General features: G+C 36.8%; 3 protein-coding genes across 4 annotated transcripts; 1 reads left to right on the top strand and 2 right to left on the bottom strand.

Moving 5' to 3' along the window:
• Window positions 1-14,459: 14,459 nt before the first annotated feature.
• LOC122040979 lies at window positions 14,460-51,742 on the top strand. The gene is made up of 14 exons (XM_042600477.1): window positions 14,460-14,660; window positions 21,870-21,925; window positions 22,035-22,209; window positions 22,411-22,512; window positions 29,544-29,615; window positions 30,187-30,303; window positions 30,374-30,451; window positions 39,786-39,848; window positions 39,931-40,027; window positions 45,517-45,595; window positions 45,673-45,884; window positions 46,134-46,279; window positions 46,387-46,509; window positions 50,576-51,742. The coding sequence occupies exons 1-14, from the start codon at window positions 14,574-14,576 to the stop codon at window positions 50,717-50,719; spliced, it is 1,551 nt and encodes a 516-aa protein (XP_042456411.1). The 5' UTR covers window positions 14,460-14,573; the 3' UTR covers window positions 50,720-51,742.
• Window positions 51,664-54,258, bottom strand: LOC122040980 (fructose-bisphosphate aldolase 1, cytoplasmic-like). The gene is made up of 2 exons (XM_042600478.1): window positions 54,071-54,258; window positions 51,664-52,880 (listed from the first exon to the last, which is right to left on the bottom strand). The coding sequence occupies exons 1-2, from the start codon at window positions 54,096-54,098 to the stop codon at window positions 51,832-51,834; spliced, it is 1,077 nt and encodes a 358-aa protein (XP_042456412.1). The 5' UTR covers window positions 54,099-54,258; the 3' UTR covers window positions 51,664-51,831.
• A 15,190-nt stretch (window positions 54,259-69,448) lies between these two features.
• LOC122039558 (E3 ubiquitin-protein ligase AIRP2-like) lies at window positions 69,449-70,983 on the bottom strand. 2 transcript variants are annotated; one of them, XM_042599129.1, is made up of 5 exons: window positions 70,700-70,983; window positions 70,413-70,570; window positions 70,253-70,319; window positions 69,936-70,170; window positions 69,449-69,854 (listed from the first exon to the last, which is right to left on the bottom strand). In XM_042599129.1, exons 1-5 carry the CDS (start codon window positions 70,710-70,712, stop codon window positions 69,644-69,646), a joined length of 684 nt encoding a protein of 227 aa, XP_042455063.1. In that variant the 5' UTR covers window positions 70,713-70,983; the 3' UTR covers window positions 69,449-69,643. The 2 variants fall into 2 exon arrangements, with proteins under 2 accessions (XP_042455063.1, XP_042455062.1); XM_042599128.1 differs by having other exon boundaries at window positions 70,413-70,575; window positions 70,700-70,982.
• Between the last annotated feature and the right edge of the window lie 1,106 nt (window positions 70,984-72,089).

Genomic DNA, 72,089 nt, shown 5'->3' with positions numbered 1-72,089 from the left:
TTGAGCTTACATACTAGATGCTCTTTGCCCTTTGCAATAAACCCCTCTGGTTGTTACATATGGATATTTTCTTCAAGACTTCCGTTAAGGAAAGCTGTCTTGACATCCATTTGCCAAACCTCATAATTCATATGAGTAGAAATAGATAAGAGTATTCGGATAGACTTAAGCATAGCTACTGGCAAAAAGGTTTCCTCATAATCAATTCCCTCTTTCTGAGTATACCCCTTCGCAACAAGCCTTGCTTTGAAGGTTTCCACCTTCCTGTCTGTCCCTCTTTTTCTTTTGTAGATCCATTTACATCCAATAGCTTTTACATTATTTGAAGGTTCTACTAGCTCCCAGACTTTGTTAGAATGCATAGATTCTTTTTTTTTAATTCATTGCTCTTTGCCAAGATGTTGCATCTTTATCTTGAGTGCTTCGTCATATGTACGGGGATCAGGTTCATGTTTACTTGGGATTAAGTCCGACGACTCTCCCAAAAATATGAATCTTTCAGGTTGCATAACAACCCTCCCACTACGATGAGGCACTGTCTGTAGTTGTGTATCATTTGTGACACGTGTTGTAGTTTCTTGTAGTATCTCATCTTGTACTATTGGTACTAGATTAGACGTGTCCTTTATTATTTCCTTAAGAACAAATTTAATTATGGGCTTGTGGTTCATTACATGTCCTCTTCTAAAAATCGAGCATTGGTGCTGACAATGACCTTCTGATTTTTAGGACTATAAACCTCCTTTCGTTTCTCTAGGATAACCCACAAATAAGTGAACTCCTATTCAGTGTCTCCCTTCAGCATATATGCTGGACTACCCCAAATCCGAATATGCTTCAGACTAGGCTTACGCTCATTCTACGATTCTATGGGAGTAGAGGATTCTGACTTAGAAGGTACTATGTTCACTTCTGTTTCTAGAGTATATCCTCAAAATGAATTTGGTAATTATGAATAACTCATCATTGATCTAATTATTTTCATAAGAGTCCTATTCCTTCGTTCTACCACACAATTCTGTTGGGTTGTACCAGGTGCAGTCAGTTTGGATTGAATCTCGACTTCTGATAAGTGACTCCCAAACTCTCTTAAGAGGTACTCGCCACTATGATCTTACCGTAGTATCTTGATATTTTTACCTTGACGTTTCTCCACATCAGCCTTGTACTCTTTGAACTTATCAAAGCACTTAAACTTGCGGTGCATCAATTAAATGTACTCGTATCTCGAATAGTCATCTATAAAAGATATGAAATATTCGAAACCACATCTTGCCTGGATAGTCATAGGTCCACACAAATCAGAATGAACCAATTCCAACACATCTTTGGCTCTATACCCCTTAGGCTTAAAAGGCCTCTTGGTCATTTTTCCTTCCAAGTAAGACTCGCAGGTTGGAAAGTTTTCCACCACCAATGAACCCAAAAATTCATCGGCTATTATCCTTTGAATCCTACTCAAGTTAATATGACCTAGCCTTAGATGTCAAAGATATGATTGGTTCATTTCCGAAGGTTGCTTTATCTTATTAGAGTTAGAAGATGTGTTATTAATTTCCATTTGTTGCATCGTGGGAGTTTTTGGATTTAGAATATATAAATTGCCAACCAACATACCAGAATAGATAACTTCCCTATTTTTTTATAACAACTTTGTTATCAAAAGAGACAGAATATCAAGTTCTTTGAATAGTTTAGAAACTGAAATCAAGTTCTTTCTAAACTTGGTACGTAAAGATAATTTCTCAAAATACATATTTTATTCCTATCAGAGGATAAACATCTTCCACTACAACAGCTGCTTCTTTTGCAGCAGTGCCCATGTAGACGGTGATTTCCTCTTCATATAGTTGTTAGATTTCCTGAAACCCCTACAATGAATTACAGACATGATTAGTGGCTCCCGTATCTACATACCAAGTACCAGTAGATAACACCACTAGACATGTTTCAACAACTAATGAATAAAATACACCTTTATTGTTCTCAGTTCTGAGAGGACAGTCCACCTTAGTGTCCAAGTTTTGTTTCCAATCATTAGAATTGGGACTACTAAGTCTATTCTATAGTATAACAGCTAGGGGATTGAAAAATATTTGAATTCCTAAGAATCACAAAAATACTTGGTCAAGACCAACACCTCAAAATCCTCGTGAATTTTGTATGTCACGTTAGTATGGACGTATACAAATTCAAATATTAAGAGGGGATTTTATCCATTAATTTTATTATCTCGTCAACCTATCTTTATAACAAATAAAATTAATAGTTGGTCTGTCTTCGATCAAATATTTGGTTAAAACTTTAGAATTTAAAATAATATTGATTCCTCAAAACAATATCATTTAAATTCACTAACACCTCAAACATCGTGAATTTTGTATGCCACGTTAGTGTGAATGTATACAAATTCAGCCATTTGTAAGAGGAGGATCTTACCCATTAATTATCTTGTCAACCTTAAATTACTTCAAACCCATGAATTCTATATGCCACATTAGTGTGGACGTATACAAATTCAATTGTTTGGAAGAGGAGGTTTTACCCATTTTATTTTGTCAACCTAACTTTATGACAAATAAAATTACCTCAAACACCGTGAATTTTGTATGTCATGTTAGTGTGGACGTATATAAATTCAGACATTTGTAAGAGGGGGTTTTACCTAGCTTTATGACAAATTAATAGTTTGTATTCCTTTGGTCACACAAATAATAGCAGTGACTCCGTTGGGGAGGATACTATTAAATGTGCCTAAGTGTATAATATTACTTGATACTTAGTCCATTAAATAGGATTGTGCCCCTTCAGTTAGAGAAGATCACATGCTCCTAAATAATTTCCTATAACCATCCATAAAGGAAGTTTGATCTAGTGATCCGCAAACAAACTCATCCGTTGTGGAGGGAGACACTCAAAGCCAACACGCAAGTTTGTTGCATCACTTACAAACTAGTAATGGAGACTGTGGAATTTATTTACTAATCCCTCTCCCACTTAGTTTTTTTTTAAGATGAGGATTTTATCATGCACACACACATCACAGCAAATAAAAGCAATAAATATGGAAAAATAATTTTCCAACTATTATGACCTCTTCCATCACTGTCCTCCGTGTGTTGCCAACCCTAGCTGCTGTCATCTTTAGCCACCGCAATTAGGTCTAGTCGCTGCATCTATCTTGCTTCTTTTTCACTGCGCCTCTGGTCCTCAAATATCGCCACACCTCGCAAGGATACGATCCGCGATAAAAATAGAATTTTACATATATCGATCCTATATTCCACAAAGGAATGTACATAGAGTCTAGATCGAACAATAATGTAAAATCCTAAAACTAATACAGCTCCTGTTGTATTTAATACATACAATCATGCACACATATAAAATGCCCTCGACATGTCCGAGGGTCCAATCACACACAATCACAATAGGCTATAATAGTTGGAGCCTGCAACCATAGAGTTAATCTATTTGCACATCCTACTATTATCCTACCTAAAATTTGTATGACATGTGCATAATTAAACTAAAACCAAACACATAGAGGTTAAAATCTCGCTCTGATATCAATTGTTGGTTGATATACCTGGAAACCGCTCTAGTTTCCCTGTACAAAAATTTTGTACAAGCATAGAATTTTCCTAGCTACCCTTGTGCTCTACTGAAGTTCAACTTGGATTACAAATAGAACTTAACATTATTAATCCAATTTGTCCTTCAGAAGTTAAATTTAGATTGGAAACGATACTTAACATTCTTACTCTAAATTTAACCGATGTGCTCTTCTTAAGTTAAATCATATTACAGAAGTTGATCAAATATCCATTTCAAGGATCGGCTTCCAGGTCAAACATGGCGAGGTACATGACCTTCTTGGGTATGGGAGTATCCACCACTACCTAGACAAAGCCTTTCAAAGAAATCAGATATTTAAACTTCTTAAGTAACCTAGGTTTAACTACGAATACCTCAATAGAAGCACAATATCAAAACATAAAATCGAAAAAAAATCGATAACAAAAATGATAATTAAAATCGATAACCTCTTGTGTTTGGTTTTACAAGATCTATACAAAAGGATGCACTAGTTATGATGTGAAAACTAATAACTAGTTATACCTTATGTAGCTTATAGACCTCTTGATCTTCTATTGTATTCCTCTTCTTATCTCGGACGTCGTGTAGGCGATGAACTACCAAGACGAGAATCCACCCAAGCCTTCTTCTTCCTTTCAAGTTTCGGCCACCAACTTTCTCCAAGAGATGATAAAACTCGGCCACCAACTTTCCTCCAAGGGATGCTAGACAAGAGAACCTCCTTCGCTTCTTCTTCTCCTTCAAGCAACCGGCCATCAATGGATCTCCACACCAATATACCGTCGGCCACCAAGAGGGAAAACAAAGGAGAAGAGAGAAAGAATAAGGGTCGGCCACCACCTTTCTCCAAGAGATGATGAAGTTCGGCCACCAACTTTCCTCCAAGGGATTCTAGACAAGAGAACCTCCTTCTCTTCTTCTTCTCTATTATTCCTTTATAGAAAGCTATAAAAGGAAATATTTTAAAATTTAAAATTTTCTTTTAAAACCAACATAAAAGGAAAGTTTTCAACAAAATAAAAACTTCCTTTTATTTCCTTTTATGACCGATCTAAAAAAGGAAAGTTTTATATTAAAATCATCCTTTTAATGGATATTTATAAAAGGAAAGATTTTTACAAAATAAAACTTCCTTTTGAATTCAATGTGGTCGGCCACCCTTGCCTGGGCTCCAAGTTAGGGCTGGCCACAACTTGAACCCATTTAACCTTGGTTTGGTCGGCCTTAGCTTGGGTTCCAAGCTTGGCTTGGCCGGCCACCTTAAGGTGGGTAAGAAATTGGGTTTGGGTGGACCTAAGACTTTATAAATAAGAGGCTACAATAGGGACCGAGAGGAGGAATTGGTTTTGGTCTCCCGATGAGCTTGAGCTTCCCATGTTCGCCCCGAACACCCAACTCAAGTTTATCAATAATATCTCATTCCACTAAAGAGTTATTATTGTACTACCGAACCAATCCCATATTACTATATGGGCTCCTTCTTATCATGAGTGCATTAATCTCCTTGTGTTTAAGATATAGAATGTGCCACTAATTAAATGAGTTACTGACAACTCACTTAATTAATATCTAGCTCCAAGAGTAGTACCACTCAATTTTATTGTCATGCCGGACTAGGTCCGCCTGCAGAGTTTACATAACAATCCTTATGAGATTCTCAAGGAGACATCATCAACTTAGATTACTAGGACACAATTTCATTTTATAATCAACAACACACCATATAAATAATATCATTTCCCAACTTATCCGGCCTATTGATTTAATGAGCTAAATCACACCCTTTGATAAATCAAAGAAATAAATATTAAATATATGTGCTTATTATTATATCATGATTAAGAGCATGCACTTCCATAATAACAAAGGTATTGTTCTTTTATATATTCTGTATAAAAAGAAACTACCTCAAATGGTCTTACTCAATACACTCATAGTGTACTAGTGTAATTTATTAGTCAAGATAAACTAATACCTAATTAACTACAACCATTCCAATGGTTTGTCCCATTTCATCTTGGTTGTGAGCAACTGTTTATAATTTATAAGAATCTGATAACATGATCTTCTATGTGTCTCCTCACATCATGTTATATATAATATAAATTAAATGGACAACTACACTTAGCATAAATGTAGGCATTTGACCAATGTGATTTTTATATGTTTATACAGAAAGCTAGATGTTTAGTATACACTCTAACAATAACTTCTTTGAACTGTTATTCAGAGGAAAATGGAGCGTAGGTAATGTGTTTTTTCCACCTCAACTTTTCCAATCTTTGTTTGATTCGTGACTAAATCTATCTTGTATGTTTGTTTTCTTTCTTATTTGGCTCAAAATGGGCACATCATTTTGCATTTGCATGGTTTAGGGTTAGGCAAAAACGTAGAGTCGGAGAGGGTACCGCTTGGCAGCACTCTCAAGCACCTTCGGGAGATCAGTTTCCTTCCGAGGCCATCCGACATCGTTTTGAGAATACCGACTTTCAAATGATGAGTTGTCGATATCTAAATCGCTCCTATTTTACCAAGATTGCCCCCGACATCATCGAGATAGGTGTGCATTATGGTTTAGATCAGTTATTTCATTGCATGACTACGGTTAATATAGATCTATGTAAGGAATTCTATAATAACCTACGTCCTTGTCATACTGGTGGTCAAGCATATGTCACTACTGTTAGTGGGATACCCTTTGAATTCGCACTTGATATTTTGAGATCATTCTTAGGATGTAAGAGGTCTGCTAGCACATTCACATGCTTTCCTCAGGTTGATGAGCTCCTCACTGAGTCGGTTTCCCAGGTCTCTATAGACATGATTCATTAGCATTACTTTCATGCTCCCAGGGCTCCACTTAAGTGCATTTTTGATGTCACACGCATGTCAACCCCTAGTTATATTTTTATAAAGTTGTCATTATATGCATCTTGCCCATAGTCACTAAAGGGCAAGCCAAGATTAGACTGCCTCATTTAGTCATGATATATGCATTGGAGCAACGTTTAGATATTGATGTTGCTCTTTAGGTCTGTAAGTCCATCATACACTTTTCTAGACCGGTGCAAGGGAAGTTATACATGCCATTTTGTCATGTCTTGACATCTTTCTTCATATCTAAAGGGATTGATCTCACCAGGGGTGCATTGCATCAGTTGTCCAAGGATTTTGATTAGTTAGAGCCTCGACAGATATCTCTGACACAAATTGAGTAGCGTAAGGGCGTCATGGTTTGGCATCACAAACATGGACAAGATGATTCAGACTCGAACGATGATGCGATGGAGGTCCCTGCCCCTGCTCCAGGAGCGGCACATATGTCCTTATGAGAGCGGGCCATTCACTTAGAGGAGTTTGTCCATGAGGAGTTTTGGGGTGTCCGCCAGCAGCAGACAGAGATGTTCGAGATGATGTGGCGCTGGGATCTTGCATACCAAGGCCCTCCTCCTCCTTCCCGTGATGATGCTTAGGCATGGTGGTGTCGGGTGCCTTTTGGCTTTGACTTATTTATCCTTTCTTCATCTTGAACACCTTTAATGTTGTTGCAATATGTTATCTTTTTTGACTATCTATCTTTCTGACTTTGCATGCATACCTATGTATGATTGTTATGCCTATTAGTATGACTTTTAGGTCTATCTCTTTTATGCCTATGTATTGACTGTTGGTTTATTTTTGTGTGTGCAAGTGTGCTTAGTATACACCTATGTTTACCTAGTATTATGCCTATTCATGTGTGTAAGTCGTTTACATGTTGGATTACTTGGGTAGTAACACTGTGTCTTCAAGCACTGATTTTAGGATCTTCATCTCAATTCCTTTTCACTTAGATAGTATTTTTGAATTAAAGGGAAGGTTGGGATTGTTGCTCCCTTTATCATTTTGATGTATGTCAAAGGGAGAGAAAAAATAAAGTTGAAGTTAGCAAATTTTTTTTTGAAAATTATGTGATAGAGTTTATGTTAAGGGGGAGTTTAGATTTTATGTGATAGAGCATATGTTAAGAGGGAGCTTAGATTTTATGTTTCATATTTACACTATGTTTATAATTCTCAAAGTTATTTTTATGTCTAACTTAAACATATTGTCACATGTCAAAATGGGGAGATTGTTGATGCAATCGACCTAGGATTAATGGGGTATGATCATTATTTTGATGTGTGTGTCAAAGAGTTTAAGTTAGGTTTCATATTGATTTTAATATGTACTTAAGTCATGCAGGACTTAGTGAAATACACAAGTTTGGAAAGTCTCATCTTATGGCTCAGGTCCTTGAAGATTGGTGAAGGATGGTGCATCAGAGGGATCGCAGATAAGGAGCAAGGGAGTGAAGCCGAGGGAAGCAGACTTTAAGGCAACGTGAAGAATGGCACGAAGAAGAGCCGCGGGCTTGAGTACATCTGAGGGACGAAGGTTGAGGAAGAAGGCTTCAAGGACAACTCCGGAGAGGATGAGTGAGAGTATGTAATTAGGACCAGTCAACTAATGGTTATGACAGTCAACTGGTCAAGTCAACTGATTAGTCGATTGGGAGCGAATAGAGACATTCTGTTCCCCCATCCTGCAGCTACCAATCAACTGGTACTTTCACCAGTCGACTTGTATAATGTCGTTAGGCTGATGACACACAGAATCCCCGTAGATTTGGTGGAAATAGTAGTCGTTAGGTGCTACCAGTTGACTGATGGATTCATCAGTCGACTGGTGTCGGGGTTTTTAGCAACATGTATATAAGGTTTGAGAGCTTGGAGAGAAAATATCTTCTGATGGAAAAATACTGTTAAGCTCTCCAAGTGATCCCCAAGCCTCCAGACTCTCAATCTCTTCTTCCTAAGCTCATCTTTAATCTTGTGAGAGGAAGAGATCATCTTGTAAAGGTTTCTCCACCTTCGTTCTTGGATCAAAAAGGAGAAGATCATGGTGAAGCTTGATTGGGTGTGTATGTACCTTGGATTAGTCACCTCAAGGAGATGGAGACCAAGTAAATCGAGGAGTTAGCTTTGCCTTCTTATTGCTTTTCTATTTCATTACTTCTTTTATGCTTCCACTAACAAATTGTAGGTCAAAATTAAAGAAAGGATATTCACTCCCCTCTAGCTGTACACAAAGGTCCTATCAATGACCATGCACCATGACATACAACATTTGTAATAAATCTATGACATAAATTTTATTATGATACTGAACATGATTTATGAGCCACAACCCTACAACAGTCCTAAGACCCTTGTAGCCACTATTCGAAGTCTTAATCCTTGCTATTCTGAACGTAAGTTACTTTCAACGTTTAGAGCAACCCCCAAGTTGTTGTGATGAATTGTTATCCACGGATTAACAACCATTTGATGTCCACAATTAGAGCAAATGTCCAGCAACAAGTTATCCACGGATCAATAGTTGTTTGTTGTCGATAATTAGAGCAAACATCCAATAACAAGCTAGGTTGTTGTTCAAGTTTTTGTGGGATTCATTCCCGATAAAAATACCCATGCAATTATGCAATCATAATAAACACATGTGTATCACATATAAAATAGATCTACAATGAAGTATACATATACATAGGTGGCTCTAATACCATTGTAGGGATCTTATGCATAAAATAATACATAACACAACGGAAAAAGATCCCTCCAGAGATCCTTGCGAATACCATATACTATGTTTTCCTATTCTGTCAGATAGAATCATTACCTTTATTGCGTGAACCGGTACTCCCGACAACAACTTTAATTCGGATGTAGATCTCAACATGATCCACATGTCTGCACCTCTATGGTATTCACACGAACATGTTCTCCGTTCATCTCACGAACTCATGACTTGGAGAAGAACCAACTTTGTGGTGCTAACCACTTAGAAGGTTCGGCCAAGAGAAGAGATTAAGAGGAAGAAGAAGATGCAATCTCATCTAAAATACAAATGCAAAAAACCTTTTATATTCATCCAATGAATACCAAGGGATTTTACTCTTTGGTCTTCCTCTCATTAATGCTCCATTAGACTCTTTAATGGATATTAATCCAATGAATACTAAGGGTTTTTGCCCTTTGATCTTTCTTCTTCATTGCATAATTAATCTTCATTAGTCATCTTTAATGAGTTGGATTTTAGCATATTAGATTAACCATTAACCCAATAAGCTAATCTATATCCATTAATCCAATAAATCTAATCATCTTATAATTGACTCTTATGGCTAATACTAACAGGGCTCTCTGTCAAAGTCTAGGAAGAGATCACTAGAAAGAGAGGGTTAGGATGATGGTCAGGAGTTCCTCAATGCAACCACTCTAACGCTCAAGTAAGTCTTTGGTGGAGGGAGAAAGAAGGATAAGATGAACAGTATAGTATAAGGTTTGTGGATGCGTGTGTGCGCGTATCTGTGCCTTAGGAGTGGGATACCTTTTATAGGGTTGTGGCTATGCTCCTAGTGTCCTGGGATCCATGCTAGTGTTATCCATGTTCCTTGAAATAAATTGCCACATTGCCCATCTTTCTTGGATTAAATAATCAATGTTTCCCATATTCTTCTAGCAGCAATGTCTATGTTGTTCGTATCTTCAGCGAATAATGACTTATCACCTTAATTGCCACCAGTCTAGTGTGCTGCTCTAGTTAGTTGGTGGGATTCAGAATCGAGATCAACGTGGAGTCAAGGTTGCATAGAGTTGGAGTTGCTTGGAGTCAGGGATGCTTGGAGCTAGGGTTGCTTGGAGTCAGGGATGCTTAGAGCCAGGGTTGCATAGAGTTTGGGTTGCTTGGAGTTAGGGATGCTTAGAGTCAGGGTTGCATGTGTTGGTTGCTACTCGGAATACCGTTCTAGTTCCCTTGTACAAAAATTTGTACAAGCATAGAACTATCCTAGCTACCCATGTGTTATACTAAAGTTAAATTTGGATTGCAAACAATGTTTAACATTATTAATCCAAATTTCCCTTCAGAAGTTAAACTTGGATTAGAAACGAAACTTAACATTCTTACTCCAAGTTTAACCGATGTGTTCTTCATAAGTTAAACCATATTACAGAAATTAATTAAATATCTATTTCAAAGATCGGCTTCCAGGTTAAACATGGCGAGGCACTAGACCTTCTTGGGTATGGGATCATCCACCACTTCCTAGACAAAGTCTTTCAAAGAAAATGAATATTTAACTTCTTACAGTAAACTTGGTTTAACTACAGAGACCTCAATAGAAGCACAATATCGAACACATGAAATCGAAAAATAAAATCGATAACAAAATGATAACCTAAAACTGATAACCTCTTGTGTTTGATTTTTCGAGATCTATGCAAAAAGATGAACTAGTTATGATGCGGAAACAAATAACTAGTTATACCTTTTGTAGCTTATAGACCTCTTGATCTTCTGCTGTATTCCTCTCCTTCTCTTGGACGTCGTGTGGGTGATGATCTTCCAAGATGAAATCCACCCAAGCTTCTTCCTTTGCTTCCAAGTTTCAGCCACCAACTAACCTCCAAGAGATGCTAGACAAGAGAGCTTCCTTCTCTTCTTCTTCTCCTTCAAGTAACCGGCCACCAAGAGATCACCAAACTTGATGTCATCGGCCTCCAAGGAAGAAAACAAAAGGAGAAGAGAAAAGGAATAGGGCCGGCCACCAATAAATTGGAAGAGAAGAATAGAAGATGTGTTATCTCATGAGGCACCCCCTCCATCTCTTTTATAATCCTTGGTCTTGGCAAAAAAAGAAAGTTTTAAACATAATTAAAACTTCCTTATTTTCCTTGTCAATAACTAAAAAGGAAAGGTTTAAAACAAAAATTAAAACTTCCTTTTAATGCTTGTCATGGTTGGCCCTACACATATGCTCTAAATAAGGAAAGTTTTAAACATAAAATTAAAACTTCCTTATTTGTTTCCGGTATGAAATTTTTGTAAAAAAAATCTCTTTTAAATCCCTTGTTGGTTATAAAAGGAAAATTTTATAAATTAAAATCTCTCTTTTAAAAACATGTGGATGGTTACAAAAAAGAAAAGTTTTATCAAAAATTAAAATCTTTCTTTTAACTACAAATAAGGAAAGATATCAAACCTCTCTCTTAATCCTTTGTAGAAAACTATAAAAGGTAAGATTTTAAAATTTAAAAACTTTCTTTTAAAACCATGACTTACAAAAAAGAAAATATTTTAAAATTTAAAATACCCTTTTAATTTTTATGTGGTCGGCCACCTAGCTTGGGCTCCAAGCTTGGTCGGCCACAACTTGGCTCCAATCTTTGGCTTGGCCAGCCCTACCTTAGGCTCCAAACTTGGCTTGGCCGTCCACATCAAGATGGGTAAGAAGATGGGCTTTAAGTGGATATAAGACTTTATAAATAAGAGGCTACAACAGGAACCGAGAGGAGGAATTGGTTTTGGTCTCCCGATGAGCTTGAGCTTCCCGTGTTCGCCCTGAACACCCAAGTCAAGTTCATCAATAATAACTCATACCACTAAAGAGTTATTATTGCACTACCGCACCGATCCCATATTACAATATGGGCTCCTTCTTATCATGAGTGCGTTAGTCTCCCTGTGTTTAAGATATCGAATGTCCACTAATTAAATAAGTTACTGACAACTCACTTAATTAATATTTATCTCCAAGAGTAGTACCACTCAACCTTATTGTCATGTCCGACTAAGTCCACCTACAGGGTTTACATAACAATCCTTATGAGCTCCTTAAGGGGGTATCATCAACCTAGATTACTAAGACACAGTTTCATTCTATAATCAACAACACACCATATAAATAATATCACTTCCCAACTTATCGGGCCTATTGATTTAACGAACTAAATCTCACCCTTTGATAAATTAAAGAAATAAATATTAAGTATACGCGCTTGTTATTATATCATGATTAAGAGTACACACTTCCATAATAACAGAGGTTTTGTTCTTTTATGTAGTTAGTATAAAAAGAAACTATCTCAAATGGTCTTGCTCAATACACTCATAGTGTACTAGTATAATTTTATAGTCAAGATAAACTAATACCAAATTACACTACAACCACTCCAATGGTTTGTCCCATTCCATCTTGGTTGTGAGCTACTATTTATAATTTATAAGGAACTGATAACATGATCTTCTGTGTGACACCACACACCATGTTATCTATAATATAAATTAAATGGACAACTACACTTAATATAAATGTAGACATTTGACCAATGTGATTCTTATAAATATTTTATATAAAAAACTAGACTTTTAGTATACATTCTAACAGCATGGAGCTGGGATGATCCTGATCCGGGAGCGATGCAGGTCGGGGCAATATAAAGTCACCAGAGTATACAGAATTAGGGAGCGGGTCTCTGTTAAATTTGATCGCCACCTCAATAAGATATCTCCTTAACCATGTGGCACCCCTTGATTATCTCCACATCAATCACATAATGACTTAACGATCGAGTGGTTGAAACGCGCATGGAAAATTTTTTGTGCTCTTTAAATTTTGAACATGGGTGTATGAAGAACCTTAAGATGTGCATACCCTACATCCTAAGGATGAGTATTCGATTCAAATCGAACCTAATCGAATTAACCAAAATTAAATAAACTAAATTTTTTAGAGATAACTAAAATGATTAAATTTTTTTGAGATAACTAAATCGACTAAACCGATAAAATACCGATTAATTCAGTTTTCAACTGAATTAACCGAACTAGTATTTATCGATTTATCTGACCTCCTCTAATGTTGTTTCTTCTTTTATCTTGATAGTTGTTTCTTCTTCTTTCTTCGAACCAATTTGGAAGCGTCGACATCAACAACTTCTTAGTGGAACGCTCACCGATAGCAAACCATGGCTTTGGAGGTGGAATTCTTTAGGTTTGCGACTCCTCTTAGTGGAACGCTTGCCTCTTCCTCCTCCTCTTGATCTGCTTCCGCCGATGCTGTGAACGAAGCCATGGATGGAGTGGACCATGGCTTCAGAGCTCTAGATCAGCGTCCATCACTCTTTTCCCCTTTCCAAACGGGCAGATTCCGTCCTTCCGATCTAGTGCTACTACAACCTCATCCCGATCTTGATTTTTTTTTTCACTGTCTCTAAGTTTTAGATTCGAGGGAGCTTTGAGATTTGAGTCTTCTATCTAAGTGAGCACATAGTTGTGTTGGTACTGAGCGGTGGATAGGATTCCATGGCCCGCCCATATCGAGCACTACACACAAAGGGCCACCGATGGCGATTTCCTCATCACGAAAGGTGCACCACCGCCACCCTCGATCTTTTGGAGTTAGCGATTTCTACTTCCAAACTCGAACTGAATAATTTGAAATAATCAATTTATTTTTAAAAAAATAAAATTTTAAAATAACCTAACCAAAATTTTTAATTCAATCCATTTATTTAATTCAATTAAACTTTTGATTCACCTCCTCTACATCCCTTAAAACTTGATATGCAACGGTAGAACATTTAGAATATCATCATCTCTATCTATAATAAATTTATAAAAAATTTTCCTCTAAATGTGACACACAATCAAAAGATGCTGACTTCTTAGCCGTCATCGCGAGCGCTTATTGATTGATGTGCAACTAAAAGATGTTAGACATCTTGATCACCCACCATGAGTATTTCGATCAATAGGAAAATTTTATAATACAAGATTGATCATTCATTGGTTGAGTTTACCATAATCTTTTTTTCTTGGAACTTGATATGCGAATCTTACACTATTATTCTGTCGTAGATACCCGATTGAATAATTTTCAATAACTTTTTATATTATTATTATTATTATTATTATATTTATTTATATTATTATTATTATTATTATTATTATTATTATTTTGGAATTTTCCTTGTTATTTCTTCCCACCGTCAATTTCTAGCAGAAAATGAGGAGAGGAATGGAGGAGATGCATCGGCTTCTCTTCCTCTTGGGCATATGAATGCATTTGCACGGGCAATCGGGGCTAGTTTTTGCAGGGGCGGGAGAAGGCAATGGCGGTGTTGGAAACTTTGGACGCGTTCTTGGCCTCGGCGAGCAGGGCATGCTGTAGCCCCCTTGCCATTTTCATCCAGATCCAGGTAAGCGCATTCCAACTGTTCTCGATGCCAGTTCCTCCATTTTTTTTTTTGTTGCACTGCGCTTCTCAGCGTGCGATTCTGGAGACCGCTAACGCCTTAACTTCGGTCGGAATTACGATGCTTTGTTCTTCTTCGATGTCCTTCCGATGTAGGCTGGTAGGGTGGAACGAAGCATAGCCTAAAAGGAAGTGTTTTCTTTTCTTGAAAGAGTTCTGATTTCAATGTCTATTCACTGCCCGGATCGGGTGATTGAACAAGATGTTTTTTTCCCCTTACAAGCTATCCTCTCATATCTCGCTTTTGGTCTCTTTGAGATGAAGAGGTTTCTATTTGATCAAAGGGTTGTGAGTTTACGATGTAAAGATTTCACTTTCCATCAAAAACAAATGGGATAAGCACCAGTTCAAACTTCAAAGTCTATATAAGTGGCAGGAATATTATGACTTAAGCAGATTAGCAAAAGAATCAAGAACTTTTGGGTTAAGTCATCCGACATTGAGGCATAACGCTCTTGTTGATGCAACAATAGGAGAATTAACTAGATGACCTTTAGCTTTTCCTTTTAAATGATATATCCTCTTTATTTTGGCATTTGGGATGAATGATGGCAAAATATGTAGGATAATACTAAGAGACAACAAGTTTAGTTATGCGATCCATTTCTATTCTCTGCAACTAAAAGCTAGCTCAAGTATTTTGCAGCTTAAAATTTTAATTTTGTTCCTAACTTCAAGCCTGGAAAATGTAGATCATAGCTATGTGGAATTGTAGATTTATCTAAGATGTGAAAGTGAATATCAAAACTAACTATTCCTTCGTAAGAACTAAATTGAAAGAAGAACCAATATTAACTGGTTCTGCTAATTTGTTTCTTTGTTTTTTCCACTTCTTAAACTGTCATTTAATCAGATGTTATCTACAATGTGGCTTAAATTTAATCACTGAAAATTATTGCCTTTGATTGTAATCTTACACCTTATAAAATTATTTTTTAAAATATATAATTATTTTTATGTTTTCTCATATAGTTTTTTCAAATGATATGACCCATTTATGACACAATTAATACGACATACATGCCATGTATTTCCACCCCTATGTCAATGGAGTTATACAATCTGAAGTTTCAACCTTACTCTTTTTACAGGTTCCACAAAACTAATTATCACCCTTATATGTCTCAGAAAAATTAGCAACAATATCAACCTGTTATTTTTTTCAAGGGAGATATCCAATGACAAGTTATGGTTATTGCCTTTCCTTTTCAACTCGCTAAAGGATTAAATTATGATATAAAAGTTTTTTTAAAAAAAATGAATTATCTTCATAAAGGGCTCAATTCATGTCAAACTCATATATTTTAAGGTTATTTCTTGTTTGTGTTTCTGGTTCGGTTGAGGACTGATCTAACCTTTATCCAAGTCTTCAGTCTGTGATCAACAAATTGGCAATGAGGGCGAGTGAAGATTCTATAAACGTAATGATTGTTTCTAGTTATCCTTTATAATATAACATGTACTTTCTAAGCTCCAACTTTGTTTCTGCATTCTCAATGACCAAATAAAGACAGCTTGTCACTTCATTAAAAGCACACTAAATTATTTTATGTATTTCTATATGAGTCATGCCTATTGATGTTAGTGTTTCCATAGTGAGAACCCTTCAACCAATTCTTCAAATCCTTGAGCAATATCTATGACATTTTGAGATTATCTTTGAAAATGAGTGATACTGGTTGGTAAGATTGGAGCACTGATTCAAGTAGAGGATACTTAGTGTGGTTTGTCTCCATGAAGCAATTATATGAGTGCCAATACTTTATGCACAACCTATTCTTCTCTGATATCATTTCCACCTTTAGTTTCAAGACCAACTATACACGCTACTTGACCCTTGCTCCCTAATAGAGGAATGAGTTACTCAACTCCTCCACATTGCGAGATGAGGGGCCCCACCACACACTATAACATCCTCATGACAATCAATCCACTTTCTTTTGTCCAGATTCCCTTACTAACTCCATCCTACAATGTAGTAAGCAAACCTCCTCTTTATCATAGGACCTCTGAGTCATTTTCCTTGCATATACCTGTACGTACTTGCTCTGTTGGTCTCAACAGGGTGATTAACAATGTCAATCTTCCAGTTCAAAGTCACTTGCTGATTACTCATAAATCTCTTCACTGAGTCACTGCAAAGGTTGAGCTTCTTGCTTACCTTGAGTTGAGAGGCAATCAGCTATGGGTTATTATCATGGAGATTGTGGGTCTAGTACCCATCTTGATTGCACATGTAAGCAAGTAACCTCCAACATGATGATCTTCATTTCACTTCCACATTCCCTCCCTAGTACTCAAAACCAGTCTTGTTCTTTCTACTGGGCTTGATGGGCATTCATACATTTCTGGACTAATTTAATTTGGAACATATAATGATTTTATAGTGGCAATACTATAAAATACAAAACAAATAATTGATGTTCTCTTGCTAGTGCTTGAAAGGCAAGGGGAGTGATGTTATGTACCCTTGTTCAAGCTTAACCACCATCTTGATTGCACATGTAAGCAAGCAACCTCCAACATGATGATCTTCATTTCCACATTCCTTCGCTAGTACTCAAAACCAGTCTTGTTCTTTCTATGGGCTCGATGGACATTCATACATTTCTGGACTAATTTAATTTGGAACATATAATGATTTTATAGTGGCAATACTATAAAATGCAAAACAAATAATTGATGTTCTCTTGCTAGTGCTTGAAAGGCAAGGGGAGTGATGTTATGTACACTTGTTCAAGCTTAACCACCTTCAAGTTATGAAATCCTTGCTTTGGTTTCAAGTAATTGCTTGGGGTTTATATTCAAATGAGTGTGCTTGTTTCAATCAAGGTTGTTATGGATGTCATAAATAAACAAATCTCATATATTTTTGATAACAAGGATTCATATTATGTTTCATAAAAATTTCATATTATTAAGCAATAATAAATAATGAACTATAGAATTTATGTAACTTGATTAATAGTAGGTAATATAATATCATAATATCACAGTATTGTGTTGATGTTGATATTTTATTGTTATTATTGTTGTTACTATTTTTATTACCATCATAATCATCATTATCAGAGTTATAAAATCACATCATTATTACTATTTGTTAAAATTATATTTTTGAAATATTAAATTAAATTAGATTATTAAAATACATGTTACATGTATTAGACTACTAATAAATAGTAAATATATTTAAGTAAAGATTAATAAATAATAAAAAATGATTATGCTAAAAATAGAATCAGATTTTTTAATACAAATAAGCTAAATTATAAAAGACTACTAATATTATTTAATAAAATTAGATCAAATTCTTTAATGTTTAATATATAATTTAGTTGTGACCCAATCAAATGTAAATCATATTTATATGAATGGGGGGTTTTCGCTTATGTTGTTTAAGAGAGGTCATGCATTCCATGCATTGAAATACCGAGTCGTACCCTAAACAGACTGTATTTACTGTTTCGACTCGAGATTGGGATTGGTACACACCGGCACCACAATCGCAAGGTCGCGGAGGGTGACGCGACCTTGCGGTGGCCCTCCGCGCCCCCGCGGATGGTTCTTTGCCCCCAAAGCTGCCCTCTGCTAGGGCGCGGAGGGTGCTATGCCCTGCGGTGACCCTTCGTAGGGGCGTGGAAGGTGTTGCACCTTTGTAGTGGCCCTCCGAAGGGGCAGGGAGGGTGTTGTGCCCTCGCGGCGGTCCTGCATGGGGGGTGCAGAGGGTGCCCACCCCTACAATAACCCTCTGTGGGGTTGTGTAGGTCACTCCGATCTCTGCAGTTCATGGTGGGGATGCTTGCCCTATGCCTAGAAAAAAAAATTAAATTAGAACTTACATTAATAATTCAATCAATTCTAGCTAAATAGGATAATTTAAATAGACTTCATCAAAACCTAATAAAATTGTCTCATTAATTTGATATATATATTTTATTATTTATTTTAATTTAAATAATACATAATAAATTATTTATTTATTTATTATTATAATGAGGAAGAGGAAAACAGAAAAAGACTTCGTTAGCAATAATAAAATAAGATAAAATTTATAAGTTTAGATGATGATATAGTAGGGGATAGAGCTCAATGACGTGGGATAATGCTTGGTTGTTGTAGAGACACAATGATTTCATATTTTTTCTTTTTAAAAAAATTATTTTATTTTTTGTATTTTGTATTTTTAATATTTAAATTTAAAATTTTATTTTTAACTAAAGTATAAGTATTTAAAAAAATATCGAAACTATATCAACACGACACGATAGAGTACCGAAATCGTATCGTTCCGATCCTAAACCGAAACTTTGATACGCCTTGAGATTTTAAATCATCATACATTCTCTAGCACTCTTGCTCAATACCAAGATAGAGTAGTTTATTGAGACATTTAGTCATACTACGAATATAGGAATGTTAAATGGTTAATCCTCAAACTCGGGATAAAGTCCAAAGTAGTGGCAAATTGGAGCAATTTATGATAGAATTTTGCAAGTAAAGGAGATTTATCCCCTCCCATGTATGTTTACTAAAATTCAAGCTGGAATGACTAGAAATTAGCTAAATCATATAATTTCCCAAGATCTACCTAATTTGGCTAAATTTCAATCTACTCCACCCATTTTACTCTTATTTTTACCCAATTTGTGTTTCATCTATTTACTAGGGGATTCTAATTCTTTCTATTTAATTTCTTCCAATATCTAGACTTTAGACTTCTTCATTAGTCCTATGTATTAACTAATTTCTCAAGAAAGATCCAATCCACCTTTGTTGATATTGATCTAACTTGGGCAATCTATATTTGTATCAAATGCTTTTGACAATCATGTTATCAGTTAAGAGCAATTAGGCATAATTCAAATAAATAATTAAAATAGAGAAAATATGTTAAGATTAGGTCTTAAATCTTGTTTTGTGTAGGCCATCATGAACGAAACCTATTGTTCCACCAATCGATTAACATGTGGAATATTGATATGCTCGATACAAGCAAGGGCGAATGAAATTGTGAGGTTAGCTTATTTAAGTGAGGGTAGGCGAGAACAAGTGGAATTTTAAGGGCAGACGAGATTGAGTTGGTGCTATATATAACGACATTTTTGGGAGCCATTAGCATATTCAAGACTTATCTTGCAACATGAAATTGGGGATGCTAGGGCAGAAAGATTTTGTATTTTGATGAAGCCTCCCTCCTTTTCTCCTCCTCACTCCGTTCGTCTCTTCAACATCTTCTTTGCTTGTCCCTCCTCTTCCTTAGTTCAACCTATTAGGATCGTGTGTGGATCAAAGTAATAAACAATACAATGAAAACAAGTAGATAAATGGACAATGCTAGCATAAGATATAACAAGCTTTGAGTATTTGTTCCTACGTCCATGGCCCTGGATGTATCTACTGCATCATCCCCAACAATCCACCAATCCACTCCTTAATATGAGACAATGGAGCAATGCGTATGATACATCATTGGATACTCGCAATAATGGGCTATGGAGCCACTTGGTGAACACCCTAGACTACTCTCTAGTTGAACAAGTCCTTGATCTAGACTCTTCCCTAGATCAAGCAAACCCATCTAAATTTTCCCTGGTCCTCATACCGGGCAAACCCCTCATTGATAAAGACCTTCTCACAAATAATTCAAGATATACCAATTTCTTCTAGATCCCATCTAGAAGCAATTACCCTCTTAATATGATAGCACAAGAGAGAAAACACTTCTACTTCACCCTTATAGATGAAGATTTAACGTTAGGTGAGACAAGAGATACCAAGCAAGCTTCTAAATCAAGGACGAAACTTGGATTTACTTCCCAAGCTCCTTGCTGATCTTTTGTCATTTTAGTGATATGGAGAACTAATAGAAATCATTTGCAAACATTAGTGCTAAAAGAATCACCAAAACCTTTAATATTGAAGTTCTAATGGACATATCTAGGCACTTGTGTTGATCTACCAAAAATTGTGGATAAACCTTACCTTGGTTTCTAAATCAATGCAACCTCAACAACTACTTAGGGTCAACTTAGAAAAACCTAGATTGCTTCAACTAACTTAAGTTAACATACCAAAACTTGTAGGTCAACAGGTTGAATTCAGAAAAATCTTAACTCAACCTAGGTGCCTTGGTCAACTTAGTAGAAATCTTTAGTGGACCTAACTCCATCTAGAAAGCTAGGTGGTAGAGACATTTCATTAGGTTGCCCCTATAATCTCATAGATCATCCTAGAACCCTGAGACACGTAAATTGAGGCTACCTAAACCCTAGGCTTCTAAACAATAAGCTTAAAGATGAAACTCTCTAAATAACAATCCCTACTTCTAAATCTACAATTACATTTACTTAGATTGCACGTGAGTCTTCGGGTCCATCTCCAGCCCGATGACAATCCGTGAGTTCGAAACTCCACATGACTTCATGCTTGATACATTAAGTTCATCATCTAAGCTTGATAATCTCAATCTTCAAAATCACATGAGAAATCATGCACCCTTAGGTAGATATATAAATTCCCAACTTAAAATGCATTGCCAAACCATAAAAAAGTGGGAAGACCTAACTATAATAGAGGAACCAATGTTTCAATACTACCCTCCTCAACATTCATGCCTTTAGCACTTGTCTTGGCATTCCAATACAACAGTGCGACAATATTTCTTTGGTAAGGTATTGATTCAAAATGAGATTTTTATACCTTGGTTAAGATAGTGTCTGAAGATAACAAGTATGTTTTATGACAAAGTGAATTGGTTGAAGCTTGAAGATACAAACAGAGACTAAAGAAAGGTTAGTTAAAGTGATTAAAACTAATTTAAGATATATTAGTAATACTAGTAATATAGCCTTACATCAAGTTCAATCAAAGAATAAAATTTGTGCCGTCGACTCAAATACTTGGGACTAACAATGGCTTGATGATGATGATCATGACATCTGGTGAGCTATCTAGCTGCTTGATTTTTCCAAATTTGAGATGCATATTGTAGGGGCTTTTTTGTTGTCCATGTGGACTATTCCATTTCACTTTTGAATAGTTCTATGCCCTTATTATAGAAAAAATTATATATATATATATATATATATATATATATAATCTGATCCTCTGAAGGAAACAGCTAAAAACTTTTTTTTCTATTTGATTGTAGGGTTGTGTAATATGTTTAACTCTTGCTATTGGATGGGCCCTTGCTGCTTATGTCAGGTATTATGATTATTTCTTAGCAATAAATGCAGCTAGAGATACTTCTTATTTATTGTTGATTGTAATTGAAGCATATGAACATAGTAAATATACCGTTTTCTTCTATCAGGAGTAGGACTATACATCATATAAAGTGTAATATCAGAAAAGGCAACAGTTTTGCATTTATCTGTGGAGATATTAATGATCTTGAGCACTCTGCTCAGATGAATTTGCCTGGAGTGTCAGTTATAATGCCTTTGAAAGGATTTGGGGAACACAACTTGCAAAATTGGAGAACCCAAGTGAGTTATCTGCATTTAAATTGTATTGGTAGAACTGTTGATATAATTAGAGGAAATAAGTCTACCAACTTGTTCTTCTTAAAAGGAAAAAGACCTGTCAACTTTGGTGCTATTTGCAACTTATATAAACCTTTGAATGGATTCCTTGATAGAAGTTGAATCCAACACAATAGATTATTTTTTGACATCTTGCTAGTGCAGATCACTTCTCTTTATGGAGGACCTCTTGAGTTTCTTTTTGTAGTTGAGAGTTCTGATGATCCAGCATACACCGCAGTCTCCTCACTCATTTCAGAGTTTCAGGTAAAATTTTACATTAAAATTTTTATTTCTTTCACCTGAGTGCTATCTCATTGTTTGAAGTAGCTGAGAGCAGTTATTTAATTAATTTAATTTTAATCATGTTTTGACCATATATTTAGCTTTTGAAAATACTGAGGATCTTAGTATCTACTGGCAAGCATGATCATTTATTGGAAGTAAGGATGAGTAGCCACTCAAAGTTGATGTGTTCAAGGTTCTCCCACAAAGAGCACACAAAGATAGAAATAACATTATGTTGTTGCACCTATGCAATCGTAAGTGTTTAATTGTCACAAAAAAGTGTGTAAGCATAAAACTTCACATGCATAACTGTGGAACTTTATAGGTGTCTAGCCTGGCCTAATTTTCTCTCACATTTCCTTATTTCATCTTCAAAGGATCAAAGTTAGAGGACATAAATTGTAATACTCTAATTTAGTTCAACATGTTTAGGTATGAGCTAATAGAGGGGTTTTGTATGAGTTAAGAACTATTAATTTGAGTTTAACCATTCTGGGTTAGTGGTCAAGTTTAATAAGTTATTGGCTATCTCTTATCTAAGTGAATCGTAATAATTAATATGGTACTTAATCCAAGGCATGGTGAATTGGTGGAAAGGGTTGTTTGCGTAATGGTGGAGCCATTGGTTCTCGCATACTGATCAGGATAATTCTAGATTATGAGTTGAGAGTTTAAGTCTTGGTGTGGCGTTAAGCCTTAAGTGGGTAAGAGATTGTAATACCCTGATTAGTCTCACATGGTGAATTGTGGGCTTATAAAGGGAACTTTATAACCTTAGATGAGTTAGATATTATTAATATGTGTTTAAGTATTTTGTGTTAGTGGTTGGGTCTCATAAATTAATAAATCACTTTTCTCATCTAAGTGGGGTTGTGGCATAAATTGTAACTAGTTGTCTTCTTTTCTCTCCTCTATCAGCATTACTTCTTTCTTCCAACCTCCATTAATAAATAAGGATACCATCATAATGTTTAATTGGCATGCTATCATGAACAATAGCACTAGAGCAATAAGCCCTATAAGAATAACTTTGATTCAACATAATTCTAATTCAAATCTAAACATAATCATGTTAAACTTATGCCTAAATTTAGTTCAACATGTTTAGGTATGAGCTAATAGAGGGGTTTTGTATGAGTTAAGAACTATTAATTTGAGTTTAAGCATGTTGGGTTAGTGGTCGAGTTTAATAAGTTATTGGCTATCTCTTTCTAAGTGAATCATAATAATTAATATGGTACTTAATCCAAGGCATGGTGAATTGGTCGAAAGGGTTGTTTGCCTAATGGTGGAGCCATTGGGTCTCACATACTGATCAGGATGATTCTAGATTATGAGTTGAGAGTTTAAGTCTTGATGTGACGTTAAGCCTTAGGTGGGTAAGAGATTGTAATACCCTGATTTAGTCTCACATGGTGAATTGTGGGCTTATATAGGGAACTTTATAACCTTAGATGAGTTAGATACTATTAATATGTGTTTAAGCATTTTGCATTAGTAGTTGGGTCTCATAAATTAATATAAATCACTTTTCTCATCTAAGTGGGGTTGTGGCATAAATTGTAACTAGTTGTCTTCTTTTCTCTCCTCTATCAGCATTACTTCTTTCTACCAACCTCCATCAATAAATAAGGATACCATCATAATGTTTAATTGGCGTGCTATCATAAACAATAGTACTAGAGCAATAAGCCCTATAAGAATAACTTTGATTCAACATAGTTCTAATTCAAATCTAAACATAATCATGTTAAACTTATGCATAAATTCAAGCGAATAAAAAATTGAATTGGCAAACTATTACTCTTTAAATATTTGGATTTTTTTTCATCTTAAATGTTAGTCCTCCTTTTTACCTAACTTCTAGCTTCTTAGTGTATATGCCATTTTTTTAGTTGCTTCCCCTACACTTTTTAACATTTGCTTTTAATATCTTTTATTGTGATGATGTTCCATGTTCTTAGCCCTAGCTCCTAGAAGTATGTAAAGTGCATCAACTTGATTTAAGTATGAGCAGTTGCCTCTTGTATGGATTTCAATGTCAATCCATGCCACCTTAAACAGGCAGTTTTTATTATCCCATCTTGGGACTGGTATGGATACTCTACCGGCATGGATGTGCCAATAGCCATGCAAAAATCCTATATCGACCATCCTTGCATGCTTGCTGTTGACACGAACACGTCATGAGATATGAGAGAGCACAAGTAAGGTCTAACATCAATAGAAAGACTAAGGTTGTAAAATGCTTGAGAACTTACCAAGTAGTAACAAGCATCGATCGACGAGAGAGAATAGTAGTTGTGAGGGCAGCAACTCTTCAGTTTGGAGTGATGCACATAGATAAGGTTTATGCGATATAGTTGAAGGAGAGGAGAGATTAGATATGGTTGATTGACCTCAGACTAACCAATTGCCGATAGTCATTGGCCAAATCGTGAGGCCCAACTAAATCTGGACCACGGTGACCTGTAGAGGAGATCAAGGAAGTCAAGAGGGATTTGGTCAGAAAAAGATTTTAATATATATATGGCTTAGGTTTTAGAGATAAGATTTTGCCCAAATATAGTTTTCAATTCTCACATAAAGGAAGTGAGCTTTTTTTTTAAAAAAAAATTTCAGTAGCAGCACATAGATGGGTAAGTAAGGTAACAAGACTCTCTCTCTCTATATATATATAGAGAGAGAGAGGAATGTTATGTTGCCCGACTTCTCGTGTGTGCCTTCGTGCATGACATAGAATTCTGGGCGTCTTGCACTCATTGGACACATGAGTCAGACACGTCGATCGGGCATCATATCATTTCCTTATATATATATATATATATATATATATATATATATATATATATATATATATATTACATATTATGTAAAAAATATATATATAAATATAAACTATAACCAAATAAGTAAATATATTATAAATTAATAATTAATTAAACTGATAATTGATTAATATAATTATAATTTAAAAATTTATATTTTTTGTTATTATTTTTTTGACACCAATTGATTAATGATAAGAAAAGTCAAATAAGTTAAAATAAAAATATTTGAAATCAATCTTAGGTAGTTGATTTAGGATAATTTTCAAGCAATTCAATTTTATCTAAATTTTAATCATAATTGATCAAACTTAAAATTAATTTTAATTTTTTTAATAAGTTGAGAATTTTTAAAAGTATATAATTTTAATTGTCTTAAATAAATTCCAAAATATAATTTTAAATGTCTTAGATAAATTATGAAATTATAAACTTTTAAATATATTTTAAAAACTTCAAATAATTTTAAAATATGATGAATAATTTTTAAAATTATCCTTGGTTTTTGGAAATTTTTTAGAATTATATTTTAACTCTTAGTTTTATTCATCTCTATATTTATAAGCTTATCAAATTTGAGATGAATAGTTATTATGTGTGTCAATTTAATAGTTCAAAAATTTTAAATAATATTTCTCTATAAAGATATTTATTTAGTATTTTTGTTAAAATTAGATATTTTTGTGATTTTTTTTTATCAATTGGATAATTTTTCTTATGTTAATTTTGTCAATTTTATAATTATGAATGTGTTGTGAATTATTTTATCTTTTTAATAATATATGCATAGACAAATAACACCAATAAGTAGTTTTATGATCCAATTTAGAGACACACACATCAATTAGAGAATCAATTTCATAGACAATCTTTGCATTACAATATAATTGGACATAGTGGTGGGGTTACATGCCTAAAATAGCACTTCGCTAGTGGATACTCAATTGTTTCTAAGTGTCCAAAAGTTCCTCAAAAATTCATCGGATAAACTTGATGACAATAAATAATTGAAGTGTAAAGTACAAACGACAACAATGTGAAATTTTTGATATATGTGCCTATGGAGAACTTGTCTATCATGAACTTGAAGGTCTTCCAAATGATGAAGATTTTTTAACAGCCTTTAGGGCCTCTCAAGCTAAATATGAGTATGAGAAACATATGTGATATAGTGGTGATACAGTTGGTGCCAATGGAAGTGGCTCAACTACTGCATCAAAATTGGGAAGGAGTGCAAGTGTTCGTGTTACCTTAACATGAGGTGGTATTGGTCATTTCTTTCCTTCCATAGGACGAAGGTGTGCAGTTGATATTATTGATATTGATTCATTGGCATTCCCTGACCAAGCTAGTAAATAGACTAGGATTGATGATACCTATACAAGGGAAAAACATAATTGATCAACCAAAGTATTGCTAAATGTTTTTCATTTCAATTGAATTCCTCTCTAATGCAGCAACCAATACATACTACCCTAACATAGTATCCAACATCAAAAAATATTGTCCTGTTATCCAACCTCTAACCATATATGAAATTGATAGTCCTTATTTAGACAACCAAGTAGGGGAGTATGGGTTATGTTGACGTGCGATAGTTGTACATGACCTATATAGACGAGCATTATTAACTTTCTACTATACTATAGAAGAAAGGTGATATTTCATAAATCTATTGATGCAACTGCAAAATGTCATAATGCATCTTACATATATCACTTGATGGATAATGTGTTCAAGAGATAGATGTAGTGCAGGCGATCAATGACAATAGTGCCAACTTCAAAAGGGTTGGAGAGCTATCGGAGCAAGAGCATCCAACATTGTTTTGGACACCATGCATAACACATTGTATTGATTTGATGATGGTGAATATTGGTAAACTCGATATAGTGAAGAACGTGGTGAAAAGAGTTCAATCGTTAATAAAATTACTCTATAATTATCATTGGGTTAATGAGAAAATTTGTTGATGGGGAAATTTATGGCTAGGAGCAACTAGGTTTGCGACTTTCTTTCTTCTATTAAAGTTGTTTCAGAAAAAAGACGGATTAAAGACCATGTTCACTTTTGAGGATTGAGAAGTCTTTCAATGCTCTAACACCATTGAAGGTAGGGGCGCGCAAAATAATGCTAATATGGATGTAGGTAAATATAGCATAATTTATTACTAATCATTGTCTAACATGTATGAAATATTTTAATTTTTTTCTTATTTGTCTTCCAACTAAGTGGTGGTTACTTTGTAGAGTATCGACTTTGAATTTGAAAAAGGTTATAGTAGTGATTCTCTCACAAATGACGTGTTCAAGTGGTTCCTAAAAAAATTAGTCAACTTTCTTCCTCATTCATACAAAAGTGTGAAATTGTTGTTTAGAGAAGATGGATGGTCTATTGTTCATTATCACATACATCTTCAACTAAGAGTCATAACAGAAGAGAAGGAAGATCAAGTGTCTAGCGAGGATGATCTAATAATGCATTGGTGGAGCATTCTCGAGGATCACTCTTGAGGCTGAGAATATGTTACTTATTGAAGCAGGAGATCCGCCACGACCATCTCAATTTCTTACCTAGCAGATTGAAAAATGCAAGTTAGAGGAGATGTTGGTGAGGAAGATGATGATGACGAAGCTTTTGACCAAGAATTTTGATTTTTTGGATCTTAGTCCAAACATTCTTAGATATACTAACCCCAAACTCAAAAATAGTTTCTAGATAAAAGTAAAGGTAGAGCTCCTACAATTTCTACAAAAGTGAAATGAAAAACAAAAACAGAACTCCTGCTTTAAAGGGAAGGGGTTAATTGACGATTGGTGAAAATCCACACGGTCCGATTTATGAGCAAGGATATCATGAGAGTGACTAAACATACACCTTCTAACACTACAGTTCGACCAGAAATTCAAAATGGTAATAGTGATGTCAACAATAGTGCAAATACTCATGGAGATCTGGTCCATATAGCACATTGATGTTCTCAACGTAGTAAACATGCTGAGGTCAACATTAGGATTAGATTTAGTTGTGATATGATGTTACAAATAGACCAGGCAAATTTGTAGGAAAATTAGACAATCTTATTGCAAAAGCTGCAACAAACAATGAGTCTGAGAATTGCCAATACTGGTGGTCTAATAGGAGATCAGTGAGGAGCATACACAGCTTTGTTTGCACATAAATTAAGCTAAATCTTTAGTCTGTTGGTTGAAATAAAACTATAAAGCATATTGAATGGTTAGTTACTCTAGCTTTCTCAAACTTTGAAATGTAACAACCTTCTAGTCAAATCCGAGAGAATAACATAGACGACTTGCCAAAAAGGCCATCAAATCTAACTCATCATACTCATCCAAACCATTCATCTCCAGAATAAAAGTTCTTGAGTGGGATTGGCGTTTCCGCATAAAACACCTCACATGATGCAAATTATTCTATTGATTGCAATGCCACACTTCCTAATTGTATTATTGCGATCCCTTAGTTTTTCCTGCACCATCCCAGCTCCTTAAAGTCCTTGTCCAAGATGTTAATGCGAGTTTCGTTTTCTGTACTTGTATTTCAGAGGCTTGGTTGAAATAATTGGGCCTTTAGAACCTCTATAAGGGCCAAAAGAAATAATTGATATTTCCATTACAGTAAATGTTGAAACTTGTGCATCAATTTTAGGACTCTCCTCAAAATGGTCTAGGGTGATACTGTTGTGCAATATTGGCAATGCATTAAAAGTTCACCAATACATCACTCACTGAACCAAGAACAGGTGTCTCAATTTGTTGGTTATTGTTTGAGTTCAGCCTCACTTGTTATGTAGAGCTAGACTGACTTCACCTTGGCAACTGTTTTTGTACTTCCAGTCCCATGTTTTTTTTCAACAATCCAAGATACATTTATTGTTCTTATGTCATTGAGTCCCTGATACAGAGCATATAAGAAAGTTTTCCTACTCTTGCGAATTTAGTATGCAACAACCATTGTTTACAGTTTATAGATCAAATCTATACATGTCGCAGTTTGTTGGCAATTTACAGAAATCAATCAATGCCCTATCAGTTTAGAAAAGGATTGAAGTTAAACCTTATTAGGTGGCTTTATACTTGAACTTATTTGCAATATCTATTTATATAATTATAAAATGTTTATTGAAAGTTTCTGATCAAATGAATGTGTAAATAATTTCAGGACAACATTGATGCAAAGATAGTTGTAGCTGGATTGACTACAACATGCAGTCAAAAGATTCATAATCAATTAGTATGTGATTTAGAGTTTGTCATTCCATACTATGTTTTAAGCATCACTTCACTTTGTTGTCTTTGATTTCAATTTTTTTGTAATTCTCCATTCATATCAAGGCCTGAAATTTTTCACAAGGGACATGGTTCAGTATTTCCTTAACAAGTTTTGTTCTATACTCATTCATGTGAAAGGAAAATTTTGTATCACAGTAGATTTCCCTCAACTTAGCTGCAACTGCGGAGAAAGAACAATCAAAATTATGTCAGTGGACATCTGTTTGTTTAAAATGTTCTAAAATTTGACTGCACATCTTTTAACTTTTCTAAACCAGAGTCTTTCTGATATCAAATCTCTGGAATAACAGGTAATAGTTCCGAAACTAAGCAGCAAAATTACCAAGTCCTGGAATGATTAGTTATTTAATTTACAGAGTGCAAAACAATCTTGATACCTTTTACATTTTAGTTGTTATGAGTTATCCATCACCCTCCATCTTTGGTTCAGTTTAAAACACTATGCTGGGTATCATCCTCAGCAATCTTTTCACCTCAAATGACAATATTATAGAAAAATGGCTCTATTTCAGATTGGTGTGCAAAGAATGCATAAAGATAGCAAGTATGTTTTGTTCCTGGATGATGATATAAGGCTCCATCCTGGATCAATCGGTGCACTTACAGCAGAAATGGAGAAAAATCCTGAGGTGTTAAATTTATTACTATATTTGCTAGTTTTTCATTCATACAAAGTGAAATGGTGTTGCTTTTGTGCAGATTTTTATTCAAACAGGTTATCCTCTAGATTTGCCATCAGGAAGCTTGGGAAGCTACTGCATATATGAATATCACATGGTACTGAATATCCAAAAATTTTGTTGTATCTATAAAATTTCAGCATATCTTTATATAGTGATGAGTTGCTAATGGAGTCATAAACTACCATGTTCTGTATGGCCTACAATGGTTTCAATGTAAAAGGTGTATTAATAATTCACCTATGTTTGGTAAAAAGAATAATCTTCCCCTTTTTTCTTTCCCGTGTTACATACCTTGGAACAGCTGTAGGAATATTTAAACTGTGTGACAAGGAAAAACAATTTTCCTAAATTTCCTGGATCACTCCTAGAATGAATATTGTGGCCATTAGCCACAAGGAGAACATAGATTTGGAGGAGAACATAGATTTGGATATTTCTTCTCTTATTCCTCAACCTATGTTTTTTTTTTTCAGAAAAGACCACTTGCTAACACCCCTAAGAATGGTTCAACAACAGCTTGTTCAGTTGTCTTCCTTAAAACTGAACAAGTGGAGCCTTGTATAAGACTTAGTTTTTAGATCCATTTTGCCTAGCTTAAAATATTGGCAGCTTGTTATATTAAAATAAATGATTAATTTATTATGTGGTTCTAAAGAGTCTTATTTATTGTGTAAATAAATAATTAATTTACATAACTATTAGTAGTCTCATCTATGGTTTGAAATCTCGATCCAAGTTGGGGTTTCAATCCTACGGTTATGTGCCCTCCATACATAGTGTATCATTGATGACAAGGCCAAGTAATGTCCTTTTGTCAACGTCCTGTTCCCACGGTAGTGTTGGCCAAAACTCTTAAGTGTCCAACAATATGAAGGCATCTCTGGGCACATATGGAACCAACCTCGAATCCTTCACTATAGCTTCTACAATTGGGGGGCACAGGAAGAACAAATGCTCCTGTGTCTCAAGCGCCTGTCCTGCCTATCTCTGGTGGGAAGTTTTTGCAGTGCCAACATCCAGAAAGTGATTACATGACTTGGTTGCAGATAAGTCTTCCACACCATCCGGGCCCACGACATCCTAGGACTATGTCGTTTGAAGAAGTTATACGCCCAGGCTACCCCTCAATCCTGTGCAAACCAATCTGTCTGTCTGCGTGGTAGTCTCACCTGCAACCTCTAGAATAAGATCTTGTATCTGCAACAAACGCTTGATTAGAGGAGAATCTAAATGGGTTGCTTGCTAGGTCCAAAGATCTCCATGACTCAAGTAGGTGTGATGAACCTACTTGATCCAGAGTACGTCCTCCTTCTCCTGAATCTACCATGGAACCTTGACCAAAGTTCCATGCCCGCAAATCCCTGAATCCCAAGCCTCCCTCGTCCTTCAACCGATACATATTTGCCCAATACACTAGTGGTGCTTGGGTGTCCACATGAAAGATTGACAAATACTGTAAATGTGATCTGTTGATAGTTGTAGTGGTCGTCAACCTAAGGTGGAGGAGGAGAGGAGGAAGAGGAGTAACGTGCAAATCAGAAGTCTCATGGCACATCATGAACAAGTTTAATTCATAGAAGTCATTGTCTCGCGTCGTCAAAGTCATCATCTCGTGTTGTGGAAGTCTATGTCTCATAGGAATCACATCACAAAAGTTCTCTTAGGCATTTTTGTTCATCTAGTCTTGTCACTCGACTTGAGCGCCAACCCTTGGCAGAGGATGGCAAAACAAGATGTTTGCCACAAGGTGACAAGTTTGCTTCATTGTTTCTGTTGAATACTTTCGAAGATTCCCTTGATTGTAGGGGTTATGATTGATTTGGATTCCCTTGATTATTGGGATTGAGATTGATCTTGATTGTATTCCCTTGACTGTAAGGATTGAGATTGATTTTTCTTTTCTCTCCTTATGTATATAAATACCTACATGTAAACATATTAATGATAACATAGAGAGATTTTTCTCTTTTCTATATGGTATCAGAGCGAGGTTGAAAGGCAAACCCTATTTTTTTTTCTGCGTCATCGTTCCTTGCTCCGCAGCATCGCACACGCCTCTTCGCACGCATATTGTAGCCCCTCTTCGACAACCTCCAGACGCTGCCGCCCTCCTCTCCTCTTCGCGAACTTACGTCGGCGTTTTCCTGCGTCATGAGCACACCGTCCTTCGTCCTCTCCTGCAGTCCGGCGACGGAGAGGCTCGGGAGATTAGCATTTTGGCGACGGCAGGGATTATTCTTCTTGCAGTTCTATCGTCCTCACCTATCTTCTTGCATCACTTGAGCCTTTCTTCGCCGTGTGCCCACTTTCATCGAGCTGATCAATGGCTTTCTCCGGCACTCCAAAGTCAGATATTTCAATCTTTACCAACCACATCATGCACCACTCTCTTCCGAGCAGTTAGATGGTAAGAATTACTCTTCTTGGGCCTCTCACATTGAACTTTGGCTTGTTGGACAAGGTTATGAGACACATCTCACTCACACCGAAGAGAATGTCCAAGTCGTCGATCGTCTTCTATGGAAAAGGTTGACGCCCAGTTGTGTTGCATTATCCGAGCCACTATCCATCCATCTCTTAGGGATGTCTTCCGCACTCACAAAACCTGTAACTTTGTTTGGACACAGGCTCAACAACTCTTTACAAACACCTCTCAGCGACTCTATTAGGTTTGTGAAGATCTCATGACCATCCTCAATGCTCATCAGGTTAAGGATTACTACCTATCTAGGTTCAATCTCTAGTCTTCTTTGTAACTTCAATGAACTACTTCCACCTGCGACCACTCCTATTACAGAGCTTGAAAATCGGAAGAAATTTTTTATATCTCTGGCTTTATATGGTCTGCCCACATATTATTTTCATGTTCACGATCAGATCTTGGGCAGCCCCAAGCTACCATGGACAGTACCTGGGCAACTCTCTTCCGTGTCCCTGCCAAAGTCTTGATGTTGCCTCCTTCTGTTCTTGTTGACTCGTCAATTTTGGTCTCTCGAAACAACAACAAACCTCCACCTCGTAAGGGTGGCAGAAGACGTCCTTGGTGTGATCACTACCATCGACCAGGACACACGATTGAAAAGTGTTGGAGTCTCCATGGCTGACCTCCTCGCACTGCTCAGAGTTCTATCACTTCTTCAACTTCCGCTACATAATTGTCACCGGATCTGACTCCACTGCCTTCCTTTGATGACTTTCTGAAATGGTATGAGGATCATCAGGCTTCAGATTCCACTGCTGCCATCGAACATGCTGGTAATTCCTTTGCTGACATATCTCGCTCTTCGGGTCCTTGGGTTTTTGACTCTAGGGCCACCGATCATATCACTGGTAATAAATCCCTTTTTTCTTCTATCTCTACTTCCGGTTATTTACCCTTTGTCACTATGGCCAATGGTTCCCAAACTCAGTCCCAAGTGTTGGTATTGTTCATCCTTTCCGGTCTCTTTCTATTTATAATGTTCTTTATGTCCCTAGAGCTCCCTTTAATTTATTGTCCATAAGCCAACTTACTCAGACCTTTGATTGTGTTATCTCTTTTACTAAAACTTCTGCTTCTTTATATGACTGGAGTACGGGGAGGATGATTGGCTTCGAATGTGAGTCTCATGGCCTATACAGGTTTCGACAGTCCTCTCTTGTTGATTCGGCGGTGACATCTCCACTTCTTATTCATGCTCAGTTGGGACATTCAGGTCTAGATAAGTTGAAACAATTATGTTCTAGTCTTTCTCACTTAGAGTGTTTGTCTTGTGAGTCATGTCAATTAGGAAAGCATGTTCGTAGTTCTTTTTCTCCTTGTACTGTGAGTCAGGCTACGTTCCCTTTTTCTTGGTTCATTCTGATGTTTGGGGTCCGAGTCGTATTTCTTCTACATTGGGATCATGATATTTTATTACTTTTATAGAAAATTTTTCCCGTTGTACTTGGTTATATTTGATGAAGGATCGTTTAGAATTGTTTCCTATTTTCAATCTTTTTTCCATGAAATCAAAACTCAATTTAGTATTTCTCTTCGAACTTTGCAAAATGATAATGCACACGAGTATCTATCTACTTAGTGTCGTACTTTCTTAGCATCTCACGGTGTGTTGCATCGCACGTCCTACCCTCATATCTCTCAACAGAATGGGGTTGCAGAACGTAAGAATCATCATCTTCTCGAGACCACCCGGACTCTTCTTCTCCACTCTCACGTTCCTCATCAGTTTTGGGGTGACGCTGTACTTATTGTGTGTTATCTCATCAATCGCATGCCTTCCTCAACTCTCCAAGTAAAATACCTCATAATGTAATTTATCCTCATCAGTCTCTTTATCCTTTATCACCTAGGGTCTTTGGTTCTATATATTTTACTCATGCTCTTGATACTGCCATTGACAAACTCTCTTCCCGGCCTCATAAGTGTGTCTTCCTTGGATACCACCGGTCTCAGAAAAGGTATAAGTGTTATTCCCCTACTCTCTGTCGATACTTTATCTCTGCTGATGTCATGTTCTTTGATTCAGTTCCCTTTTTTGGGCCTCATGCATCTCTATCCGAGTTCTCTCCTTCTCTGCCTGCACCAGTGATAGTCTTTTATCCTCCGGGGGTGTCTCTATCACCTCCAGCCCCATCTCCTCCTTTGCAGGTTTATCGGCATCGTCCTCGCCCTACTTTGCCGCCGCCCATCATTGATATTGCCATAGACACATCTTTGGAGCCGAGTCCTTCGCCTCTTCCTCTGGTCCCGTCCCCTAAGTCTGATATTCCCATTGAACTTCGGAAAGGTATGGGTTCCACTCAGAATCCTTCTCCTCATTATATTTCCTTGAGTTATCATCGTCTTTCTCCTTCCTACTTTTCTTATCTTTCTTCCTTGTCGTCTGTCTCTCTTCCAAAGACTGCAAGTGATGCCTTTGACCATCCAGGATGGAAACGGGCTATGCTCGATGAAATGTGTGCCTTGCAACGTAGTGGAACTTGGGACCTTGTTCTTCTATCACCTTGGAAGCCAGTTGTTGATTGTCGATGGGTGTATACGGTGAAAGTTGGTTCAGACGGCACAGTTGACCGGCTTAAGGCTCGCCTCGTCGCTAAACGCTATACTCAAATCTTCGGATTGGATTATGGGGACACTTTTTCTCCTGTTACCAAGATGTCTTCTGTGCGCCTTTTCCTGTCCATTGCTGCAATTCGACATTGGCCTCTTTATCAGTTGGACATCAAAAATGTATTCTTACATGGTGACCTGCTCGAGGAGGTCTACATGGAGCAACCTCCATGTTTTATTGCTAGGGGGAGTCTCCGTGTCTTGTATGTCGTTGTGGAAATCTTTATATGACCTCAAGCAGTCATCCAAGGCATGGTTCGGTAGATTTAGTACTTTAATTCAATAATTTGGCATGACTCGGAGCGAGGCTGATCATTCTGTCTTTTATCACCACTCATCTACTAGTTGCATCTACTTAGTGGTTTATGTTGATGATATCGTCATCACAGGTAGTGATCATCTCGAGATTTCACAAGTAAAACAATATCTTTTTAAACATTTTCAGACAAAGGATCTTGGCAAACTCAAATATTTCTTGGGGATAGAAGTAGCACAGTTTAAAGATGGGATCATCATATCCTAAAGAAAGTATGCAATGGATATTCTGGAAGAAACAGGAATGTTAAACTCAAAGACAGTCAACAACCCCATGGATCCTAATGTCAAGCTCTTGCCAAATCAGGGAGTCTCTTCCAGATCCTGAATGGTACAGATGATTAGTAGAGAAACTAAGCTACCTTACTATTACTCGTTTGGATATCTCATTTACAGTAAGTGTAGTAAGTCAGTTTCTCAACTCTCCATGCAATGAACATTGGGATGTTGTAACTCGCATTATTCGATATATAAGAGGCGCGCTACGAAAGAGTCTTTTGTATGAAGACAAAGGATATACTCGAGTTGTAGGATATTCTGATGCAGATTGGGCAGGATCTCCCACTGATAGAAAATCCACTTCTGGATTTTGTATATTTATCAGAGATAAACTTGTTTCTTGGAAAAGCAAAAAGCAGAATATTGTGGCAAGCAAAGGCAGAATATTGAGCTATGGCCATAGCCGGTCAAGAGCTTATATGGCTAAAATAGTTGCTTCAAGAACTAAGGTTTGGAGAGGCTACACAAGTATCACTTATATGTGATAACCAGACCATGCATGTCACCTCGAACCCAGTTTTTCAGAAAAGGACAAGGCATATTGAGGTTGACTGTCACTTTGTTAGAGAGAAAGTCATATCTGGAGAAATATCTACTAGCTTTGTCAATTCACATGATTAATTAGCAGATATATTCACTAAGAGGTCCTCGAATTGGCTACATATGTAACAAGCTTGGTGCATATGATCTATATTCTCCAGCTTGAGGGAGAGTCTTGAATACTTCCGAAGATTCCTTTGATTATAGGGATTATGATTGATTTGGATTCCCTTTATTATTGGGATAGAGATTGATCTTGATTGTATTCCCTTGACTGAGATTGATTTTTCTTTTCTCTCCTTATGTATATAAATACCTACATGTAAACATATTAATGATAACATAGAGAGATTTTTCTCTTTTCCACTTCATTCGTCTTAGAGAGTTCCATATGTATCATCTTGGATTGAGGATTATATTTTGTGATAGTAAGTTTGACATTCTATTGACTTATCTGTGGAAAAATCCATTTTATTTGTTTCAAGATTGAGCTTCGTTCTCACTTAAAATTAAGAACCTTGGATGAGTTTCTGAGTTCAAGCTTCTGATGAGCTCCCTTCTAAATAGGAATGGAATCTAAACCAAGGTTAAAATCTTGAATCGTGCTAAGTTACAATCATTAACTATATTGTGCCGATGTTTCAATGCATGGTGCCGATAATGGATTGGAGTTGTTGAAGAAGGAGATGAAGCATAGGAAGATACATTGTTTATGTCGAGCATGGTTTTAAATCTTGTGTCATACTGGATGATACGGTCGAAACATATCATTTTGCTAAATTACCAAAACTCGATACCTCTCAACATTGACAATGTCTCCTTCCTTTCCTTCATTTTTTCCTTTCTTCAACCTCTAATCTATCTCCGACACAATGCATCAGAGCATTTATGTGATACTGAAACAATATCTTTTCAGTCAAAGACCAAAACTACAACACAGCTTGAGATTTTGAACCTTGGTGCTAAGTGGTATTGAGTTGCAGTGATTTACCAGGACGATACCTTTCAACCGTTTCACTCAACACGGTACTAGATTTCAAACCATGATTTAAACAACCCAAACTTTAGCTTGACAATTGGTGTTCGAGCAGAGCCTCACTGCTTGGCTAGTTGGCAGCCATAGGCTTGCCAATTCTCTATGCCATTGATTAGTACAAGATTGTTTTTGAGTTATTCAGCCTTGTTAAGATGACATAATTAATGGCTTCACATCGTGCTAGGTCTGTTGTAGTTCCCTATGATTAAACACATTGTTTAATCCATTTAGTCATTGAAAACCATGTAAATTCCATTAGCAAGTTGACTTACATTAGTTTAGGATCTGAGAAGAGGGAGAATCAAGTTCAAGTATTTTCTATAACTGTGACAAGCTTGACCAGAAGAAAGCTGTTAATCTTTGAGTTCAATATCATGATATGATTCTTTTCATTTACTCAAGGTCATTGTCACCATCAGCAAGTTATGATTGTTTGAACTAGCATGGTCAGCTAATGAATTTTATCTTTTCTTTAGCTCTATGCAATGCTATTTCGCTACTAATATCTTAATCAATTAAGTCATATTTGTTACATTGCCTAATCTTTTTGTTCCTCTACCCTTCTTCTGCTCTAATAGATTCAGATCTAACTACAGAATCTATCAGTCTTAGAATGTCATCTCAATCAATTTTCTCTCATTTGATACCTATTTGTTTTTGGATCTTAGTATTTTTTTTATCTTATCCTTTATAATAACTTCCCACATTCATAAGTTAGCTATATTATGAATACATATCTTTTATCAAATCGATATAATTACTAAATATACTTTTCTTCTACAATATCCACTATAATCATTGTCTCGGAGCTCTATCATAAGTTTTTTTTTCATGTCAATAGAAGTTATATACACATGATAAAGTCCCTAGATAACTATTATTATGGTGGCTATTAGAGAAAAGGAATGTCTAGTAAGATTAAGCTAAAAAGGAAATGTATGATATTATAGTTTAGCAGAGTTAAAGTTACTAAAAGTTTGACCAATGAAATTAGTTAGCCATTAACTTGACATGCCAAGAGCAAATTGTTCCCATTTTTTTAGTTATCTCTATCTTATAACTTATCTTTTGTTTTTTAAATAAAATATTTTTGATTCCTGTGGACATTGGTAAGTCAATGACAATAGATGATACACCAATTGACTATCATAATCAAATAGCCAACTACTTAAGCATCTGTCATTGAATATTTCTTGAGGTTCTACCTGCAAACAAAAAAATTCTTGCCTAATATGATCATAGTTAATGCTGACAACATAGTACATTGGATTAACTTAATGCTTTTTTATTATGAATCTATTTGGTATTTAGTAGGTTGTCTGCTTTACTATTAACTAATTTTACATTGCCTATTATATGCACTCTTAGATGTGAATATCTGCTTGTATTTGAACATAGTATTCTTTAATGAGATGAAACAACCTATAGATATTCATCCATGATCCGGGCTACTAACAAAACTGCCTTGATTCATTCTATCGTGTCTTCTTTTCCTACTAGCTGCAAACTTCCCTGAATGATGTTTATAGTATCATGTGCATGCTGGAATATGCTGATGTTGTTTACCATATTATAAGCATTTCCTGTAATTATTATTAATAACTAAAAACATAAAACTGTCATGCACTAGCTTCATTTGAATTCTAAGATAATAAAAGAAAAAAGGTAAGTAATTAGCTAATTTAGCTTGACCACTAAATTCCTTATAACAAGATCCTTGTTACATTTACATACCACATGTATTTTTTCTTTAAAAAAAAGCTGAAGTTGTGATCTATACTACATGGATGTTTGTTAGAAAGGAAATCCCATTTAAGCAATCTGTCTTTTGTAATATGCTTGGTGTTGACAGACAAATTTGGTAAGCATTACTTCAAATAAACTTCTATTAAAGTATTGCCCTTCATATGTGCTGCCAATCTCAACCTCTAATTTATTTTTTCACGTAAAAGAGGTGAATCTAAGTTTTTTCCTTACTGTTTCTCTTAAAGTTCAACCTGCTTTGACCTCACTGTTTTAACTTGATTTAGGTCATGGGTTTTAATTTTTCAAATTATATCAACATTGAGCCATTTGTTTTTCTTTAGTTTTGACAGTACAAGTTAATTTAATATTGAAGAATTGTTTTAATTATTTTTGCACTCTATTGTTTACCTGTAACTTTAGCCTTGCTCTATGGGATTCGCAACTGGTGGAAAAACTTTCTTTTTGTGGGGAGGCTGCATGATGGTAAATTTGGCATCTCATCTCACAATCAAGTGGAAATGAACATGCTTTAATATGCAAGTCTTATATTTTTTGTAATTCCTAGATGCATGCAGAAGATTTTAGGAAAGACTTATATGGTGTTGTTAGTGGGCTTAGTGATGGTGGATACTCAGATGACATGACCCTTGCAGCAATCGCTGGTAATTGCTATGAGATCCTTCTAGTAATAGATCATCTGAAACAAGTTTTTTATTTTATTTTAATGAAGTGGATCTATGGCACTGCATGATTTTTGCAATTATCTTGAAATATTAAGTGAGACATAATACATACCTTATCATTCTTATTTGTTTCTATGACAAAAAAATTAATAATTGAAGTAGGATGATGCCTGTAATTCTAGCCTCTTTACTACCAAATAATAGTATTTGACCTCTAGCTATCACTATTCAAGGGGCAAGGAGAAAACTAACACCTTCTAGCTGCAATAATTTTCTCCTAGGATTGAACTACACATCATCAAATAGATCGAACAATGCGTAAAAACCAAATAAAAAGCCACATTCAACTTGGAAATGCAAAATCATCAAACCAACATCATGAACTATCCATAACTCAAAGCGAACACATTCAAATCAACATAATGATAAGAATACAAGTTATAAAATGAGGGATAAGATAAACATCCAATTCTTTACAACAAATGAAGTGAATGTCTCCCTAGGAAAAATTTATTAAAAAACCTTTTAGAAATGAAACCTAGGTAAATAAAATTGTTGAACGAAATCTCCACCTCAACTATGCTACACGAAGTGAACCTTGTGGCCAACAAAATGGGAATGAGCAAAAGTATGTCCTACATATCAATAAGGAATATTTATAGATTATGACCTAAACTTGACCTCGGGTCGGACCCGTAATTGGGTTAATGGGCCAGTTACCTATTGACCCGGTTATCGAGCCTGAACCGTAATCGAACCGGCTCCCAGCTAAGCTGGTTACGGTTCAATGGTCGATCGGTTATGGTTTAATGGCCGAATTAATCGAAACTACCGGTTAACCGACAGTTTCAGTTGATTTTTTTTATTATTTGTTTTTTTAATGAAAATTTGTTAAAAATATGGCGTTTGTCGAGATTTGAACCCATATCTCCTGGTTGAGGACCAAGAATACTTACCAATTAGAGTACAACAAATTAATATTCATATGTGATAGTTAACTAATCACTAATTTTCTTTTGATACCTAGAAAGATATTTCTTTTAAGTGCGATTTAAAAGTGTAAAGCAATTCTCAATGTTAGATTGATGGTTCTAACTATTAAGGGGAAGGGGGAGGATTTTTTTTTTAACGATTTAAATTATTTGATAGTTTTTTTATCAATAATTATGATTTAGTCCTTATACCCTAAGGGATATATATAGACAACTTAAATAAGTACAAGTTTTTTTAACCATTTTAATTTTTTTAATATAATAATCTTGAATCGTGCGCGAACCATGAACCGACAGTTCTGAACTATGAACCATCACCATTTTGAACAATTAAGGTTAAGGGTCGGAACCATTGAAAATCGGAATCGAGTCTATGATGACCAAGTAAAAAATCACTATAAATTTATCAGCATAGTATCACCATTAATTTTGTAAAAATGAAATATATTACCATTAGTTATCACCATAAAGTTATCGCCATTAATTATCTCCGTGAGTTATCATCATAAAATTTTTGTCATGAATTACTATAACCATAAAATTTTTATCATGAATTATCATCATAAATTTATCTATAAGCTTTAACATTTTAGCCACACCTTTATGTTTTTTATGCTCCTTTGCTTTCAGATATAGCCGAGCTTCCAATTAATTACTTTAAGATCCTCAATTTTATTAATATGGGCTAAAAGTTCCACCTTTATCAATAATCCAGTAGTCACATTCCTTATAGTTTGAGCACCCACCCAAAGTATACTTCATCATACAAAGAAAGATATCCTTTATCTTTTATTGTTATCCATCCATCAAACTATTCTTGTTACAATATCCATTCATCAAACTATTCATATTATACCCATTGTTTTCTTATTTATACAAGTTGAAGAAAGTAAATAACATGAAAATCTAGATTACAAGGATAACCAATTCTACTAAGGTTATGATCCAAGAAAATTCACCAAATGCATTTGGAATCCAACAAGAAATCATATTATGAAGTTTTATCCCGTATTGCTATAAATTGGTTCATGTTTAACTGCTTTTATAATCCAGATTTAGATAAATCAAGATATCAATATCTCTTCATATTTCAAAAAGAACTAGCAGGAAAATATCCACTTCAAGATGATCATATCAAGAAGAATACTCTCAAGATCCAGGAAATTCTTTTTTATATCACACTCACATCATGAGTATCTACTTGCTAAAACATGATTTTATGAAATTTAAACACAAATTGCAGGAAGGAGAGTTCTCTGAATCATGAGGAAATTAAATTGATCTCCAATTGTCCTTAACTAACAGTTTTGACGTCTTGCACTAAAGTTTTCCCTGTGCTTAATGTGCAAAAATTCACTTGTATTCAATCCTATATCAATAATAACCACAAGAAAAACACTTGTCTACAACGTATTATAACCCTTAATACACAAATTTGTTGGAAATTCTCTGCAGCTTCTGCCCTTGAACAAAGAGAGCTGCGAGAAGGTTAATTCTTTGGGAACAATGCTCCCAATTCATTCCAAATCAAAAGAAAAATCATTATTACTCACCAGAGTGTTGAAAGGACTTGAAAGAAGGTGAAACCTTGCTCATTATAGCTTCAAATATGCAAGATGCACATGTCAAAAACTCTGTCCTGTTGCTTCCCTTAAACAAAGAAGGCTACAAGAATTCCAAATTTCAGGGAAAATGCTCCAACTTTCTCAAATGAGAGTCAAAACTATAACTACTCACTGGAGGGTTGAAAGGACTCATAAAGAAGGTAGAGGTCCACTGTTTTGGGCTCTAAATAAAACAACAGTGGTGTTCTCGTGGGTGCAGAAGGTGGCAATAATGTTTTAACAACGGATGGTGATTTTTCAGAAAGGAGATGTGACAAGGTTGGAGGATTGGACGGAGAAGAGGGTTGCGAGGAAACCAAGGGGACATCAACCCTTTCGAATGTTCAAGAAGAATTGCATGGAATCCTCAATCTCATGGTTGGGGGTGGCTACTCCTTCCTCTCCCACTTTTTATCCTATACCAGTCACTAAAACTAACTTTATACTATCAAACTTGAACTTGAACCCCTTGAAGCCTAACTGAATGTAACCTATTAAGGCCCAAACAACCCTGGTTCAAATCTGAACAAACCCAACTCCATCCAAGGATCAAATCCTTATTTTAAGGGAGGTTTTAACCTCAATTTAATATCCCAAAAATAATAATGAAGAGAAACTCAAACAATACCAAGTATCACTAAATAAACCAAAGTTAATTTAATTGCAACAAAAGAATTTATAATTTCTAAGGAAATTCTAGATCATAACACTAGTGGTCATTAGCTCTCTTGAAGTTAGCATCATTCTAAGCGATCATCTACTATGTACTCTGCAACAGTTTCTTGCACTCCACTATTGATCAAAATCATATTGTATTGCATATCTTGATATTATATTGATGCACTGACATCTGGCTTATGAAACATTATCCTTTTTGTTGGAGTAAATGAGTTCATGATGCTTGTCCTTGTTGGTCTTGTCTAGCATCAAACATGAATGACACTGCAAATCTCATTGAGGATCAAATTTTGATCTCTGTCACCTTCTCATCTAGTATCTAAAATGAATGAAACTTGTCCCCTCGGGGCGGTGCGGTGGTTGAGGCATGGGATGTTGGCAACATGAGGTCTTGGGTCGAAACTCGGCGCGTCTGAGCATACCCTCCCCCATGCCTTGGCCACTTGCACTAATGGCTAGTAGCCACCCATGATTTACTTCCTCCGTGTTGGCCTAGGGACGGGTTGGCGGGGATGCTGGGGCGAGCGAATTGCCTTTTGCCACATAAAATGAATGAAACTTATAGAAATCCCATTGCTTCTTGAACAAGATGATCAAATCTTGATCTCTTTCACTCCCTCATCAAGATACTTGCTGACAAAGACCAATATGTCGAATGTAGACACATGCTCAGATAGTAGCCAGAGGAGAAGGCTAGTTAGGAAATTTAGAGATGGGAGAATGGGTCCAAAAAGTGACCTAGTTGTCAACCAGTGACCACAAGCCATTGGAAATTTGGGATCCTTGAACCTTGCAGTGAAGAACAGTACAAGATTATTATAGCTCAACATGGGCAACATGAGCACAGTCTGCCATCGTGCAGCACAAGATAAGCCATAAATTTTCATTCAGGATTAGCTAGTATAATTAGTCAATACTGGCAGGCAGGAACTCAGGTACCGTACTGTTATAAGCCAAGTTGGATAAAACAAGTGGATAGCTAGCTGAATAGTGATTTTGCACCTTGAACAACTATACCTCCTTCCTCTGGCTCCTCTAGCGCATGGTAACTTAGCCCTAAATAACACTATGTAGTTCTACAAGTCTATCCTAGGAACACAGGAAATTACTTACTTGCAGGTAGTGTTTGAGAGTGAAACTATGATAAACATGCATATCAAACGAGGAAGAGGAAGATCAAAAAAGACTTGGTTAGCAACAATAAAACAAGATAAAATTTATTTAAATATAGATGATGATATAATAAGAGATAGAGCTCAATGACGTAAAAGGATTCATACAGCCGACCCCACCTAGTGGGAAAATGCTTTGTTGTTGTTGTTGTTGTTGCAGGTAGTGTTTGAGAGTTTACATGCTTCCCAACTCAAGTTTTCACAAAAGGGAGCTTGGGCCAATTTGCTCTTGATCTGTGACCAGACCAGTATGACCCCTACAAAATATATATCCAAACTTCAAACTGAATCTTTATTCATGACTACCATTCTGGTCAGGGGGCCAACCCTAGAAGTCATACTGAAGTTTAGATAATCCCACTTCAACATCTTTAGGGGTGAAGAAAACATCAAACTTCGTAGTTCTAAGTGACAATTACAAAGACCTCGTGTCTGGAGTTCACTATCAGTAGCTCATAAATAATAGTAAAAGATTTTCCTAAGTGCTTCCTTCGTGACTCCTTTGTACTCTAGACTATCAGATATTTGTCAAAGTGGTGATTAACTTGGTGAAGCAATAATAAAAAAGGCACCCTAAACTCTAATCAAACCACTTAAATCAATGATGCCATGACATATAAATATCTTGTTTCTGTTACTTTTCTTTTACATTTCTGTTTTTCATGGAAAAACATCAGAATTTTTGGCTAAAGACATTTCTTTCTTTTTCTCAAGTCACTTTGTAATAGATACCAGATACACTTCAGTGTGATATAAAGATCCAAATAGTGACATTGTTTTCCAAATTGAATGTACGATCATTTGAAAATGACTTTTGTAATTCTCTCTTGAATTTTACTCCTTTTGAAATGATATTAAAAAAATCAAAGATTTTGAATTTGCGCATGGTTCATTTTTCCTGAGCGCATGGTTCATTGTAGGTAGTTTTTGTTTTAACACCTCTTACCAATACTATATATCTTACTGATACTATATAGTTATGGATGGACTAAAATGACCTTTATTTAATTTGTTTTTTGCAGGACAACATAAGAGACTTATTTGGTCACCACCTGTTGCTATCTTCCCCCATCCCCTTGCAAGTGACCTTAGCTTTCCAAGGTTTGTAGCCTCATCTTGCTGGAAAATTTTCAAGACCTTTTCAGGATCAGCTCACCCTTTGTATCTCTTGAACGTAGATACTGGAATTACCTAAGAAAGCAAACATTTGTTCTCGAATCCTATATATCAGAGGTTAACTGGATGATGAACCGTGCATTGTTTTCTACACATTGCTATCTATCTTGGGGATTTGTGCTGCCATATTTTATGGCACTCATACATGTTGCAGCATTCTTACGAGCACCAAATACTGGTTCTTTATCTAAGGAATCCTCTTCCTCGTACACCGGTGAGCTGTCTTTTTCTTTATGTAATCAACCAGCAACTTCCGAACCAAAAGGGACCTTGCTATCCATCCTATAGAGGATGGCTGTAATAGGTTCTTGAGCCACTAGAAAATTAATTCACTAAATTTGAAATTTTTGAACTATAAATTTTTTTGTCATCTTTTAGGTAATTTACATAAAATATTGTTCTTTTGAACAATTACTTATTATGTAATAACTAATGAACAATGTTATGTCTTGCATATGTTCAGGATTATTGCTAGTTATCGGCTTGCTTATATCAACTGTTATAGAGCTTCTTTCAATGTGGAGTTTAACTAAGGTGGAGGTTCAACTATGCAACATGTTATCCCCAGAAGGGGCAACTCTTTCACTTGATTCGTACAAATGGGGATTTGTAAGAACTTCTAGCATTTTAATCCAATTAATTCTGTCTATAAACAATAGTAAGGTTTTGGAAGTTAAAGTGACTAACTTCTACTTGTGTATATGGTTGTTGTGCAGGTGTTTCTAGCAATGTTAGTTGATAATTTCTTGTATCCAATCTCCGCAATTCGTTCACATTTTTCAAAATCTATAAATTGGTCTGGTATCCGGTATCACTTGAAAGATGGAAAAATAAGCAAGGTACTTGACTAAATATCTACAACTGATTATCTTTCCAACAATAAAGCTGTTACATGTAACTTTCTTTTATTCAGTACAAATCAAACATATCTATCCTCTACTTAGTCAACTAATTGATTAATACTAGATAATTCTATAAGAAATTGTAAAATATGTTATTTTTGTGACACGCCATTTGCTAAACTTGCACCACACAGGATACTATCATAAATAATACCTTAAAGGGAAAGATTGGTCATAATGACCTTAAGTTACTCAGATTCAACAGTCTGCATAAGTTATTGAGCGAGCTAATTTTACTACAATATTATCTTGAGTCTATTGACAAATGAGTAGAAGTGCCTGTTATAGCTGAGACATGTTCACTTCCTGATTGACTGTTCTTGATGCCGTCTAGTTATCTTCCTTAGAATAATGGCATTGTTGATCATTATTAGATACTCTAGATATGAATACATACTAACTCCCACCCACAAAAGAGGAAGTGGAATAGGACAGTGAATGAGCAAAAGGGAAGGAACACGATGAGGAGAGGTGGGAGCAGAATTGGGAAACGGTGGGAGTGTAGAAAAGGAAAAATATCCAACACACATTGCCATTATTAGATGCTTCTCTGGGTTTGAAGTCATTAATCCTGTGTGCTTCTACAACAATTTTGGATGCTGAGAGAGGTGTGGAGGTTTGGTGATTCTTATGTCTGTGATTCCCATCCACAAAGACAAAGTTTTATTTTATATATATATATATATATATATATATATAAGGACAGCCCGGTGCACGAAGCTCCCGGGGAAGGATTTATTGTACGCAGCCTTACTCTGTTTTTTGCAAGAGGTTGTTTCTAGGATTCGAATCCGTGACCTTTTGGTCACATGGCAACAACTTTACCGTTGCGCCAAGGCTCCCCTTCATATATATATATATATATATATAATGCATGCATGTATGTACATTTGTATGTATACCTTGCTTTTTCTGGAATGTTTGTGGCAGATCTATTTCTTCAAATGGATTATAATATAACCAATGACAAAAGTGAGTTTAACTGTGTTTGTGGACTTAATGAATTTGGTTCTTGCAAATATGGAGAGGTGGAGGATTAGCTGCTTCAGTAATTGTAAGAAGGATGGATGTATGACATCCACAAGCAAAGGGAGGGAGGGAGGGATGGTGTTGCTTGGAGTAGGATTGGCAATATTACACGATCCCATAACACAACATGATCCAACCCGATCCAAATATGATTAATAAATAGAAAAATCCCAGATTGATGTAACACCAACCTGAATGTATAAATGGGTAACATGAATTGACCTATTTAAAGTAAATTAATTTTAAATAACTTTGATAATTATAATGCCATATAATTAACCTAATTGTTTAGATGGTTTAAAATATTTAGTTAGCTATTTATCATTTTATAGTTTTATTTTAAGTAGAATGATGAGATTCATTTATGACACATTTGTACAGCCTTACTAAGTTGTCACCCCTAGCTTAGATATAAGGAAGAGTCATATAGGTTGCTGGCACAGACGGATTTAGAGCTATAGGGAGAGAACCCACAATATAGATGTGGTAGGGGATATATGAGATCAAAGTGAAAAGTGAGCGTGTTTTAAGAGGGATTGCTGATGACGAATAAGTGAGGGGAGGCATCAAAGTTGTCCAGGTGACGTGGAAAAGAAATTGTTACAAATTGATAGGTCAATGATTGTTTAGTTGATTTCATTTTATTAATTGAGTATGGACTTGGATGATTCTTCAAAATTTTATATAGAAAATTTCTTAGCTACTTTATTCTTGATAAATTTGATTAATTATAAATATTGATTGCAATGCTGATAGTGTTGTTTTTATTGGGCTTGGTTGTTAAAAATATCTTATCTTTGCAACTTTTAACAAATATATCCTAATGTTTTGATTTTAACATATCTATTGAAAAAAAAAAAAATCATCTATGATTTATATCAGATTGCCATTAAATGATGACATGGAAAATTAAAGGTAGTTATAAATCTTATCCGATTCATTAGTTTTATTTCATAAAATGTCTTTTTCCACGGTATAAAATATTGTGCCATGGCGGTCGGCATAGGCAAAATTTATTGTTTTGTCACACTAATCGACACCGACACAGAGCCATGAGGTCATGGGTTCGAGTCGCAGAAACAACCTCATGTAAAATGCAAGGTAAGGCTACGTATAATAGACTCAATGTGATCCAACCCTTTTACGAAAACTGTACTGGCCAGAGATTCGTGCACTGGGTGACCTTTGTTATATTTATATTAAAAAAAGTACCAAAACTATATCGGCAAGGCACGATATAGTACTAAAATCATATCTTTCCAGCCATAAACTAAAATTTTGACACAACGCAAAATTTTAAACCTTAATTTGTTCTTGCCCATGACCTCCTTTGCTTAGATGATATGCCACTTTTTCCACTCTAACCTTGATGGCTAGCTTCTTCTCTTTCTTCACTTCTCCCACTTTAGGGCTTGATTTTCATGCCATACATATTGGCATTGGTGGCCTGCAATTCTTCAATTGTAGGTCAGCCTCTCTCGTGTTACTTCTTCAGTTTGTCATTTCATGACATTGGGCTAGGAGGACGAGGCAATTAGTCATCTCCTATTCCTCCACTCCTCTTCCTCCACTGTAATTGTACCTAAGATGGCCTTGGTCGAAGAGTTAAATTCATGATTGTAATCATATTTAATGCTAGTTGCTAGAGATATTGTGGGGATTATTTGCACTTGACAACAACATTGATGAATTTCTCATCCATGTTTACCCGTATGTGTCACCATGTGCCCAAAAGCAATCATGGTTTAGGAACTAGACTTACCAACACATAAATGCCATAATTTTTTTTACATAAACACTTGTCGTATTAAATTCTCCATTTGGCATGCCACTAATCAAGTTTGTGCCAACTCCAGTCGTGAAGGAAATGTATAAGCTTGCAACAAGATGGGACAAGAAACCATGGAGCACTTGAGAAGTCAAAATACAACCTTTTTCACTAGTTAATCAGCAATGAATTTGGAATGGACTCATTGTGAAATGGTAAGCAAACGTAGAATTATGCCTCTTCATACCACATGTGGGATGAGTCCCCGAAGTTGATCATTTGGATCTGGGATCCTTTTGGATCAAGCTTCACATGGGGAAATGGAGGCCACTAGTTTATTTGCACAAGAATCAAACATCCATCCAAGGAAGGTGATGAGAGCGCCAAGAAATTGTTCCTCATGTCTATAGTAAAATGTTATTCTCAATAGCCAAATTAAATTTTACAAAATAATCAGTCTCATCTCCTCAAACACCACTCTCCTTGACTCAATGTGCAATGTTCCAAATGAACTTGGCCCACATCATCATTTGTGCTTGCCCCATTCATTGAGGTGCTATAATGCAGTGATTTAGACTATGACCACGATGGTGTTAATAGATGTGGGCAAGTCTCCAGCGAACTCTTCCTTTTATTGCCATCTTTTTGCAACACACTAATGCATACTGTTATTGGCAACACTCTGCCCATGTCTTCTTTGTACCTATCTCTCATATGAGTCTAGGCTCTATATCAAAATTTTGAAGCAGACATCTAAGTCAAGGAGGTGGAGTGATTGCGGAAGGTCAGAGGTGACTCCTAAAATTTGATCCTAGATCATTTTCTATAAATTATGATAAAATGACTTTATAATAAATAGAAATAATCTACATATTTCTGTATGGATATGGGATGTGTACCTAATATATTTTTTGTTTTGAATTATTATCAGCAATTGATAATATTGACATTCAATGGGATCTTCCATTACTTTATATAGTTTAGGATGTAAAAATTTTGCCAAGCAAAGAGACAAATCATCTTCTTTTTTTGAAAACTAGACCTGACAACTTGTGATGAAACATTCACAATCCTACTGAAGTTCTCTAAACGATTCATTGAAAGGAATCTCAGTTTGACATCCTTGATCTAAAGTGAAAAATGATGCAACATTGAAATATAATAATTGGTGGACTTCGTAAATTATGTTTTCTGATGAACTTGCAGATTGAAAGGTCTATGGAAAATGGTCCAAGCTACTCTGACCTTGCATGGAAGAAGTTATATGGTAAAATACAGCCCCATCCTAAAGGCTCACTTATCAACTACTTGTCAAGAAAGTATTCATTAGCACCAACCAAAGAGGTGTGAGAGCCAGCAGTCACTATGCTGTAATAGACCCCTTTTTTTTCTCCCTTTAGTTGATGCATTCTACACGTCTACTGTACTATTATTCTTTTATTGCCCTTTCTTGTTTCTAAGATATGAACCGATCACTTTAAACCCATGGTGTTCGGTCATGCCCACCATTGGAATTTTGTATTACCAGTGTATCTATACAACCCGTTTTTTGCAAGTTTTTTATATATAATATTTTCCTTTCTTTCTGCCATGAGTTGTTACTGCTTTTATAGTTTAGCATTCAAATGCTGATCATCACACTCAAATACAGTAAGTTCAGTTTTTCTTATGCCAAAGTTTATATGTGAAGCAGCAGATTTGGTTTTTTATTCGAAAAACTTATCTCTAGCCTGCAGGATCTGTTGATTTGTTTTAGTTTCAGCATGCGGTTGTATTTTCCCCTAAATATCTTGATGTAGATGAATGAATACTTCCAGTCAAAGTTGTGCTGGGAACAGAGTTCTTCATTATGCTGCTGTTAGATGAATGCTAATTTGTTAGGTGAGAATCCAAGCAGATGTATCAGCACCAACAGATTGTATACATGTTGCATCCTTTGCTGTTATAGTAAAAAAACCCACAAACTTCTTGTATGGTTTTGATCTATTGGCAACTCCATGGTGAGGCAAGCATGAGATTGAAACTAGATAGTCAACCGGCAGAGCCTACATAGAACAATTTGTATTAGTGACTCAAACAAGAATGAAATTTATTCGCCATGGTATATCTCATCTTGAGTTTCTAGGACAGTCTGAGTGACCCTCCTGAATGAACCAAAGAGAATGTGATCATTCAAACCAGAAGGATTAGCCAATAAGAACAATGAGCATTTCAGTGTGAAGAAGAGATCGCGGCATCTCTGAGCCAAACAGAACCAAACTTGACCAAAACCAGTCATGTAGGGAATACAAATGTGCAGTGAAAAGAACAAATATCCAAGCATTGTTAAGTTTAGTGGTACAATGCAACCCTACTTATTTAGAAGCACATAAAGCAGCAACAGAAAAGATCCCTAGGTTGGCGAAAATCTCAAACTTGCATGTCTACCACATGACATTCAGTTTCAAAATGAACAAGCTCGATCAGTACTTATAATCCTTGACATGGAGGCTTTCTGAGACGCCTTCACCTCCAGCAGCATCACCCTTGTAGACGCCAAGAGTTGCCCCTGAGTTTGCCTTGCACCGGGCAAGGAAGGCTGTCCTTGCCTTCTCCACATTCTCTGCCTTCCCTTGCCATGCCTTGAGTGTACTTTGCTGCAGGGCACGACCAAACGAGAAAGAAAGTGACCATGGCTTCTTCCCCTTCAACTTGTTCATAGCATTCAAGTTCAAGGTAGCTTCCTCTTCACTCTGTCCTCCTGAAAGGAAAACAATGGCGGGCACAGCAGCAGGAACAGTCCTCTGGAGAGCACGCACAGTGTACTCAGCAACCACCTCAGGAGCCACCTTTTTGGATTCAGACCCAGGAGTCACCATGTTTGGTTTTAAGAGGGTTCCTTCCAGAAGCACATGGTGATCATTTAGGGCCTTGTAGCACGCAGCTAGCACCCGTTCTGTAACATAAGCACATTTTTCAATGTCATGTGGCCCGTCAACAAGGATCTCTGGTTCTACAATTGGGACAAGTCCATTCTCCTGGCAGATGATAGCATAGCGTGCCAAGCCATTGGCATTTGCATCGATAGACAGTTGCGATGGCTCATTGGGGCCAATATTGAGAACAGCACGCCACTTGGCAAAACGAGCCCCTGCCTCATAATACTTCTTGCAGCGCTTGCCAAGATCATCATGCCCTTGAGTGGTGGTCTCACCATTGGTGCCAGCAAGTCCAACAGTGCCCTTGTCTACCTTGATACCTGGAAGGACTCCACCCTCCTTGAGTACATCAACAAAGGGTTTGCCGTCAGCAGTTTTCTGGTAGAGAGTCTCCTCGAAGAGGATCACACCACTGAGATACTGGAGGGCTCCAGGAGTCAAAAAGAGAAGTTCACGCAGTGCGCGACGGTTCTCCTCCACATTCTCCACGTTGATGCTTGCAAGGCGCTTGCCTATAGTGCCAGTGGATTCATCAGCAGCAAGGATACCCTTGCCAGGGGTGCCAATGTAAGTAGCATTGGCAATAAGCTCATCTGCAACATCAGGGCATACAAACTTGTATTCATTCCAGACAAGACAAAAGGAAAAATGGAAGAATGATACATGAAAGGAGGTTATACTAAGAGAGAAAATATGGTAAAGAATGCAGTAGTATTCAACAAAAGAAAAAAAAAATTGCATCAACAATCATGGCAATTCACTTTCTTTCATGCAAATCTTGTGAACATTGAAGCAGCTGGAAGAACAACCCTAAATTGTCACCAACATCAGTTAGAGTTCGCATAGTACTGAAAGATCGGACAACTTCTGTGTATCGTCTCAAAAGAAAATTGAGCTATCAGTTCAGAAGTAGTAAGGCAATCCCCACATGTGTCAAGCATATCAATCCAGTTAAAACTCTATTCCATTTAAAACAAACAAGAACAACAATTTCATTGTCAGTCACAAAGAAATGGATTGTCAGCTCATGTTCAACTGGTCTGCCTGATCATATTATAGTCTCGGATCTAATTCAGATTTCATTGCTCCTGGAAAATGGCTACCATCTTATTTAGCTAAAGAATTATGCAAAACATGTAGAACTAGAACATATATTTTTTCCCCCAATGTTGTAACAATTCTTGTCATAAAATTCAGAAATCATATTTATATTCAGGATAAAATACAACAGTACGCATAACTATAATACTATAATTATACCACAAAGAAAGTATAAGGAAATTCATCAGAGAGGGAGTAACAAAGAACATTCACTTTTTTTTTCAGGCAAGGATAAGAAGAGGAAGCAAGAAAAAATTCAGACAACAGTAGAACAATTCAGATACAGACAGCAATAAAAAAAAATCACAAGACAGTATAAATCCATGAAGATCCGCAAGTAAAACCGAAAAAGGTTTCCACCTTTTGCGGTTCCAGTGCCAGGACATCAGAAACGATCTCAAACCCCCAAAAGCCAAAACCTGAAGCATGCACCAGAAGCACTCGAAGTCAACAAGCACAAAAGAGGACCTTCAACCAGTCCAAAGTTCTCTATTTCAGAAGTAAACAAATTCAGATCGCTGACTAGATTGAAATCCAACGACTAAACCAACTAAAAATTCCTCCTTTAGGAAAAACTAACACCGCCGTGCAGACAAAGATCTATAGATCCACAAGCGATCCAATGAAGAAGAAGAAAAACTTCAACTTTAACACAAAAAAGTCGACAGGCAAAGAACGGTACCATGATATTGGCCGCAGTAGGCAGACATCTCGGGTCGAGAAAGAAAGATCAAACTAGAAGACGAGAAAATCGCGAGGAATCAGAGATAAGGAGATGGATCCGTGGTGGGTATAAATAGAAAATCAGCGAAGGATTGGATCACGATTCACGGCTTCACGTTGTGGGTGGTGGAGGAAGTGGTTTTAGGGCAAACTTGTGGGTGCCGATAGTTATACCTACACCCTAATGTTTCTCGGGAAAAGGTACCCTTTTAACGCACCACAGACGGCTAGTGGACCCACTAGAGTGCAACCAGACAAAGCGGACCAGGAGAGGAGTGGAGTGGGTTTGGCCAATTATGATGTGGTAGACAAGTAGGTTGACATGTGAAGGTTAAGGAAAATCAAAAAGTTATAGTCTTATTTCCCACTCCCCCTTTACGCGACCCGATTTGCTTACCATGGGCTCCTTGGTTTTCAGTCTCAATCTCCAAGGACGTGTTTTTTGTTGTATATAAATCAAACGAACGCTCCATGTTTAATGAATGGACGGCTGGATCAATCGATTAAGGCGTGACATCCTTGCACAATGAGTCATAGGGTCGAAGGTCCACAGATACACATTTGATGAATAATTTGGGCCGACTGTGTTAAATTTCAGAAATATTATATTTTACCCGGGTCAGTATTCACCGTTGATTTACCACCTTCTAGGATTCCTATGGGACCAGGCCTAGGGAGTCGCTAGGCGATGGGATCCGTCTTTTTGCACAATGTTTAATGAATGGACGTCCTCTTACCAGAATTATATTTGATAACTAATAAATATTAATAAATTATAAGATTAATTTTTAACTGGACGTACATTATTTTTTTAGATTTTAATTTTTTTTTTATATGTAAAGGATTCGATAGGTTAAAATAAAATATTTCTTATAATTTATGTATCTATATCTTATTACTATAATCTCTTATAATTATGATAGTGAATTAGTGATACTGGATTACTTAAAAGTAAATGATACCACCTTTATCTTCTAATATTTGATTACTAATAGTGTCCTTATGAGTTAGCGCACTTAGTATCTATATAAATATTTGCTTCAATAAGTCTTAAGGTCAATTTCTAATAGATATAAAATATTTCATTGGATATTTGACCTCTGTTATATGAAGGATCACAATGTCGGGACAAAATGTCTCATGTGATTTTCTTACCTATATTTTGTCATGAGACCAGCGATACTAGATTGTTTAGGGTGAGCGATATCACATTTTGTTCCAATATTTGATATTTAATATCCTTGTTAGGTGTCTGACCTTTCTCATGTAAAGGATCACTGTGCTAGGACAAATGCCCCTCATTGATTTATCTCCTTCCATATAATATGGGGCCGCCCTAAGGGGTCGCTAAGGTGACAGGTTCATCCTTTGCTCCAATATTTGATATCTAATATGCCTTGAGGATAGGGTGTGATGGTAAATGCTAGAGTGAGTTTCTTAAGTAATGAGGGTTGGAATCTCACGAAGGGCATCTTATATCTGTGGAGTTTGTATTACTTGTGATGCTGGGTTGTCCGTCCGTCAAGACTCATCTACACTTCTCAATTTATCATGGTGGCCGATGAGAAACTTTCGTGGGAGTGAGTCGATCACCTTCAGAATTAGTTGCATCATAGGAGTTGGATACCTAGATTATCAAAAAAAATAATAATTAATACCCAATAATAATTCTTAAGAAAACTTATTGATAATTTTTATTACTTTTACAACGAATTTTGCGACGAAAAATGATTTGTTGCAAATTTATCGTAATGTAATGTTTTTATTGAAATTTTGCAACAAAAATTAATATTTGTCGCAATCTACAACGAATTGAGAATTTGTCGCAATCTGCAACGAAAATTTAATTTGTTGCAAATCTGCAATGAATCCAGATTCGTTGCAAATGTGCAACAAAATTTTAATTTGTTGCAAATCTGCAACGAATTCAGAATTTTTCTTAGATTTGCAACGAAATTTTAAATTCGTTGCAATTTGCAACGAATATTAAAATTCGTTGCAAATCGGGACGAATTCTGTAAAATACCGAAAAAAATGGCGAATAATGATAAGGGAATTTTCTGTAATTTCTGAGAATTTTTCTGGAATTTTTCGGAGCTCGTATGGACGAGTTTACGGGTATAAAAATAAGGCCCCGGGAAGGTCTGTTTAGTCAACCATATTTAAGCGAGGAAAAGTTGAATTTATTTATATATTTTCTTTTACTGTTTTTATTTGTTTTGGCCGAACTCTCCTTTTCTTTTCCCCCGCGCGCCCAACGCCGCCGAACCACCTGTGCCCTAACCGGCGCCGCTCTCTTCTTCTTCTCCACTCTCCCTCTGCCGACAGCCGCTTCTCCCCGATCCTTTCTGCCCTAACACCGAGCAGCATCGCCGGCCAATCCCTCTTCCTCTTTCCTCGCGACGCCTCTGCCCTAGATCGGCGTCGCACGAAGCAGCACCAACGCCTTCTCTCGAGTCATGTTGCAGCGTCGAGACGAGGCCGAGCGTCGGCCACCAGGTCCGGCACCAGTCGCCTGTGCCTAGTTCTTCCTCTGCGTGCCACTGCCGAGAGCGAGTAGTGTCGCGTCGTGCCCTAGACTTGGTTCACCGCCGCTCTAGCGAGTTGGTCTTCAACCAAAGGCAAAACTCCAAGCTCTAGTGGTTTCACCGTGACCTATACCTCACCATCGGATCTTCCTGCTTTGCCACTAGCCGTCGGCAGAGAGAAAACAAGGGGTAGCGAGTAGGTAAGGTTTATTGGGTATTTGGATTTTTATTTTTTGTGCTGGAATGATAGGTTAATCGCTGTGGTACAATGATTGTGTGTTCTCCGCAGCAACAATTCACAGTTTCCGGCAACGAATCTCTGACAACGGGTATATCCAGCAATAAGAACGGCTATAGAGTTTAAGGTATGACATAGGGATTGTTTTAATGTTGTTGATCATGTATAGGTTGAATTAGGTATGAGTTGGATTCATGATATATTGAATATTAAGTAAGTGATTGATTCTTATGAGTTAATTGATTTATGATGGAAATCTTATTGATTGGTTGATGTAGAAGGTCACATGATCATTTATAGGATATGGGATTAGAATCATGATTTGTTATGATGGATTGTTAATTAAATTGACATTGTGATTAATATAAGAGTTTATGAACGATATAATCATTGGATTGATTATAAAATGTGGAGTGTCTTGGAAAGATTAAAGGATTCATGGATGATTTGATTAGGATTTTCCCTAATTAGGTTGAGTTGAGATTTAGCTAATTGTTGCGTGTGTACTTAGCTAAATTATAATCATGTGATTTGCAGGACGTTGATTCGGGACGAGCACTTCGACGTAGAGGTTGATTAGCTCGATCTACATTGAAGGCGGATACCTTGACTTATCTTTGATTAAGTCATGTTGATATGTTTAGTAGGTTATAATCTATAGTAATGATTATGTTCGTTTTTATTTCGGTTGGTCACTAACTGATCTGTTACATGCTTGTTTGCTCACCTGTTATGCATTTATTGTTAGTATCCACATGATTTTATATATGCTCATATGGTAGTGACATACCATGCCTTATTGTGCTCAGGACCTAGGTTTTTGATACTTTATCTGATCTGTATACCTTAGGTCTCATATTTGACCATCGATACTACGGTACATATTTTATATATATGGATATTGTTATGCTGATCAGGTTATTTCCATGCTTAGTGTCATGCATCATCTCGCATGATTGCATGCTGCGCGATAGTCTGCTCCAATATTGTCGAGCACATCGCCAGTTACATGTATCCGTACACACCACCACTCATAGGTTAGTGGTATATCAGACAGGTGTGTGATAGTTCCGCTGTTTGGCTCCGTTGGTCTGGTGACTCAGCGTGGTAGCCGGCAGACAATTTTGCTCTGTTTGGCTCCGCTGGTTTTGTGTAGCAGCGTGGTAGCCGGCAGACGTTTGGACTCTATTTGGCTCCGTTGGTCCGCTCATGGGTAGTGTGACGCAGCGTGGTAGCCGGCAGAGATTTCCTCCCCGTCATCGTGTACCGGGAGATGAGAGCATTGAGCTCCCCCATTTATGATTTGGGGTAGGAGTATGTGTGTACTCCGACAGCATCCCGTCCACTCGGTCACTCATCAGGAGCAGTGACGGCAGAGTGCACGGTTGTCACAGCCCTACCCACTCGATTTCACCATTGTGTGTGAGATGACTGACTGGCGTCAGGGGTGACCATGTCATTGGCATCATATGCATTGATGCATTTACTGATTGTGATTGTTGCACTTATATGCTGCATTTGTATGGATGCATATGTTTGACATGCATACAGGATTTATGACATTCTCGGTCTGATGACCTGACCATTCTGATAGGAGACCCTGGTGAGTACAGTTCTCTTCAGCCCTTTCTGTTATGCATTACCAGCTTTTGTCTAGAAGACAGTACTCCATAGTTATTACTGTCTGTTATATCTTACTATACATGTCAACTGGTATCTGCTGAGTTGTTGAACTCACCCCCCGTGCACACTATCTTTTTCAGGTACCAGGTCGTTATGGAGTCGTTTGGAGTATCCTGTCTACCGGTCCCCACGTCACATCAGAAGACTTACAGTTTTCCTTTATGTTTTATTTGATTTGTGTGTCAGTGTATTTAGCTTAGTGCTCCGGTTTTGTTTCTGGAGTATTGTTGTTACGTAGTATTTTGTGTTGTTGTGTGGTGTAAGCATAGCCGGCTAGCAGTGTTTTGTTTTCTTTTGTATGGGCTTGTCTTTATTTTTTCCCGCTGTGTTGGTTTTGATTTCAGCCGAGTGGGCTGATAAAAGTATATATAACTGCGTGGTTGTTGTTATATTTGTCCAGCCGTGTAGGCTGAGATTATTAACTGCGTGGTTGTGTATATATTCCAGCCGCATGTGACTGATATATATTATGTCTGTAGAAATGCTTCAGATTATCACCCGTACAGGGGAGGTATTGTCGAAATTTCTTCAGACAGGGACTTTCCCGGGGCGTGACAATTTAGTGGTATCAGAGCAGGTTATACAATACTTGCTATTTGTTCTGGATTTTTGAGATTTATCTGATACCAATTTATTTGGTATCATAGCTCGGTTTACGAGTTTTATTTCTCGTGTTTCGGATTTCGTGTTTTAGTCTTCTCGATATGATTTTTTGGATTTTTGGACCTGGCAGTGGCAGGACATCTTCAAGCTATAGGAGGTATGTGGTATATTGTTATCCTACCTTTTGTTAGTATATACACAGTTGACTATTATAATTTATGACATGTATTAGCATTCTTTATTAGTACCTGTTTAGATGTGATAGCATATATTCCATGTATTTGGTAAACCGATCGACTTTAATAGAGATCGAGGATTAAAGTCTCTGGTGATTTTCCATATCATATTACCAGTAGTTTTAGCTTCTGTTATTGCTAGTTGGATAGAGGTTGGAGACACATACCAGTCTCTGTTGTTATTGGCTAGGTGCTAGGTAATGACTAGTAAGTACATATTTTTGTTGACTCAGCCAGTAGTGTACTGATATACTTTAGTTAATTTCATCAGTAAAAATTGATTTACTCTTGTTAGATCGGTCAGTAGAAGACTGATTTACGTTTGTCGACTTGGGTAGTCGTGGATCGATTTACCTTAAATGCTTATGGAGGATGAGTGCAATCTTGATTAGTTAGTAGATGACTGATTTAGTTATGTTGGTCCAATCAGTAGGGGACTGTCATACTCTATTTTTTAGAGGTTCGAATCTTTGGATTATTTGTGCTTAGTTAGGTATCTAGAGTATATTTGAGTATATGACTCGTACTGACGTGGAAAAGACTGAATTTAGTCGTATACCATTGTCGGCTTGGTCAGTCTATTGAGGATCGATGTATCCTATTCCATGTGGACTTTAATTTTAGACTGTATGTACCTAGTTGGATTGTCTATGATTGCGTTTTCCTGTATGATCTTTATATTTGATTTTATTTAGTTATACCCCTAAACCATGAGAGTAGGTAGCATAGGGTTTGTATGGTAGATTGGATTAAATATGCTGATTATACATACCTGTGTAGTTTATACACTTGATTATTATGTGTTGTAGGAGTTCTATGATAGACGGTCAAAATTACATGTAGTGAGTGTATATTTGTCCAGATGATGATTATTGTGGGTTTCTAGTAGATTATACCGAGTGGTCTGATTGGTTTATTGGAGGTATTTTGTCGATTAAATCTATGTTGTGAAATGTACACATGTGTTTGAGTGTTTTATTGGAGGTATCTTATCGATTTAATCTGAGTTGTGATATGTGCAGATGTGTTCGGTGTAATATTTGAGGTATCTTGTTTATTATATGATTGTTCTGAGTGTATACTTGTGTCGATTATGATTTGTTGGAAGTATTACGTTGATATATACTCTTGGCATAGGTGTATATATGTCATGTGAGTGTTGTTTGAGGTATATTGTTGATTATACCTATGTTGATATATGCACACGGGTTCAGTATGCATTGTTGGAGGTAGCACGATGATTTATACCTATGTTGTGAATATGTTTGGTATATACTGATTGGAGGATTATGTCGATCATACATATGTTGTGTGTGCACGTGTGCCAGGTGTATGGTTGGTAGTATCATGATGATTCTACCTATGTTGAATGTAGAATGTGGAGTGATTACATTATGTTATTAGTTGTATTACTCAGTCAACTAATTCTCCTATTAGTAGGTGATTGACCCACAAGGATGATGATAGAGTTGACTATGGATTTGAATTGCTTACTAGGCTGTTATACCCTAGGCTACACATAGTGATCTATGGTAGAGAGATCTCGTGCAGTCTCTAGCTGGATAGTTAGGTGCCTTGGGCACTTATGTATTATTTGTGGTGGAGTGTTGCTCCCACAGGTTATGGATCGTTTGTGGTGGAGCATAGCTCCCACATATTATTGTTTGTTGTGGTAGAGTGTTGCTCCCACATATTGGGGATTGCTTGTAGCGGAGCATTGCTCCCATATATATATTGTAGATACATATTTCGGATTACTTGTGGTGGAGCATTGCTCCCACATATAGAGGATTTCTTGTGGTAGAGCGTTGCTTCCACATATATGGTATTTTGTGTGATGGAGTGTTGCTCTCACATTGGAGGATCTATTCTTTGGTGATTTATATCGTTGGTGATCAGATCTGTTTATTGTTGAAGATCTTATGGTTAGGAATGTCTGTGATACGGACATTATGTGTCTTGATTTTACCATTAAGGCTTGCAGTGCCCTAGATGTTATCATGGACTCGATGATTTGGGTATCTTTAGGATATTTGGATTGGTTTCCATTGTCTTATTGACGATGTTATGATCTATTTCTGATCCGAGGTGGGTCACGTACACCATCTTCGCATAGTTCTAGAGATGTTTAGATGGAAACGTCTATATGTGAAGATCAGTAGTGTGCACTTTGATTGTCTTCTGTGAGATGTTTGAGACACCCGGGCACCAGTAGGAGTATACCGTGGTTCCATAGGAGATAGAGGTTGTTATCGTTGGGAGTAGTCGTAGTCTATACAGGAGACTCGCAACTTCCTTGGTCTGGCTCGATATTACAGACGATTCGTTGGGCGTTTTCCACGTGTTGCTATGTCACTGACACGCCTGACCAGGAAAGGCGTGAAGTTCACGTGGTTCGAGGACTACGAGACCAGCTTCCAGGAGCTGAAGCGGAGACTAGTGTCGGCTCCGATTTTGGTTTTACCTTCTGGAGAGGACGGATTCGTGCTCTATACCGACGCATCTCTACAGGGTATGAGCATTGTTTTGATACAGCACGACAGGGTAGTCTCCTATGCTTCTCGACAGTTGAAGGAGCATGAGGAGAACTACCCAGTACATGACTTGTGGCTGACCGCCATTATTTTTGCCTTGAAGATTTGGCAGCCTTATCTATACGGTGTTACATTTGAGGTTCTCACGGACCATAAGAGTCTCAAATATCTGTTCACTTAGAAAGAAACTTAATCTCCGACTGAGGAGATGGATGGAATTCCTGAAGGATTATGACTGTACCATTAGTTGTCAACCAGGGAAAGCTATGTGGTTGCCGAGATACTCAGCAGGAAGTCCAGAGGGACTTTGGCTTGCCACCGAGTTGTGGTTACGGACTTGATTCAGGGATTCTCCGAATTGGGCCTTGAGGAGCAGGGACGGACAGAGCAGGGTATTCTGGTTACCATGGTTGCTCAATTCTCGATCAGGATGAGGATTCAGGAGGCCTAGGCCGGGGATCGACATTTACAGTCCATTGGCAGCCAGATAGCTTTCGGGCAGCAGACCAAGTTTACCCGAGATGAAGCGGATACTATATATTTCCAAGGCCGATTATGCGTACCTCCAGCTCACCCGGTCTTACAGGAGCTACTTCAGGAGGCTCATCGCTCTCGATTTACGATCTACCCAGGCGTGCAGGATGTATTCCACGTATCTATGCTGAGGAGATACGTACCCGACCCGACGCATGTGCTGACAGATATCTCCGTTCCAGTTCAGCCTGACGTCACTTATGAGGAGATTCCGGTACGAATTTTAGACCGGAAAGAGCGTCAGTTGCAGAACAAGACTATCCGGCTGGTTAAAGTCGGATGGCAGCATCATTCGGACGAGGAGGCTACTTGGAAGCTCGAGGATACTATCCGAGTTCGATACCCCCATCTTTTTCCTTAAGATATATGATCCAGTTTATCGTTCAGCATTTATACTTTCTGTCTATTGTTAGTACTTGCTGATGGTAGATAACGAAATTTGAGGACCAAATTTTTATTAGTGGGGGAGAATGTAAAATACCGAAAAAAAAAGGCGAATAATGATAAGGGAATTTTCTGGAATTTCTGAGAATTTTTCTGGAATTTTTCGGAGCTTGTATGGATGAGTTTGCGGGGATAAAAACAGGGCCCCGGGAAGGCCTGTTTAGTCAACCCTATTTAAGCGAGGAAAAGTTGAATTTATTTATATATTTTCTTTTACTGTTTTTATTTGTTTTGGCCGAACTCTCCATTTCTTTTCCCCCGCGCGCCCAACGCTGTCGAACCACCTGTGCCCTAACCGGCGCCGTTCTCTTCTTCTTCTCCACTCTCCCTCTGCCGACAGCCGCTTCTCCCCGATCCTTTCTTCCCTAGCACTGAGCAGCATCGCCGGCCAATCCCTCTTCCTCTTTCCTCGCGACGCCTCTGCCCTAGATCGGCGCCGCACGGAGTAGCACCAACGCCTTCTCTCGAGTCGTGTTGCAGCGCAGAGACGAGGCCGAGCGTCGGCCACCAGGTCTGGCACCAGTCGCCTGTGCCTAGTTCTTCCTCTGTGTGCCACTGCCGAGAGCGAGCAGTGTCGCGTTGTGCCCTAGACTTGGTTCACCGCTGCTCTAGCGAGTTGGTCTTCAACCAAAGGCAAAACTCCAAGCTCTAGTGATTTCACCGTGACCTATACCTCACCATCGGATCTTCCTGCTTCGCCACTAGCCGCCGGCAGAGAGAAAACAAGGGGTAGCGAGTAGGTAAGGTTTTTTGGGTATTTGGATTTTCATTTTTTGTGATGGAATGATGGGTTAATCGCTGTGGTACAGTGATTGTGTGTTCTCCGCAGCAACAATTCACAATTTCCGGCAACGAATCTCTGACAACGGGTATATCCAGCAGTAAGAACGGCTATAGAGTTTAAGGTATGACATAGGGATTTGTTTTAATGTTGTTGATCATGTATATGTTGAATTAGGTATGAGTTGGATTCATGATATGTTGAATATTAAGTAAGTGATTGATTCTTATGAGGTAATTGATTTATGATGGAAAACTTATTGATTGGTTGATGTAGAAGGTCACATGATCATTTATAGGATTGTGGGATTAGAATCATGATTTGTTATGATGGATTGTTAATTAAATTGACATTGTGATTAATATAAGAGTTTATGAACGATATAATCATTGGATTGATTATAAAATGTGGAGTGTCTTGGAAAGATTAAAGGATTCATGGATGATTTGATTAGGATTTTCCCTAATTAGGTTGAGTTGAGATTTAGCTAATTGTTGCGTGTGTACTTAGCTAAATTATAATCATGTGATTTGCAGGACGTTGATTCGGGACGAGCACTTCGACGTAGAGGTTGATTAGCTCGATCTACATTGAAGGCGGGTACCTTGACTTATCTTTGATTAAGTCATGTTGATATGTTTAGTAGGTTATAATCTATAGTAATGATTATGTTCGTTTTTATTTCGGTTGGTCACTACCTGATCTGTTACATGCTTGTTTGCTCACCTGTTATGCATTTATTGTTAGTATCCACATGATTTTATATATGCTCATATGGTAGTGACATACCATGCCTTATTATGCTCAGGACCTAGGTTTTTGATACTTTATCTGATCTGTGTACCTTAGGTCTTCATATTTGACCATCGATACTACGGTACATATTTTATATATATGGATATTGTTATGCTGATCAGGTTATTTCCATGCTTAGTGTCATGCATCATCTCGCATGATTGCATGCTGCGCGATAGTCTGCTCCAATATTGTCGAGCACATCGCCAGTTACATGTATCCGTACACACTACCACTCATGGGTTAGTGATATATCAGACAGGTATGTGACAGTTCTGCTGTTTGGCTCCGTTGGTCTGGTGGACAGTTCTGCTCTGTTTGGCTCCGCTGGTTTAGTGTAGCAGCGTGGTAGCCGGCAGACGGTTGGACTCTATTTGGCTCCGTTGGTCCGCTCATGGGTAGTGTGACGCAGCGTGGTAGCCGGCAGAGATTTCCTCCCCGTCATCGTGTACCGGGAGATGAGAGCATTGAGCTCCCCCATTTATGATTTGGGGTAGGAGTATGTGTGTACTCCGACAGCATCCCGTCCACTCGGTCACTCATCAGGAGCAGTGACGGCAGAGTGCACGGTTGTCACAGCCCTACCCACTCGATTTCACCATTGTGTGTGAGATGACTGACTGGCGTCAGGGGTGACCATGTCATTGGCATCATATGCATTGATGCATTTACTGATTGTGATTGTTGCACTTATATGCTGCATTTGTATGGATGCATATGTTTGACATGCATACAGGATTTATGACATTCTCGGTCTGAGGACCTGACCATTCTGATAGGAGACCCTGGTGAGTACAGTTCTCTTCAGCCCTTTCTGTTATGCATTACCAGCTTTTGTCTAGAAGACAGTACTCCATAGTTATTACTGTCTGTTATATCTTACTATACATGTCAACTAGTATCTGCTGAGTTGTTGAACTCACCCCCCGTGCACACTATCTTTTTTAGATACCAGGTCGTTATGGAGTCGCTTGGAGTATCCTGTCTGCCGGTCCCCACGTCACATCAGAAGACTTACAATTTTCCTTTATGTTTTATTTGATTTGTGTGTCAGTGTATTTAGCTTAGTGCTCCGGTTTTGTTTCTGGAGTATTGTTGTTACTTAGTATTTTGTGTTGTTGTGTGGTGTAAGCCTAGCCGGCTAGCAGTGTTTTGTTTTGTTTTGTTTTGTTTTGTATGAGCTTGTCTTTATGTTTTCCCGCTGTGTTGGTTTTGATTTCAGCCGAGTGGGCTGATAAAAATATATATAACTGCGTGGTTGTTGTTATATTTATCCTGTCGTGTAGGCTGAAATTATTAACTGCGTGGTTGTGTATATATTCCAGCCGCATGTGGCTGATGTATATTATGTCTGTAGAAATGCTTCAGATTGTCACCCGTACAGGGGAGGTGCTGTCGAAATTTCTTCGGACAGGGACTTTCCCGGGGCGTGACAAATTCAGTTTTCATTGCAAATTGCGACAAATTTTTATTTTATTGCAGATTGCAACAAATTTAGAATTTTGTTGCAAAAAATAGATTTTCGGTTGAAGAGAAGTTTGCGACAAAAAAAAAATTGTCGCAAAATCAGCGACAAATTTTACAACGAATTTTCAATTTTTTGTCGCTAAATTTAGGGGCGACTGATTTGCAACGAATATTTTTTCGTCGCAAATTTCGTTGCAAAAGCATTTTGCAACGAATTTATTTTTGAAATTCATTGCTAAATTCATCCCTAAATGATTGGTTTTTTGTAGTGGTAGTATGCAATTTAACTCAGTCCTAAGACTTCGCATAGGTTTCTAGGGGTGCAAGCTAAGTGAAGGAGAAAACACCAATTAGATTTAGTCAATTGAATGTGAGTTCAATCAACTAGAGAATTTTAGTCAATTGTAGAGTTGATTGTGTGCAAATATTTGATGAATAGAATGTTTATGTTCAAGCACCAATGACTAAATATGGTTTCTATTCAATTGGAGAGGAATTTTAGTTGACTAGCGATACAATAGTTGGCTTCCAACAATGACATTTGTTCGATCAATCAACTATTGTGCTTAGGGCATCTACATCAATCTCTCTATCACTATATCTAAAATTTAGGGTAAATAACTCACTGTATTAAATTTAAACAATCACTTTTCATTACACACTTACATCAATTATCCTAAAATTTCCATCAGTCTTAATTTTTTATTATTTTATTCTCTTTCTTCTATTTTTTATTATTATATTTATGGAATGAGTGGAAGAAGAGAGATTGAAAAGAATGAGTGGAAGGAAAGAGATTACAAAAAATTTTATTTTATTTTTATGATAGAAGTTTCATTCTCTAAATTTAGATAATTACTATTTATCAAATTTAAATTTAAGGAATGGATAAGGTAGCTAATGTAAAGATTTTTTAACTACCCTATCTAAAATTTAGGGTAAAATCTTTGGATAGGGTAGTTGATATGGATGCTCTTATTATATAAATATATGGAGAGTTTTAAGTCAACTATTGTGCTTTTTTATGTTAGGCTGACCCATGAAACCCTTAGGACATAATATATAGGTCTAGTCCACAGGTCGACCCATGAGGTTCTTAGAGTATGTAACTCCTAGGCTTTGAGTTATGTAAAATAGAAGAGCATTGGATTTTCATAGCAACTTTGTCCAAAGCATTTTCAGTTGTCATAAGGATTATGCTCTCGATCAGTTTCAGTCAGCACAAGGGATATGCTCCTGGTCGACCTCATTGTCAAGAATACCTTTTATAGATGCTCATATCTAATTTCAATCAACACAAGGATTATACCCTCGATCGGCCTTATTACCTGGAACACCCCTCATAGAGGGAGGAGGTATTTTCGGTCCGACCGATATTAGCAATAAGCAAGTGGATAACACTAATCTTGTAGTATATAAGTTAAAACAAGAATATGATTATAATACTATGAGAGTAACATATAACTTAAGCAAATAATAAGCATAAATAACTCATTAAGTATATGCGCTTTAGCTCATCAAGTGTATTTTCTTTTGAAGGTTCTCCATTACTTGATAATTAAATTGGTCAAGTTAGACAGAAGGTGGTTTTCAAGGAATTTTCTAACACATGAGTCACCTCTAATGGCTTATTAATTATATTTCATGATGAGCTGGTAAGCATCTATTTTTTAGGTTGTCACTTTATTAAAAGGCAAAAAGGTTTACTTGAAGACAACAAACACTTAAACTCAAAGGATGATAGGTGTGTTAAGATTATGCCACTTGACCTAATTTATTCTTGTGTCCTTTTACTTTGTAGAATCTTGATTAGTCCCAGACATTTTCTTATCTTTTTCTAAAGACCTTGAGATTGCATCAATAAGGATGCAAGAATATCACTTTGTTTATAACAAACTCTAAGCTAGTAACGTTATTAATGTGTTTAGTGGGTGGATAGTGTGGTAAGTTTTATTAAGCTACAAAGTTGGCCATGGTTGTTGGAACGATAATTATCCGATTTGAGGGGATTGAATGGAAGGTGCTTCGATTGTGTTAGACAATCTTTGCTTTAAGATTGTTGTCGGAGATGAATGAAAATTGATGAATCTAAAAACTTAAAATTTATCTAGTTTGTCAAGATGGACTTAACCTGCTAAACTATTTCTATTCAATGTTTAATCTATTAGTCAATCAACTAGGCAATGGACTAACATAAAGTCAGTTAAATGGTTATCTTTGGTACTCTAGTTGATTGGAGACTTTTTCCATGAATTAGAGGCAACTAAAAGGTAATAATTAAGGGCTTTGTATATAAGACTTTACAAAGTATTTTGGGCATTAAGGTCTTACAAAACCATTCCCTAATCTACCTTGCTCAAGTAGAATAAGAGTCCAAAAGGATACAAGTTCTTGGATAAGGTCGAAGGCTTCATCTTCATTAAACTCTTGGTAATCTCTCAATTACTTGGCTCTCATTTTGTCTCTGAGATGAAAGGTGAGGTTTTATTGATGAGAGAAATATTGTTTAGGATTAAGCTCATGGACAACTTTGTGATTGAATCAAGGTGTTTACCAAATTGTCTCATTTCAAGCAAGAGAGATTTATTGGACGCGACTTAAGTCGTGTAGTCGTCATGGATCTTCGAACAACGCTAGATTCATTGGTAGCATCATGTAGAAAGTTGATGTTAATCTCTTATTTACTCGGCTCTCATTCTATATGATTGTTGAATTGCTCTCTAAGCATTGATCAAGTCACACATATGGTCCAAAGTACACATGGATTGGCAATTATAGATCTTATCGCTCCCGGATAGAACAAGTGAGATTAAAGAGTAGAAAGATTAAAGATTTTGAAGATAAAAGGAGCATTGAATACTAATTCTATGTTAAAGAAGTAATCATGTCAGGCCAAGCAAAAGGGGAGCATAGAATACTCTTTGCTTCACTCTCACATTTCATGCTTAAATTTTGATCCCATTCCAGTTGATTACATGGTGGTGGAATAAGCCTTGATTAGATAAATAACAAAACTGAATAAGATTATAAAGCTTTTCATCTTTCAATGAGAAGACAAAAAAAATTAGCTCATTTGTGAAATAGGGTTAATGCAACAGCTCGTTTAAACAATTTATATGTACATCAGAATATGCAATTATCGAACTTGTAAGAAGGACCATCAACTATTATATTTCTGTTAGTCTTTAATTGGCCAAGCCAATCAAATTAATCTTGAATGGGATTTTAACTTCCAACACTTCATTATTTTCCACTTTCATTACCCAACCCAAGGAACACTCACTATAACGTAGTTTGAGCAAATGGGCATGCCAACACTATTAGAAAGGTATGTCTCCACACTTCTACGAACAAATGATACATTAGAAGCTTATTGAAATCCAACACAGTAGAAAACTAGAAACAAAGCTCATTTGACAAAGTAATCAGCATGTAACGAACTTAACTTTTTACATCAAGAGCTTGCCAGACTTTGTGAAAAAAAAAAGCAAAAGGAAAAAGAAAACAAAGCTTAAAGATCATAATGCAACTTTTATGTACAAATGTACTTGAATGCATCATAATGCAATTCAACTATACAATTGGAAGAGACTTTTCAGATCAAACTAAGCTCTTCCAAACCCAATTCAATCTACCTTGGATGGTTGACTTTAACACTGTTCATATAAAATGATTCCTGAATCCAATTACTAGATTAGGTAATCATAATAGACTAAGAAAAGGTTATCAGGAATCATCAAGGGTAAACTATCTATATAGCGGTAGAAGCGCCTCACATTATCCTTTTCGAGAGTCATGGTATCAAGAATATCTTCATTGTTTGTAAGCACCCAGAGGTCTCTTGAGCGAACTCTTTTTAAGCTTCCCCTGCAGAAAGGGCACGACTGAGATCTCACATTCCTGTAAAATGAAGTGATGGACAGAATTAGTGAACTTTGACGACCAATTTACTGAATGAGTAGGCTTTGATTAAGCATTCACCAATCGCGGTAGCATTTTAAGCACATGGAATGGCTGCAGCTAGGCAAGACCATCTTGCTGCACACCTCCAGGCATATCCCGCATTCATCCTCCCTATCCAAATCATCATCGGAAAACTTTTCCCACTCTTCCATCCTCTTCATCCCAACAATCTCCTTATTTCGGCCACTCTCGCTGCACGCCTCCCCATCGACCATGCTGCTTTCAAGTTGTTGAAGAGAGGGATAAATAACAGCTGCAAAAATGAATCAACATCAGCAACGAACCAAAACTAAACATTGAAATAAATACAAAGACATCAATTACAGATCAATGACCATAAAATTCCTTTAGGTCGGCATGCCTTTCAGAAGTCGATATTGATGATTCTCCATCCACATAAACCTGCACAGCATACACCAACCAACTCAACACTAAAAACAGAATAATTAGATGTCAATCGTTCAACATATGCAGCATAGCAATAGAGATTAGGACCTTGTAAATTATAATCTGGAAAATGCCCAAAAAACTAAGAAGACTATAAGAACAGGTACAATCCATGCACTGCATGAGGAAGATGAAGAAAGGTGCCAAATTGTTGCAAGACAACCTCATGTGGAGGCAAGCACCACCATAGGCTCTCTGAATAGTATCTGCCCTGTCATATCAACAGCCAAGCGATTACAAAAAAGGATAAGCAAAATAACATACCAAAAAACCAATTTGGGGGAAAAGCAAACAAGCTACGATAAAAAAAAAAAGATCGAAACTCGATCACATACAGGGCATTGGCATGGCTTATGTCTGCTTCAAGAGCCTTGATCGGACCTCTCATGCTGGAGAACTGACTCTGGAGCATGGCCGGAAACCCCTCTTTGATCTTTTCCTACTGGAGAAGAAGAAAGATTCCACAAAAGAAGGATTTTTTTTTTTTTTTAGGGTTTCCACCGAAGTCGCGATTAAATAAACGAAGAGAGATGATTTAAAGGCAAGTTTGGGAAGGAGTGAAGAGATTAGGGTCGATCGGGGGCTAAAATTGGAAGGTCGCAGCGCAGCAGCGGAGGCAGTACCGCCTTTGGAAAGAAAACAGTTTATAGACGACGATCAAGACGGATCGGACGGTCGACGTAACGTAACGCCGTCTGTCTCGACCAGAGATATTTTGGGGGTAACGGATCGAATTAAATCACTGAAAAGGTTCGCGATACATCCAAATCAATTTGTTTCCTATTTTTTTTTTCCTTTTTATATTTATCCAAATTTAGTTGTGAATCAGTAGGTTTACAACTCAGCAAGTTAGTTAGGTTCACAATCAGAGATGACGATCGAGTCGGACCACTGATTTGGTGCGACCTAATAGGCGTTAAACCGTTATCTGTCAAGGTGGCTTGGCCGGTAGGTTAAGTCGAGAATGTCTCGATTATATATGAATTAGGCTTGATACGGATTTAAATTGTCATTATGTTTTTCTTAAATTTTTTATTATTAATTTTTGTTATTGGATTTAGGTGGCCTTTAGTTAGTCATTGTCATTGTTATGATCCGTGTTCTAAAAAGCATCATTAAGCGCCGTTTAAGCGCGAAGCGAGGAAGAAAAGCTTCGCTTTAGATGAAAGCGGGGAAAAAAACGGTCAAAGTATGTTTGACAAAATTAAGCATGATTAAGCGCGCTTAATAGCGCTTAAGTGCGATTTTTTATTTATAATTTTAATTGATTTGTAAATTTTTAAAGAACATAAGGAAAAAAATTTAGAAAAAACGAAGAGACACAACGTCTCTCAACTCTTGAGAGAAAAGACATAATCTGCCATAAACTAGATGCTACAACAGAAGTTTATGTCCAATTTAATGCAAGATTGATGAACAAGAAGAAGGGCAAGGATAAATTAGAGATTTTATTTGCACGTGATGGTAGCAAGGCACAATCTTGGATAGTTGAGGGTTGTGATGATGAAGTTGAGGTGGAGATTGACATTTTACAGCCAACAAGAGACATTAATGCTAATATTATAGGGGAGCCCGATGAAAAAGAGTTTGTATCGGATAATACGGAAGATGAGATGAATGAAGATGAGGAGATCGAATTAGAATCAGACAAGAAATTAGATTATATCTAGTTTTTTATGTTCTTTTATTGTGAAAACTGAAAACTAATGGATATTATAAACTTTG

The sequence above is a fragment of the Zingiber officinale genome, chromosome 2A, assembly GCF_018446385.1.
Source record: "Zingiber officinale cultivar Zhangliang chromosome 2A, Zo_v1.1, whole genome shotgun sequence".
In the NCBI taxonomy this organism is placed as follows: Eukaryota; Viridiplantae; Streptophyta; class Magnoliopsida; order Zingiberales; family Zingiberaceae; genus Zingiber; species Zingiber officinale.
Note: the sequence above shows the minus strand (reverse complement) of the source record. Positions and strands in the feature narration are given on the sequence as shown.

What these genes read in the sequence shown, in the direction of transcription:
- LOC122039558 (XM_042599128.1), bottom strand. Translation starts at nt 70,776, where the DNA reads ATGCTCCAGAGTCAGTTCTCCAGCATGAGAGGTCCGATCAAGGCTCTT. An exon ending in ATAAGCCATGCCAATGCCCT is followed by an intron (nt 70,576 to 70,699) that starts GTATGTGATCGA and finishes TTGATATGACAG; the next exon opens with GGCAGATACTATTCAGAGAG. An exon ending in TCCAGATTATAATTTACAAG is followed by an intron (nt 70,320 to 70,412) that starts GTCCTAATCTCT and finishes TATGCTGTGCAG; the next exon opens with GTTTATGTGGATGGAGAATC.
- LOC122040980 (XM_042600478.1), bottom strand. Translation starts at nt 54,098, where the DNA reads ATGTCTGCCTACTGCGGCCAATATCATG. An exon ending in CTACTGCGGCCAATATCATG is followed by an intron (nt 52,881 to 54,070) that starts GTACCGTTCTTT and finishes CTGATGTTGCAG; the next exon opens with ATGAGCTTATTGCCAATGCT.
- LOC122040979 (XM_042600477.1), top strand. Translation starts at nt 14,574, where the DNA reads ATGGCGGTGTTGGAAACTTTGGACGCGTTCTTGGCCTCGGCGAGCAGG. An exon ending in TGCAAAATTGGAGAACCCAA is followed by an intron (nt 22,210 to 22,410) that starts GTGAGTTATCTG and finishes TTGCTAGTGCAG; the next exon opens with ATCACTTCTCTTTATGGAGG. An exon ending in AGTGACCTTAGCTTTCCAAG is followed by an intron (nt 45,596 to 45,672) that starts GTTTGTAGCCTC and finishes TCTTGAACGTAG; the next exon opens with ATACTGGAATTACCTAAGAA.